This window comes from Macaca thibetana, chromosome 14, assembly GCF_024542745.1.
Source record: "Macaca thibetana thibetana isolate TM-01 chromosome 14, ASM2454274v1, whole genome shotgun sequence".
NCBI classification, from domain to species: domain Eukaryota; kingdom Metazoa; phylum Chordata; class Mammalia; order Primates; family Cercopithecidae; genus Macaca; species Macaca thibetana.
The window spans coordinates 115,555,017-115,627,105 of record NC_065591.1 but is presented as its reverse complement, the minus strand read 5'-3'; the positions used below and the strand labels follow the sequence as shown (position 1 = coordinate 115,627,105).

Below are 72,089 nucleotides of genomic sequence, written 5' to 3'. Positions count from 1 at the left end.
CCAGTGCCTTGCTTGGTGCCATAATTCAGATATTGAATAATCTGGTAACCCCAATGTTGAATCCACTAATCTATAGCCTTAGGAATAAGGATGTAAAATCAGCCCTGAGGAATGTATTTCCCAAGAAAAGCTTTGCTCTGGGAAATAAATGAGACAATTTAAAGCTTTGCCGGATTTAAGATTTTGATTACATTTTAAAGTTTGATTCTCCATTCCCTAAGGATATTTCCCATCTACTGCCGCCAAGGCATGTTGAAATGAAATGTACTCCGAATCAATCTACTACTCAACCTCGTTGTTTTAAAATATATGCCTGTTGGTATATTTCCCTATACTTTGGAATTATTATTATTATTATTTTTACTTTTGGAGGGCTTCAAGATAGGAATAAGAAATAATGTGTAACTGCCGCTCTCCAGGATGGAGTGCAGTTGTGTGATCTCAGCTCACTGCAACCTCCACCTCCCAGGCTCAAGCGGTTCTCCTGCCTCATATTCCTGAGTATCGGGGACCACACCCGGCTAATTTTTGTATTTTTAGTAGGGCCGGGGTTTCACTGTTCAAACTCCTGGCTTCAAGTGATCTGCCCACCTTGGCCTTCCAAAGTACTGGGATTACAGGCATGAGCCACTAAGCCCAGCCTAGAATTAAATATAATTAATAGAGTAATTTAGCCGACATTGCACATCTTTCTTTCTTTCTTTCTTTCTCTTTCTTTCTTTCTTTCTTTTTCTTTCTTTCTTTCTTCTTTCTCTTTCTTTCTTTTCCTTCCTTCCTTCCTTCCTTCCTTCCTTGGCTTGCTTGCTTGCTTGCTTGCTTTCTTTCTTTCTTTCTTTCTTTCTTTCTTTCTTTCTTTCTTTCTTTCTTTCTTTCTTTCTTTCTTTCTTTCTTTCTTTTTCTTTCTTTCTTTCTTTCTTTCTTTCTTTCTTTCTTTCTTTCTTTCTTTCTTTCTTCCTTCCTTCCTTCCTTCCTTCCTTCCTTCTTTCTCTCTCTCTCTTTCTTTCTTTCCTTTCTTTCCTTCCTTCCTTTTCTCTTTCTTTCTTTCTTTCATTCTTTCTTTCGTTCTTTCTTTCTTTTTCTTTTTTGTCAGGGTCTTGCTCTGTAACCCAGTCTGGATCGCAGTGGTGCAACAGTAGCTCACTGCAACCCGCATGGGCTCAATTCTTTTGTGGTAAGGATTCTGTTAACACCATGGACACACACCTTCACCTCAAACATTTCTTTGTTCTTTAAACCTTTTAAAGAGTTAAGAGAACACATTTGCTTTCTCCTATCATAGTCCCAGTTAAAAGTACATATATATATATATATATATATATAAAGGAAGGGGAGAATGAAAGAAAAGAAATCAGAAAATCCTACTTTACTGCAGATTATGATCTTTAATTTTCTGCCAATCAATATTAAAACTCAAAGTAACTTAAGTACTGTTTTCCTGTACTTAAATTTAAATTTTCATTGAAATCCAGGTAACAATAATAAATTTGTACACCTGAGAAAAAGCACATTTCTTTTTTTCTCGTAATACAGCCTATATAGTTTATTTTTCTTCTTCTAATCTCTGTGTTCCATAATGCTGGGAAAAAGTAGGTAAATTTTGCTTATGGAAATAATGTTACATTTTATAATGAATGTATTCTTGTTTCTCTTTTCCTGATTTTGTTTTCTGTTTCTTTTTATATTTTACTTCCAAGTTGTCTGCCTTTTCTTTTAAGCTATATTAAGTCCTTTTTGTAAACAAGCAGACAAAAAGAAAGATGGAGGGAGGGAGGGAGGAAGGAAGGAAGGGAGAGAGAGAGGGTGGGGGGAGAGAGAGAGACAGAGAGAGAGAAAGAGGAAGGAAAGAAAGAAAGAAGGAAAGAAAGAAAAGAAAGAAAGAATGAAGAAAGGAAGGAAGGAGGGAAGAAAGGAAGGAAGAAAGGAGGGAAGAAAAGAAGGAAGAAAGGAGAGAAGAAAGGAAGGAAGGAAGGAAGGAGGGGGACGCAGGGTGGAGGGAGGAAAGAAAGAAAAGAAAGAGAAAGAAAGAAAGGAAGGAAGGAAGGAGGGAGAGAAGAAAGGAAGGAGGGAAGGAGGAAAGGAAGGAAGGAAGGAAGGAAGGAAGGAAAAAGGGGGACACAGGGTAGAGGGAAGAAAGAAAGAAAGAAAGAAAGAAAGAAAGAAAGAAAGAAAGAAAGAAAGAAAGAAAGAAAGAAAGAAAATAAGGGAGATAGAAAGCAAGCTTATTTAGAGCTCAAATAGTACTTCATGACGGAATGATTATTACCTTCCTTCTCTTATCTTCAATTCCTGTCAACACAGGTGATTGAACATCAGCTCTCCAAGTGGAAACTATAAGCCATCACACTGAGCATGCAGTGAGCTATTAAAAGATATTAAATGAGCTCCACTGAAGGCACATTGGTGGCCGGTGACTTGTGATGTGCTATGTAACAGTCTCTAAGATGAGTTAACCATAAGTGTACCTCACAAGCAATCAGGTAGTCAGTGACTCTATCTAGAAATAAAATAGACACTAATTCAATTTCAAGAAGTCTTTGTAACACTGATGTTCCTTCCAGATAAGTAATAATTGGATTGTAATATTAAACATGTCACACATTAAAAGATAAAATGTAAATAATGGCTTTATTTCCCTTTATCTCGAATATAAACATCGAAACAGGCAATAACCGTCCATTACAGCAAGGTTGTTGTAATTTTAAATGTTCTGTTAACCAAGACACATAATAGTCACTCCTATCTTCAATGTCCATGTTTTCTTTCCTGGCCTTCTCTTTTTGGCAGGCAAGTGCTGAAACAGCCATATGCTTCACAACCTCCACTCTTCTGTCTTTTAACACGCACATGTGCACGCACGCACACTTCTGTTTTAAGCATGTCACCACTTGTCACTACAAAGAAACAGATGGCAATACTAAAAAATAATAATCACTTGTAAAGTTACAATGGTTTAGAAAATCTCTTTGAATTTTTCCCTGACAGTTTCCTCTAATGAACATCAAAATGTCATTCCAGCTCTTCTCTCCAGTTACTTCACTTTTCATCCAAGGATCTGGTTTGCAGGCTAAGCACCTGGATTCAGAAATTTCTTTAGTTAATCGAAGAACCACAAGTAGAATCCCGGTCTCCTGATTTTCAGTTCAGTTCTCATTTTACTTCACAAACTTATAATGCCAAGTGAGAAATTTATGGATAACCTTGATGCAACATAAGTTTAATTAATCTTTGCACAAGTTATAACAGCAATAAATATACTAAATAAAAATAAATATTTTATTGTAAGAAGGTAACTTTATTGAATCAGAATGTTTATTTCTTCTAATATAAAACATTGAAAGGTTTTAAAAAAAAATTTGACACAAATAATTTCTAGTTCTTCTGTTCTGAAAAAAGCATTCCTAGAAGTTTCATCAAATTGACTTTTAAAGAGTTAAACAATTTCAGACTTACGGAAAAGTTGAAAAAGTAATATAAAGTCCATATATATTTGTTACTCAGATTCCCAATGTTATCAGCATATTGTATTTGTTTTATTTCTTCTCTTTCTCATTCTCTCTCTGCCCCTCCAATATTTTGTGTGTGTGTGTGTGTGTGTGTGTGTGTGTACATTTTATTCTGAACGAGTTGCAATCATGTGGTCCTTTTCCCCGTGTCTTACTTAAAGTGTATTTCCTAAAACAAAGGGTGTCCCCTTATATAACTATAATATAGTTATCAAAACCAGGAAATGAATATGGATACAATACTATCATCCAATCTACAGGTATTCTTTAGCTTTTCCCAATTATTCTAATAATGTTCTTTATAGCACAAAATGTCCAGGATTATATATTGCATAATGTTATTTATCTTTTTTTAAAATCTGGAATAGTTCCTGAGTCCTTTGTATTCCAGGACATTACTGTTTTTGAATATTTTAGGATGCGTACTTTGTAGAACATATATCAGTTTAAGTTTGTCTAATGTTTTCTCCTGATTAGATTCGGGTAATGTGCTTTTTTTTTTTTTTTTTTGCCAGTTCTTCCTTTATTTTATTTTATTATTATTATTATTATTATACTTCCTGTTCTAGGGTACATGTACACAACATGCAGGTTTGTTACATATGTAATGTGTTTTCGATGGAGCCAACTCCGAAATGATACTGTGTTCTTTCTAGTATATTATATCAGGAGGTACTTGCTGTGAATTTGTTCCATTAGTAGTGAGGTTAATTTTGATCATTTGGTTAAGGTAGTGTCTGTCAGACTACTCAACCATAAAAATTATTATTTTACCTTCCCAATTAATAGTGATTTTTTGGAGGGATAGAAACTTTGCAATTATGTACATATCCTATTACTTCTCAATTTTACCTGCTAGTTTTAGCATCCATAGATGATTCTTGTCTGAACTGATTATTGTTATAATTGCCAAATAATAACTTTCCAAATTAATTATTCTTACCACATTAGGTAATTGGTTTTCTATTATAAAGAAATCTTTATCGCTCCCTCTATTTGTATGAAAATGCCACTGTAACTAACTGAATAAAGCATGCGATACCAATCTTTTTGTTCTGTCAGCTGGAATCATGGGAAAAGATGATTACACTAGGACATTATCTCTCATCGGAGGAAAAACATCCCCTTTTAAGAGAGGAGATGTAAAAAAATATTAAAGGGAGATCCTTCCACTAAACTAGATGACTTTTAAGTTACCTTCCAACTCTGAAATACTAATTCTGTGATTCCATATGGCTGTCTCATAACTGTAAAATCACTTACGTCGTTGGAAAAATGGAAATATAGACAGAGGAAGAAATGGCATATGGGAAGCCTGGGAGGGAGGGGTGTTAGGAAGCCTTTGTAAATCAGCCAACAAATAAAAAAATTCTTCTTTCAGTTGCTTGGCACCCACCAGTTGTAAACATTAAATATTAAATACTAGGCAATAACGGCAGTCAAACAAATAACAGGATTTATTTGTTTTAAGAAGAGACATGATCAGAATATATTATAGACAGATCAACAACATTTTTGAAGACAGGAGATGCAAGTTCCCTGGACCCAAATCTCGCCATTGAACACAGGGCTGTTCATGAGAATAAAGGAATGAATAAGTTTACATTAGAGCCTCTGGAAACACCATTCACTCCCTTCAGAGTGTACATTAGAATATAAGGCTTGACTATTCCTGTATGTATGTGTTGCCGACTACCTCAGCCAGGAGCAGTTATACCTCATTAACCTCAGCATTATACAAGTACACAATACGATTATAGAATAGTGTGCACAGTAAACTCAGATCGTGACAAAGTCCTAAACCACTGCTTTCAGTCTCTGAAATGCGGTCTACAGCATTTGCTATGAAAACATTTCTGAGTTAGGTGCTGCAGAATTAGAAAATGAACCTGTTTCCCAGAGTTCTTGGGAAATCACATCAAGAATTCCATCGTCCATCTCAATCAGGACTTTATTTCTATCTATACTTTTACATCATCCAAAGCTGTTTAAAATTTCACAGTTTCTACAAAATATAATTGTCTTGCACGCTATACTAATCAAAAGGCCTAAGTCAAGTGCACTGGGAATAGAACACTTTTTTTTAATTTTTGTTTTTTGATGGAGTCTCACTCTGTCGCCCAGGCTGGAGTGCAGTGGCGCAATCTCAGCTCACTGCAAGCTCTGCCTCCCGGGTTCACGCTATTCTCCTGCCTCAGCTTCCCAAGTAGCTGTGACTACAGGCGCCCACCACCAAGTCTGGCTAATATTTTGTATTTTTAATAGAGACAGGGTTTCACCATATTGGCCAGGATGGTCTGGATCTCCTGACCTTGTGGTCCGCCCACTTCGGTCTCCCAAAGTGCTGGGATTGCAGGCGTGAGCCACCGCGCCCGGCCCAGAACACTTTAAAAACGTGATTTCTTTGTCCATTAAAATCTTAATAAACCTTTATGGTTTTCTGTAAATTATCACCTTCAGCACATGATATGAAATAACTTTGTCTAAAACCCACTTACGTGGGCAATAAGTTAAATGGCAGACCCCTACACGGTTTTTGGACATTTGTAAGGGATGGGCACTGAGAAGCCTGTGATACAACCGAACGTAGAGCAAATCACCTCTGTAGAATGAAGGAGATTTTGTCTGGAGAGAATGCAAAACCATAAACATGGCTTGCAGAGTTATAAATGTAGGGTCCCCTGATTATAAGATGAGTTAGAATAACTGTACTTCATTTATAATTGGTGTGTCAGAAACACAAGGCTCAAAAGGAATGGAAATTAATAGGTTAAGCATATACTGAATTGCGTGTTATTATTCAGCACTTATTTGTTGACATACTCTGTGCAATAGTTAGGATCTTCAGGTACAGAGGTGAATAAAACTAACATGGGCCCTACCTTTAAGAAACTTACATTAAAGGAAGAAGAGAGCCTTAAGTAAAACTTGGAGACTATGATGTCACCACTGTAAATTTCTAAATATCTCATGAAAACAGGAATACCTGACATTTCTTTACCAAAGAGAGAAAGAAATATCTATTGGCAAATTATTTCCCAGGATATGGCAGGCTAATAGCCTATGAATCTCTCAATAAGATATTACTGGCAGTTGAATTCTAAATCCAGACTCACTGTTTATGGGTTCCAGGCAACCTGCACAGACTGTACCCTGACAGGATGACATCAGGATTTTTCTCCTTTCTCTCACATTGTCTCTGTTTACACTCCTAACTTCCAGACCACTAGTTCTCTCATATAATTTTTGCAGCAGCAGTTGGTTGAAATTATACCATATACTGGGTCCTGGGAATATTATTTTGCTTGAAGCTTGAAATGTTACTAGGATTTTTTTTTATTGGTTTTTACTATTTTAGGTACTGAGTTGGTACTGCGAAATTCATATATTTCCACTTGGAAAAGCAGAAACTAACAAACAGCCTCCTCGTTGGAGCATTCAAATTTGGAAGTACTAAAAGGAGCCTCACCCTATTTCATCAAGAGAAAGCCCAGAGGTTAGCCACAGAAGAAGGACCTTTGGCCTCAAATAAGGCACTCAGCCTTAGAGTAACATGAATATAAAATTGTGGAGGGAGAAATGTCGGACTTGTCATTCTTTGGACTTTAATATACAACAAAAGGATATTTCATATTTGTATTTTAATTTCTTTCTGAAAATTTAATAAGAAAAATTCATATTCAGAATTGATATTTGTGTGCAGTTTAATTTTGTTGGCATTATATTATTTGGCATATTTTAATGCTTGTGAATGTTCGTTTTACAGTTTTTTCTTTGGGGCTATATTGAATGCCATGACTAGACAATTTGTGATGAGAAATAGATCAGAGAATGCATTTTTGGCTGAGAGTGAAGCGTGTCCTTGATATTAAATCAATGTACACTGTGTTCTGAAGAGAGCCAAGCAGGGCATCCTGCTAGCTGATTCCTGCAGCTCTCCCTGGGTTGCCTGGCAACAAGCTGGCTGAAGTCAGAGTCGTGCTTCCCCTCCAGCAATGGAGAAGGCAATCTGAGATGCTGCTGGTTCCAAGGCTTTAGAAGAAGAGAGATAGGATTTTGCCTTGCATTCTTAATCGAGTTTTATCATTAATGATACTAACATTTGCTCCAATTGGATCTTCATTTCTATTTATCAATGTTTGGTACACAGAGACAAGGAAGTAGGCAGAAAGGTGACTGATTAGGCTCCCTCGGCATACGCTATCACATCATTCTATTCCCAGGTCGCTATGGCGCTTCCTACAATCCAAGTTGCTTATAGGCAAGCGAATGGATTTATGAACCAGAATTCAATAACCATGTTTAAATTTCTTCCTAACCTTAGCCTAATATGTATAATGAAGCATCACAAATACTTTCTAAAGTGCATACCAAGCTAAGCTTCATGCTGAACACACTACAAAGAAGGTGATCTATCAGTTGTCAGAGCCTCTTAATGAGGCTCAAGATGTGATAGTGCCTGTGATAAATTAGCATTTTCTTCTCTCTTCCATCTTTAGAGTAATGACTTTACATCATGCTGAGATGCCCGAGTCAGAAACTAAGAGCACACCTCTACCTTTTCACACTCCCACTCGGCTGATCATCCATTCAGTTCCATATCTCTATTTTCAAATCTTTTTTGTATTATCATCCACGGTCCCTATCAATTGGTTCCACTTTGTTTCATACCTTGACCACACCCTGACGTCCTCTTAAAATGAATCTTAGCCACTACACTGGCCCCTGTCCAGCTGCCTGTCCACACTGATTCATATTTTAACACATTTTCAAAACACCGTCTGATTACATTGCTCACTGGTGACTCTTCACAGCCCGGAGGATGAAGTACAAACATCATAGCACTTCGGGTAAGAATCTTTATCGCCAGATCCTGCAGGCCTTTCTGTTCACATGTCCATGTATGAAACTGAGTTGTGGCTTCTCAGACACACTCTGCTGTGGGACCAAGAGTGTTTGATAAACCTCTACTAAACTCTTCAATCTAGACTGCTCTCAAATGGTGTCTCTTCCATAATCCCAACTCTGGAGAAGTTCATTTCTCCTTCATTTCTCTCTAGTTTGTAGGTTACTGATGGACTTCCTTCAGCAGCATACTTTAGAGACTGTGGGGAATGCAAACCCGAGTTGAATTCCCAGAATCTCTGTGTGGCATTGGGCCTATTATGTGAACTCCCTGAGCCTTGGTTTCCTCCCTTTTGGTTCTGAATAATACAGCTCCTACCTCCTCTCATGTGGATATTGGCAGGATGATGTAATATCTATTAAGTACATCACAATGCTGGCTCATAGAGCTGAAGCAGTAATTTTTAATTATTTTATTTAATTCCCTCTCCTTCTTAGCTAGGTTATGAGATTCTTAATGAAATTGTAAATCTTAAACATCTAGTACAATGCCTTAAGCACCTAGTACAATGCCAAGTACAATAATAAGCAGTCAATAAAGTAATGAAATATTACTAATAGATACATTCATAAGCCAATGTCAATTAACAAACATTTATTGATTAACTATGATGCTAAAGAAAATTAATCGATATGCTGTCAGAGATACAAAGCAACTTGAAATTAGCCTTGGAAGAACAAGAAAGAATTATATAAAATGATCATAACTATTATACTATGACACAGGCCAACTAAATAGCTCTGACAACAGCAATCATGGTCTCCAGTTAAAACTGATTTTACAAAGACATCATAACTATGTTTCATTCCAAAATTAAGAGTCTTATTATCACCAATAATAAGACTTATATATATATGTAATATATATATATAAGAGATCAATAATCTTATAATAAGAACTACTTAATTAATCTTTCCATAATAGAAACTATGACTACAGAGGGAAAATAAATCTCCAAAAGAAGACCAAATTTATTTAAACTCTCAAATACTTGGAGAGATTTGTTTCCTTTAAAGCAAAAGTAAGTAGAAACTAGGGTATCTATAAAAATCTGATGAGATGTTTTGCGAGTGATTTTCTTTTTCTGTAGATCTTAATAAAGGCACTTGCTAGTCATTGTGTGTTCTCACTGAAACAGTGTTCTCATCTTCTCCATAGTCCTTTCAAATTTATTTATTTTATTTTTAATTATCAAATAGTAATCCTACGTACTTACGGGGTACAATGTGATAGTCACGATATCACTCCATTATGAAAATTTATTCCTCTTATCTAACTGAAACGTTGTATACTTTAACCAACGCCTTTCCTTTCTCCATCCACCCTCCCCATCCCCAGCCCCGTCACTCCAGCCCCAGTAACCACTATTCTAAGCTCTACTTCACGAGTTTGACTTTTTAAGATTCCATTTATAAGTGAGATCTAGGACTATTTGTCTTTTTGTGCTTGACTTATTTTACTTTGCATAATGTCCCCCAGGTTCATCCATGCTGTTGCAAAGGACAGGATTTCCCCCCTTTTTGAGGTTGAACAATATTCCATTGTGTACATACACCACATTTTCTTTATCTACTCATCCATCAATGGATACTTAGTTTGTTTCTATATCTCGGCTATTGTGAATGATGCTGCAAGGTACATGAGCATGCAGATATCTCTTCAACATACTGATTTCAGTTCTGTTGGACACATACCCAGAGGTAGAATTGCTGGATCATATGATAACTCTATTTTTCCCATAATGGCTGCATGAATTTACATTCCCAGCAGTAGTGCAGTACGCAAGGGTTCCCTTTTCTCCACATCCTTGCTAACACTGGTTACATTTCATTTTTTTGATGATAGCCATTCTAATCTGTTGATGCTCCCATATGATGAGGTGAGTTTAGAGGTAGGAAAAATGTACATCTTCTTCTTATGCATTTTTCTTCATCTCATGAAAGAGTCTGTAGTTTAATAAAATCAGATCAGCACAGAGGTCAGCATGGTTCGTAGAGGGAGACAGAAGCTAAGGGTGGAGAATAGGAAAGAGCATGATTTGCTGGTTTTATGAAGATTTATAAGGTGAAAACATATGGAAAAAATAATGACTCTATTCAAAGAGTTTCCTCTGGGGAGGGTGCTAATGAGGATTATCTGAAATTAGAAAGCTCAGTTTAGAGACAGATACTATTAAAAAAAGAATGCCTGCCAATCCAAGTTACAAATTAGCAACAGTTTTTTATGGTTTTTCTACTTGTTGTACGTAAAGGCTATTTGTTTAGAAAGATTTTTATCATAAGCAAAATATTCCTTTCATTGATATCCTGTGTCGATTCTTCTTTAAAATGAAAAATCACACAGTGATGTCTGAGTTTGTTACTGTGAATGGCTGAGGGCTGGAAATTGTATTTCATTATCCTGATTACATCATGTAAATTTTGTACCCTTTTGGGAAATGTTAATTCAGGACCCTTGTTTGTTCCTTGGGATTTCACACGTCATGCATGTATTTTTTTTCCTCAAAAAATATTGTTGTGATTGGCATGAGTTTTTCTTCAACAATCGCTTTACCTTCAACGCAGAAACGGGCCATCCATGTTCAGGGCTGTCCTATCCAAGTTTTCTCCTTTCCTTGCCTACACTGCCCCGAGATCTTCTTGCATTCACTGACACAGTGCCACTCTTTTATTGCCATTGGTTATCCACTGCAAGATATGTGCACCATTATGCACAAACTGTATATACTGTTCACCACAGAGGCCTGGAGAGGCTGCTAGCTACACGTCAATTGCCTGATGCTTTATTAGGCAGCTACCCTAATCCTGTGCCAAAGAAGTTATAGCTGTTATTCCCATCACATTCCTGAAGTCAAACTGTGACCTATGCAAGCATATACTAAGCCCAGAGGGCAGGCGTTCCTATGCGTCTCTCTCTCTTTGTCCTCTCTCTTTTTCTCTCCCTCTGTCTTCCATTATTTCCATATCTTATATCTGCAATGAAATTGACACACCAAAAATTATCTCTGCAGACAGTGTGCATGGCACTTTCTCAACCTGCAGCGCTCACCAGTCTGCAACTCTTTGTGACCACGGACAGAAGAAGCTCAGACCAAGAGCTCTTCGCGATTCTGTGATTCAGAGACCAAATTTGTGTGACCCTCTCCTTGAACTCCTTGATCGCTAGCCTGAGAAACGAAAGTGTGAAACAAGCTTCAAATAAAATATTTAAAGAACAAATTTTATTCATGAAAATAAATGAGAAGATGATGAACTTCTAAAGGAATTTTGAATATTCTTTTCTTAGCAGCTTTCAAAAAAACTTTGCATTAAATAGTACTGTGTCTTTAACGTCATTCCTAAACCCTATATGCTAGTGTGAAAATTTGCTAGTACCCATGCTTTTAAAGTAAATATAGCTTATGCGCATAGCAGCTATATAGCAGATATTCAATTGCTATTTATCATTGGATTTGCCTGCAAAGTAAACAATTTTTGGTTCTTTTCTGATTTCTATGGAAGAAGCCTTGGAAGGCAGCCTATACTGCAAAAACATCCACTAAAAATAATAATTTCCCCTATGTCAGAACACTGAATTCTAAACATGTTTTCGAAGAAAGCTTACTCAAAATTAAACATTTTTCAATTTCTGTACATGAACAAAAAATTAAGAAGATTTTCTGGATAATGCAGGATTTTTTTTGGAATAAAGTTAAGCTATATAGAGAAAAGAAAAATTCACCTCAATTATCATAATGATATTGCAACTCTTTGTGTTTATATGGTGAGAATTGTCTTAGGTTATCTTTGATTCAGCTTTTTTTTCTATTAATAAGGGGAAAATGCAAAGAATGTTGTTTACATAAAATGTTATTTTGTTTTTTTTTTAATGCATGTTGACTTCTGTTACTGAAATGCTGGCCTGAGGACTTAATCAAAATGTCAAAGCATCCAGTAGGAGGCAATTGAAAAATGTATGACTCACTCTTAAGCCTGTTGCTTATTTTTATGTACAATAAGGAGGCAGAATTGAAAGACAAAATGTAGAAAAGAAATTGATAGTGCTCTGCCCAATAGTGTGAGACGGTAATTCCATTGAGAGAGAGGCAATCTTGCAAATTATCACAGCTTAAACTATACGTTTCTTCTCATCAACATAGCTTTACTGGTTCTGAAAATTAATGTTTTCCCGTGGGAGATTTGTAAGGCTAAGCAGGTAGCTCCTAGGTAGCAAAGAGGAATATTGAAACAAACTGGTGGAAGTCAGTACTGCTGGATGCAGCGTGATGAAGGTCAGGGTGAAATTCGGTCTCATGGTTAGGGATTAGGCTTTCTAGAAATTTGATTACTAGATATAGAAAAGGGTTAGAAGAATAATTTTCAGAGCGATGTGAGCATGAAGGGAACGAAGCAAGATTAAAAACTGGGCCTATCTGATTCTGCAAAGGGTTTAACATCTTGGGTGAATTTTTCTTGTTCATGAAAAAACCAATATTGCAGTGTATATCTTATAGAATTCTCTGTATCGCACCTATTAAAACATCTGGTATATATTCACAACCCATGGGTGATATTGTGAAGAATAAAGAAAAATAAACATGAAGGGGAAGTGTGGTCCATTTCACTAAAAGGAGAGGCCTTATCAGCTGGAATGTCAAACTCATCTACAGACCCAGAGATGTCCAAATGGATCACACTACTTAGATGAAGAACCTGCTGAACTGATCATAAATGAGGCATATTTTAAATGTTGCCAAGTTCTGTGCAATGTTCTGAGGATACTGAGAGCAACAGAACCTGGTTGTTGAGATTCCTTACCATATGATGTAATTAATATGATGGGCTGCAGTGAAACAGGGCGGGTCACATGCCCAGGAAGGATCCACATGATTAATATCCAATGCCAGCTTCCTTGTACTGAAGAATCCACACGTATTTGACTCACCTTTTACAAACAAGCATGGTCCATGCAGTGGTGGGGTCCTTAAGCTGTGCCTGGGATATTTTATGAATTCTCACTAGAAGTACATATGCTGTGCAGTTGTTCTTCTCATCTGCATCAGTGTCTTAAACTATATCAGCTCTGTATTGGATTGAGAGTATCCTGTGAGTTCGTTTATCAGGCTGTTATGACCTCAGAGCTCCACTGGTGGCAGCTACCCACATTCTCTCCTCCATAGCCTCTCCAGGGGTGCCAGGTATTGAAATGATCAGAGAGCCAGACGGTGCTCAGCAGCAGCAGGAAGGGCACACAGTACTGAGGGGGCACCCTCCAGGAGGTAAATGAGAACATTAGATAAAGCCTTTCCCGTTATGTCCCTGGGGAAGATGACCCAACAACAGGGAGGGAAGGCTAAAGCTTAGGTGACCCTGTGGCCTTAGGAATGCGCAGTTACATGGTGAAAGAACTTCAGGATTCGATTTCCCATGCCATCAGTTCTCTGTCTCTTCCTAGGACCCAATCAGAAGACTCTCAGTAGGGTTTCTCAGTGGAAACTAGATTGCATCTACCTAGGGAAGGGTAAAATAGAAGATCCTGTTAATGAGAGTTATTGGGTCAATGGTAGCAAATCTCCAAAGAACTCTGAATTATTCTAGTAAAACCTATATAGGAATGAAATAACCAGAGAAATGGTCAGAAATGAAAATGTACTAATCTTAAGTGGCATTAAGGGCACTGAAAGTCCTCAGTGATAAGTGATAATAAGATGGAAAGTGAGATACCTTGTCAAATATCGAATGTTAAATTGAGATGCGGGCCAGTTTCCTCTTATCTCCTTAAGACACACATCACATTATCTCACAGCTGCACGACAGAGCGCGGTTGTTATGTTTTCCAACGGTCTGTTCCTGAAGACCCGTGCTGGCCTCCAGCTCATTCATACTCTTGTGTTTACTTGTTCCCGACATTGCTTGCCTTGCATCTGTTTTAATTATTCACAGGGTCTATAGAATCAGTCCGTTATCTACTTTTATCCCCAACTACCACTTTTTCACTTTTCCTCACCTAGGCTTTGTTCTCTTTGGGCAGAGAATGTGAAAAAGACACATAATTCCCCATGTAGTTACGTTCAGATGAGTCACACCTGCCACCTCCTTTTAATTCCAAAGGTTGCCACGTGTCATTGCAGAGTGTTAGAAAAATAAAAGTATCAAAATCTTAGGAAATCATAATGAAAAAAATGGGGCTTTTGATTTTAGTAGAAAGAGTAAATGTGCCCTAAAACTTTGATCTCTTTCTCTAACCATAGAGAAATTACAGTGAAAATGGAATAAATACTAACTACAATTGAAAACAAGAAAAAATAATTCTCTATTGTGATATCTTCTTTTTTTTTTTTTTTTTTTTTTTTTTTGAGACTCAGTCTGACTCTGTCACCCAGGCTGGAGTGCAGTGGCACGATCTCTGCTTGTTGCAACCTCTGCTTCCTGGGTTCAAGTAATTCTCCTGCCTAAGCCTCCCGAGTAGCTGGAATTACAGATGCCTGCCACCACACCTGGGTAATTTTTTTTTGTTTTTAGTAGAGTCTGGATTTCACCATGTTGGCCAGGCTGTTCTTGAACTCCTGACCTCAGATGATCCACCCGCCTTGACCTCCCCAAGTGCTGGGATTACAGGTGTAAGCCACTGCACCCAGCCTGTGATACCTTATATATAAAAAATATATAAGTTTTCATTCATGGTTCCTGGCTTATAACTCCCATAGCTCTAGTTACGGTCTTTTGTTGTAATGTTGGGGCACTTAGGCCTCAGAAAACAGAATCTCTCTGGCCTTTTCCTGCCCTCTTCTCACCAGCCCAAGTGGGACTCTAATCTTCTCCTGCCTTTCTGATCTGGGGTCATGTAACTCTCATTCCAAAGAGGGTCCTGCCCTGTACCAGGAGGATGGAATGCTGCACAGAAAGGCCAAAAAGAATCTTAACAGGCAGGCCTTGCTTGGTTTCCCCACTCAGTCTATTAGTGTTAGATCATACCCTTGTTTTCCAATCATATTTCTATATGGTTGCCCCTACTTTGATCTTGCCTATCCAATGAAGCCTCTATAAAAGGCCCCAGAAAACAGGGTTCGGAGAGCTTCTGGATAGCTGAGCACATGGAGTTTCCTGGAGGGTGTTGTACCTGGGAAGGGCAGGGAAGCTCCTCACCCTTTCCCTGATACCTCACCCTACACATCTCTTCATCTGTATCCTTTGTAGAATCCTTTAAAATAAACTGGTAAGTATAAAAAGTGTTTTCCTGAGTTCTGTGAGCCACTAGCAAAATAATTGAGCCCAAAAAGGGCGTTGAAGGAACCCCAACCCTACGCCAGAATTTCCAGAGGCCCTGACTTGTGACTGGAGCCTAAGTAGTGGGGGGGTTGGGAGGGCAGTCTTTCCTGGGGACTGAGCCCTCAACCTGTGATGCTACTCTAGGCTGATAGTGTCAGAACTGAACTGGAGGACACCCAACTAGTGTCTGCAGCAGAATTGATTGGTCACTTGGTGTGTGGGGAACCCTCTCCCCACGGCAGAAGTCCCCCATGTGGATTATTACTGTTGAGTGAGACAATAGGAAATAGGCACACTGAGTGTTGTTTATGCCACTCTCAAACAAACAAACCCAGACGATCCTGAATCAGGGCACCAACACCACCCATCTGAGACTGAAGACCAAAGCTGCTCCAGCAAGACTGGAGCCAGAAATCCACTAGCCAAGCAGGCTGTTAGGCCAGTGCCACACCTTACCAGGGCCAGGGGTTGTGCTGGAGAATAATCCAGGAGGGACTCGCAAATGAGAACTGTACAGGAGTTGTTATCAAAAGATGTATGGAAACCAACACTCTTAAAATACACACAACAAACTCAAAAATCAGAACAATTTACAGTTTAAGAGATAGAAATACTCTGGGAGGTCAAGGCAGGTGGATTGACTGAGCCAGAAGTTTGAGACCAGACTGTGCAACATGGCAAAACCCCACCTCTACAAAAAATACAAAAGTTAGTTGTGTGGTGGAGATGCCTGTAGTCCCAGCTACTGGGGATACTGAGGTTAGAGAATGACCTGATCCCAGGGAGGTTGACGCTGCAGTGAGCTGTGCCAACGTGCTGCCTGGGCAACAGAGTGAGATCCTGTCTCAAAAAAAGAAGGAAAGAAGGAAAAGAAGAAAGAAAGAAAAAGAAAGAAAGAAAGAAAGAAAGAAAGAAAGAAAGAAAGAAAGAAAGAAAGAAAGAAAGAAAGAAAGAAAGAAAGGAAGGAAGGAAGGAAGGAAGGGAAGGAAAAGAAAAGAAAAAGAGAAAAAGAGAGAGAAAAAGAAGGAAAGAAAGGAGAGAAAGAAAGAGAGAGAAAAAGAAAGAAGATGGACTACAGCATCTAAAAGAATTTAAAATATAAGTGTTAAAGAAGCCATAAAAGGAAACATATTATTTTGAAACAAAAATAGAAAATACTGAAACAAGGCAAGCTAAAGTTATGACAAGATGCCCATAGAAATCATATAAAATTAATATATTATAGTAAAAATTTTAACATGATAACAATATCAGACTAACAAAAATAAATTACTAAACCAGAAGATTTAGTTCTGAAAATTACCCAGAGGTAACACACAAAGATTTTTTTTAAATAAAGGAAATTAAAAATTGATAATTTTCAGCATTTTCTCTTGGTATTATATCCCAGTTTTGTGAAATTCTAGAGGTAGGTGTGCTATTGTTTTTCCATCCTCCAATTCCTATTTTATATCACCCCTTGGACAACTTTCTTTTTGTTCTCTAATTTTTATTTTTGAAATGATTTTGAGAGCTCATAGAGTTCCCCTCTCTTTCATCCACCTCCATCTAGTAGGCTCAGTAGATTCCAATCACACTAGGTGAGAATTATCAGAAGATTCATTCAAGAGGATTATTTTTTTCTTTTCAAAACTGTCAGAGGTGTTGGAACCAGAGAGACTCCCTCTTGAATAGGGGCTGGGTAAAATGAGGAAGCTACTGGGATGCGTTCCCAAGAGGCTAGGCACTGCAAGTCACAGGATGTTTATAGTGAAGGGAACCGGTTAACAGTGTTTACCAAACAGACCCAGGAAATAACAGACCCAGAAAACAACAAACCCAGGAAACGTCCTGATATCCCAATGGATTAGGAACAAAAGCATTTTTAGTTTAAGAATAAGTTTCACTTTAAAGATAATCATAGAGATTCTTGTGGCAGACAGTAGTTACACAACGGTGAATCCCTTGTAGTGATGGCAGCCGGCGCGTGGTCCGGAGCAGCAGCTGTCATCACGCTGGCTGCGGCACGGAGGCGTGGGTGGTGGCGGCAGGAGCCGCTGCGGGAGCGGCAGTGGCGGTGGTGGGTCCCGTCTGTCCTGTGTCCTCAAGGCGACCGACTGTGCCACCCCTATCCTGCCGTAGCCGGCAGAACCCGCTCCCAGGCACGGAGCCTCCGTTGCTCTGGACCCTGGTCCCATCGCCGCTCTCACCTGCAGCAGCTGCTGGGAGGGTGCAGGGAGGAGGTGGAGCTGGGCCTGAGGCAGTGCCATCCTCCACGGAGCCGGTGGGAGCCAGGGACAAAGAAGGAGCACTATACTCTAATTTTCCTATTCCCTAAAGTTTTTTCCCACATCAGTAAGTAACAGATAGCTGTCTCAATTTGAATGACTATAAAAATTCATTTTATGAAAAAGTCAAATTATTCTTAACCCATTAATAGAAATATTTTTCCTTAAGAGTTTACAATAATGAACAATCACTTTAAACTATCATCTCAACTAAGACACTTATTTCATATGCATAGTTCATTCATATGTGTATAATCTTGGTTAATTCCCTGCTTTATAAAGGCAAAGGAACATAGTTATATTCTTGTCTTTTCCCATATTATTTTTACAACACTGTGAAGGGAAAGCTGTTTTACATTACTTGTTAAAAATTTTTCTGATGGTCATAAGTTTGGGATTAAGCTTTCAATTTTGGGGCTCTCTTGCCCTGCATCAGGTTGATTAGATCAGACGTATTCCACTGCCATAATTTACTCTTTTTCTTTTTCTTTTTTTTTTTTTTTTTTTCTTTTTGAGACAGAGTCTCACTCTGTCACCAGGCTGGAGTCTAGTGGTGCGATCTTGGCTCACTGCAATCTCTGGCTCCCGGTTCAAGCAATTCTCCTGTTCAATCTCCTGAGTAGCTGGGGCTAGTGTTATAATCTTTGCAAAAATGCAGTTCCAAGAAGAGGAAAATAATTCTGCCTAAAAGAATTCCTTGGAGTATTTATACTTTCAGAAAAATAGAAATTTATGTGTAAAAACTGAAACTAAGGTAACCTATTACTAACTAAAACAACCAGATAGCAAAACATATTTTAGAGATGAAGCATTACATTTTAGAAGACATGGAACAATTTTTCCAGCCAAGGCGAGTGACCTAAAAGTTTGTATTATTAAGGAAAGTTTAAGGGGATGATTTTATAAAAATTATGAAGAAGTGCAACACCATACATTTTCTCAAGGCCCATAGTTTTGTGAATGTTTTCCTATACCATTTTATCAAAAAGGGTCTGACAATTCTAAATGCTATTTCTTGCTATGGTTTTATGGGAAGGGGAAATCTTTTCTCATTCATTTTCTGAGATTTCTAATTGGTAGCAATTGTTAATAAAAAAGGCAAAAATTTTTAAGACTAAGATCTGGAGATTAGCAAGTTTTCACAGAAAGAAACTTAAAACTTTGAAAATAGACAGTGAAAAGGGCAGGAAGAATTTTAACAAATGCAAAATGAGGAATATAATAGGATGCTTTACTTGCAACCAGGAACTAAAATGGAGGAGAAAGTAAGTTGTTTCTTACCTCTATCAGTTTCAAGTTTACTTAGAGTTTTTGATTAGGAAGAGAAAGGAAAAGATATATGTCAGAGATCTTTTAGGAAAAGCAAAATGAAACAAAAATATGTATGAGTTATGGGAAAATAGAAGAAAGAAAAAGGAGGCCAGGAGCAGTGGCTCACACCTGTAATCCCAGCATTTTGGGAGGCCGAGGAGGGTGAATCATGAGGTCTGGAGATCAAGATGAGCCTGGCCAATATGGTGAAACCCTATCTCTCCTAAAAATACAAAAAATAATTAGCTGGGCATGGTGGCGTACACCTGTAATCCTGGCTGCTCGGGAGGCTGAGGTAGGAGACTTGCTTGAACCCCGGAGGCAGAGGTTGCAGTTAGCAGAGATCGCACCACTGCACTCCAACCTGGGTGACAAAAGCGAGACTCCATCTCAAAAAAAAAAGAAAAAAAAGAAAAAAAAAAGAAAAACAGAAAGAAAAGGAAAGAACAAGAAAGAAAAAAAAAAAAGGAAACGGTGTGGAAAAGGTAGAAATAAGTCAGTTTATTCCTGTGGGACTACATAAGACAAAAGGACAAGCACTTCTCTCTTTCCTTCTCCATCACAAACCTTTCCTTGAGATTTAGCGTAAGTTTTATCAAACTGTATGTCACAGAATAGTCAGAATATCCTGTAGTTGGGAAATTCCCTTTATTCTGTTTTCTTTTGTTGAAAGTAAAACACGTGTGATGTTATTAATGCACAATTTCCTGGGCTAAAATTAATTTTGGGGACTTCCTGCCAAAGGAATTCAAGCCCCTTTCTATGGATGGGAAAAAAAAAAAAACCCTCAAATTCCCTTCTCTGCTAGCTCAAAAGAGGAATGATGGGGGTATGGGCTGAAGCCGATCTGTTGGCCACATGCTTTAGCACCAAGTGGTTCTTGTGCAGTCCGTAAACATAGGCAGGGTCCTGTGACCTTTGCCAGCTGTATTTCCATCGAGACTTTCTCTATTCTTACCTGAAATACCTTGTCAACCCAATGGCTGCTTACACACAAAGAGCCGTGCATCTACTGACACCAATTTGTAAAAATTGTAGCAATTGACTGGTTATTTAACTGGCTATCTAGAAAGATTATAGCACAGGGTGGTGCCATCAGAAATCATAAGCATCACAGACCTCCCTAACACAGTTCTAATAATCATTTCAACCATTCTTTGTCATATTGATTCAACTCCAGGGTCTTTATTGCAAGCCACTGGTTAGTGAAGAGGAGTCTGGTTGTCAGTGCCCCAATAGTGCCATCTGCCGGCCAATATTAGGTATTTCACTTTAATTTGGAGTCCTGTTTCAAGGGTGGAATTTCAAAATCAAGAGTACTACTGGAAATGGAAATCATTGCCCTACCAAAATCAGAAATTAGAAGACCTCTGGACGCTTTTCCCCCCCAAAGTCATAAGGGTCTCCCTCTAAATGAAAATTCCTATAATGGTACACAATTTGTAGATGTGAAAGAATCATCTAAAATGATCTAATTAAACCTCTTCATTTTATAAATGTTAGAACTAAAGCCATAGGGACAAAATAATTTATTCAGGACCACACAGGCTATTATTAGTGGAACCACTGTTAGAACTCTGGTATTTTGCTGATTCACACATAAGTGCTTTTTAACATACTGTAAGCAGGAATGATATTTCTAGCTTTTCCCACTTCCTCATCTCAGGCCACTATGAAAGAACACTATTACTATTACTTTCCTACGCTTCCACCATAGGAACAGTCACACACACACACACGCGTGTGCTCATAGTCACAAAAGGATGTTCTACTTATAATCAGAAATCCTCTTGAAACAAGAATATTCTAAAATGTGAAAACCTACAAAAACAAAATTATTAAAAATAATTATAGTCTTTTGTTAAACTTTATTCTGACAAGAGCATTCCAAAACCTTCAGCAAACAGATATGTCAATAAGTAAACGGTTTTAAAAATGGAACTAGGCCAGGTGTGGTGGCTCACACCTGTAATCCAAGCACGTTGGGAGGCCAAGGCAGGAGGATCACTTGAGCCCAGGAGTTTGAGACCAGCCTGGGCAACATGGTAAAACCTTGTCTCTACAGAAAATATAAAACTTAGCTGGACATGGTGTCACATGTCTGTAGTTTCAGCTGCTCGAAGGCTGAGGTGGGAGGATCGATTGAGCCCAGAAGGTTGAGGCTGCAGTGAGCTAGGATTGTATCTCTGCAGTCTAGCCCGAGAGACAGAGGAGTAAGACCCTCAAAAAAGTAACTGAACTTTATTTTTGTATAATTAAATACATTTGGTTAGGGCTCCATTTTATTCCATAACATGAAGTAGCATGTGTGAATATGGTAACTGTGCACAAACTAGGCTGGCCATCTAAGACTTCTGCTCTACAGAAGGTAGCTAAATAGGCCTCAGGGACCAAACAGAGTGGGTTCTCCACTGGGAGAAAATGTGAACTGGATAACATTTAATGACCTTTTCACTATAAGTTTCATAATTCAATTTTTCTGCATAGTACTGATATGGGAGGGAGGCAAGGAAGGGCTGGGAGGAGAACGGCGGGCCCCTGGCGAGGGCTCCACCTCTGGACCTGTGCACATGGAACTAGGTGAGAACAGGCACTCCTGCCTTCAGGTCCAAATATTGCATTTCCCAAGACCACCCTGGCCCACCATGTCCCCATCCTGTGCCTATAAAAACCCTGAGACCCTAGTGGGCACAGACACAGCAGCTGGACATCGTGAGACACACATCAGCAGAAGACAGAAGCAGCTAGACAGCAAGAGGAACACTTCGGTTGAAGAGCACAACGACCGCCCGGCACCTGCAGGCCATCGACCCGTGGAATGAAGCAGAGTTTAGCTGGAGCAGTCAGAGGAGAGTCACGCCGCGGAGAGTCACGCCGCTGAGCTGACTCCACGGGAAAACCACCTTCCCGCTCCCCTTCTGGCTTCCCACCCATCTACCGAGAGCTGCTTCCAACATTCAGTAAAACTTGGCGCTCATTCTCCAAGCCCACATGTGATCTGATTCTTCCGGTACACCAAGGCAAGAACCCCGGGATGCAGAAAGTCCTCTGCCCTTGCGATAAGGCAAGGTGTAATTGAGCTGACCAACACCAGCTGCCAACGGACGGCTAAACTGAAAGAGCACCCTGTAACACACGCCCACTGGGGCTTCAGCTGGAAACATCCACCCTTAGACGCTGCCTGAGGTCGGAGCCCCACAACCTGCCGGTCTGCACGCTTCCCCAAGAGGTTTGAGCGGCGGGGCGGAGCACCGAAGAAGCGAGACACACCCCCATCGCACGCCCTGCGAGGGGGCTAAGGGAACTTTTCCCATTTCAACACATAATCTACTTTGGATATAATTTAAATCAGTTCATTAAATGGGGAAGCAGGATCTGAACAAAGAGTGCCATATAGGAAGTCACAATAGATAGAATGAAATTGTTCTGGGAGGGGGGAGGGATTGCATTGGGAGTTATACCTGATGTAAATGACGAGTTGATGGGTGCTGACGAGTTGATGGGTGCAGCACAGCAACATGGCACAAGTATACATATGTAAGAAACCTGCACGTTATGCACCTGTACCCTAGAACTTAAAGTATAATAATAATAATAAAATAAATAAAAAAAGGAAAAAAAAGAGTTGATTAATAAAATTATAAATATCACCAAAAAAAAAAGAAATTGTTCCATGATGTTTTTAATGCCCTGAAATATTTGATATCATTTCTGTAAGATTTTTATCAGTACGTGCATCCATTTCTCCTTTCCTCTTACTCAAAGCCACCGTGTTATACCATCCTGTCTCACTGTGGAAATATTCCTTTTCTATGACTTAATAAAAATTGATTTAGCACTCAACTTTCCATTCTTTTTGCCCACATTTCATTTCATAATTTTTCCTTATATTTAGGTAAGATTGGAAAGAATGAGTCAGAAAGTTAGACGCCGAGAATGGATTGCTTACAACTCCTCCCTTTAAGTCCTTTATCTTTGCCTTTATTGTATTCTAACCACTCATCTCTTTGTCCTATATGCTAGAGATCCATAGCTCATTTCCTATGCCATGATTCCTGGTCTCCATGTTATTTCTCTTCTTGCAAACCATCAGATGATTCCCTTCTTCTCTGCTCCCAAATCAAATTAGATAGTCTGACATGTAGCTAGTTCTTTTAGCAGGTAGCCCCACCACCACTCAGGGTATCTGAGCTAGGGTCAAGGAATAGGGAAGAGCTACTCAACATAGCCTCAGATGATAGTGATGACACAGACCTAAATGTGTATGTGGGAACCAATGAGTTCTAGACCTGGAAATACAACCCTAGAATTGGGTGAATGTGGCTAGACAGGGTTTTCTTTGCTCCCACAGTTGCACATAAAATCTAAGACCTTACTTAGTCTGTTAAAGGAATGAATTGTTTGAATGTATGTGTTGTGTAATTTGGCTCATTAAGCAATTCAATTTATTAAGTATAACACTGATGCTGAGATTATTGGACCTAAAAGATGTAAAATGAATTGAATGGTTATGTACAGAATTGAATGGTTATGTACAGAATTGAATGGTTATGTACAGACACAATGCATTTCACTTAATTAAAAAATGTACTTGGCAACCTAGATGCCTGAAATACAGAACTAATAATGCAGATTTCTGTCCACAGGAGTTCACAGTATGGTGTTTACGTGAATGTGGGCTGGGTAGGGTTACACGAACAAATTCCAAATCACTATTTTAAGCTAAATAATAATTATGTTCTAGACACAGTGATAGGAAACAAGAAGAAACCAGTGCAGTTAGGCTGGATTAGGGAGAATGTCCCAGAATAGGGGATAACAGAACTACGCTGGTAAGAATGGAATGATACAAAGTTGTCTTTTTCTGAGAGCCTATCACAGACCTGACAGTAAGACACTTTGTGCAAATTATCTCATTTAATTCTTATAACAACCAGAAGTCTATGAATTATTATAAATAATACAACTGAGACTCTGATAATGATGAGATCAGAACAGTCACAGACTCTTGTCTCCAAAAATCATATGATTGTCCCACCATCATCTCTCAATGAGAGATTAGAAGAGAAAGTGAAGGATGCTTATGCAAAGATATAGAAACATGAATCATAAAATAGCTCTTTCAGCATTTCAGTGTTATGAAATGGCTGAAGTTTGACTGTGTATGAAAGGAGTGATGATGCATGAGAACAGATAAAAAGACAGGAGGCTGGTCTTTTAAGGACTTTGAACATGTTGTCTTAGGTCAGAGTTTCCTTTGTGCTAAGTGTGTGAATAGCCAGCATGGAGCATGCTCTAGAAAAACATTAGGCTGAGGACATGGAAGTGATGGGACTGGGCACCCATAAACCTATGCTTAATACATAGAAAGTAGAACCAAGGGTGTTACATATTCAAAGCTGAATAGAGAAGAAGGCAAAGCCAGTAGAAAACGGTGAAGAAATGGATGCAATTCTAATGAAGTGGAAGAGAAAGTCTAGTGAGAGAATGAAATGACAGACCTAAAAGTAAACATTATATTCAGAGTGAGATATTCATGTTTGAATGTTCAGAACTGGGCAGGTAAGGGTGAAGGCAGGATCCAAGAGATGGTCCTGGGTGGTGAATCTGAAATTAAATGAAGGTGAACCATATGCATGAGAGCTTTGAGACTTGGGTGATACATGGCTCATTGCCAAAGACTTTAAGCTCACCGAACGTTGTAGTAGGCTTGGGTTGCAGGAAAAATGTACCCTTTCTACCAAATATTTCAGTGAATATTCATGCATGATTGTAAGAATAGATGATTTAAAGTGACTAGGATAAGAGCTGCTTGGACTTCATCAGGAGAGAAGTTTTGGAAGACTAAAAGTAATGAACTAAAGAAGCTCGAACTTGGTTCTCTACAGGTGGGTTTTGGAAGATAGATTTACTTTTCCTATTAATTTCAATATTTTTAAAATGGTAAACTTACAAAAACATCTGCATTTCTGGGTTATTTGAAAAGTCAGAGGCATTATCAACAATTAACTTGACAACCAGTATGTAATAACATACCTAGTTTTTTGAACATACAGAATTTTAAGATGAAAAAAATACAAATTCTGTTTAAAGAAAAAACCTTTTTTTTTTTTCAGTAAAGACAGAAAGTGGAAGTAACATTCTAAAAAGGTAAGGTTGTATGAATCTTTATTTACAACAAAATACAGGGAGAGTTATATTAGTCAGTATAGAATAGACTATGCCGTGATAACAAGTAAACCCAAAGCTGCAGTGGATAAACACAACAAAGATTTATTTCTCAGTCGTGAAAAGTTTTAGATGGAATGGGAGACTCCCTCAGTAGCTTTTGGAGTCCCCACGTCAGGGGGAGAGAGGACAGGAAGGTCACTCGGGTTGATTTTGTGAGTCATCCTCCAGAGTGATTTGCATCACTTCACTATGTAATTTGCATCACTCCATATCCCTTTGGCCAGAACCCAGTAGTGTGATCCCAAAGCAACTATTAAGGAATCAAAAATACTCTATTTGTTTTCAGGGAAATAAAATAAAACATAATTTGGTTTACATATAGCATTGCCTTTGTCCAAGGGTTTTTACAAAAGACAATAGGAAGAGCTGGGAAATGGATCATCAGAGCATGGGAGAATCATTGTGGAAACAGCACAGAGCAGTTTGAGTGTGCAATTATGGAAGGTACAGAACTTAGGGATGGAGTTAGGGAAGGATTTCCGTCATTCACTCATGATGATGATTGAGAATAACCAGGACAAGAGCCATGGTAAAATTAAATAAAATTAAGGCTTTATGCAGATGCAAAAAGGTGATATTGGAGTCTTGGTAAGACTAGGAGAAAACAGCATGATCTGGGAAGTACTGAGATTAATAGAAGCTAAAAACATCTGCAGTATCTGATCTAGGTGATTCTAAAGGTAGAAACTTTCTATTTCATGCATAAATACTATGAGGTTTTGAATACTATTGGTTTCAGAACACTTACATGTTTTTATATTCAGCAACTGTTTTTGCTTATGATTATAAAAAAGGAAGAAAATAAGAAGAAACTTGCTATAATATGGCTGAAGGGTGACAAGCGGTGGAGGATGACACAGACAAACCTGTGTTTTAAATTTGTAGTATCTCACTCTTCACAGACACAAGGTAATTTAATATAACTAAAGTATGAAAGCCACTGATCTATATAAAATGGACTTTTTAATTAGAAACGTATTAATCACAAGAACAACCCAAGAAAAAAATTAAAATCTAAATAGATTAAGGCTCATGAAACAATTAAAAACCATTTTCCAAGAATTAAGTATAAAAATTATATTAGAATCAAATGACCTTGTAGTCTATTTCAAGAAACAGCTGTTCCTCCTGTGTTTTTCTTTCTAGAGCATAGAATGTTTATCCAATTCATTTTATAAGAGTAACAAATCTGAAACTAAAATTAATTCCAAAAACATGCCACTAAATCCTTAATTAAAATAGATGTGATCTCTGAAAAAATTTCAAGCAAATGAAATATAAGAAATACTAAATGCCCCATCCCAATGACTATTCAGTTTATTCTAGCAACCTACAGGTAATTTAATATTGGTAATGCATTAAATATTGAATAATGAAGTTGAGCATAGTGGCTCATGCCTTTAATCCCAGCACTTTGGGAAGGTGAGGTGGGAGGATCACTTCAGGCCAGGAGTTCAAGGTTACAGTGAGCTATGATCATGCTACTGCACTCCAGGCTGAACAACAGAGCAAGACCTTGTCTTTAAAATATAAAAAATTGAAAAAACGATAAAACAACAGTTTAGTTTTATGAGATAAGCAGAAATTACATTTCCACCTGTAATCCAGTAAATATCAGGTATATTAAAGAGTTTATTAAAACAAAAAAAAACCTAAAACTCATTTTTTAAAATTATACTTTAATTTCTAGGGTACATATGCACAACGTGCAGGTTTGTCACATATACATACATGTGCCATGTTGGTATGCTGCACCCATTAACTCATCATTTACATTAGGTATATCTCCTAATGCTATCCCTTCCCCCTACCCCCTCCCCACAATAGGACCCGGTGTGTGATGCTCCCCTTCCTGTGTCCAAGTGATCTCATTGTTCAATTCCCACCTATGAGTCAGAACAGGTGGTGTTTGGTTTTCTGTTCCTGCGATAGTTTTCTGAGAATGATGGTTTCCAGCTGCATCCAAGTTTTATCAGGTTTGTCAAAGATCAGATGGCTGTAGATGTGTGGTATTATTTCTCAGGGCTCTGTTCTGTTCCATTGGTCTATATCTCTGTTTTGGTACCAGTACCATGCTGTTTTGGTTACTGTAGCCTTGTAGTATAGTTTGAAGTCAGGTAGCGTGATGCCCCCAGCTTTGTTCTTTTGACTTAGGATTGTCTTGGCAATGCGGTGTCTTTTTTCATTCCATATGAACTTTAAAGCAGTTTTTTCCAATTCTGTGAAGAAAGTCATTGGTAGCTTAATGGGGATGGCATTGAATCTATAAATTACTTTGAGCAGTATGGCCATTTTCACAATATTGATTCTTCCTATCCATGAGCATGGTATGTTCTTCCATTTGTTTGCATCCTCTTTTATTTCACTGAGCAGTGGTTTGTAGTTCTCCTTGAAGAGGTCCATTACATCCCTTGTAAGTTGGATTCCTAGGTATTTTATTCTCTTTGAAGCTATTGTGAATGGGAGTTCATTCATGATTTGGCTCTCTGTCCGTTACCGGTGTATAAGAATGCTTGTGATTTTTGCACATTGATTTTGTATCCTGAGACTTTGCTGAAGTTGCTTATCAGCTTAAGGAGATTTTGGGCTGAGATAATGGGGTTTTCTAAATATACAATCATGTCATCAGCAAACAGGGACAATTTGACTTCTTCTTTTCCTAACTGAATACCCTTTATTTCTTTCTCTTGCCTGATTGCCCTAGCCAGAACTTCCAACACTGTGTTGAATAGGAGTGGTGAGAGAGGGCATCCCTGTCTTGTGCCAGTTTTCAAAGGAAATGCTTCCAGTTTTTGCCCATTCAGTATGATATTGGCTATGGGTTTGTCATAAATAGCTCTTATTATTTTGAGATACGTTCCATCAATACCGAATTTATTGAGAGTTTTTAGCATGAAGGGCTGTTGAATTTTGTCAAAGGCCTTTTCTGCATCTATTGAGATAATCATGTGGTTTTTGTCTTTGGTTCTGTTTATATGCTGGATTACGTTTATTGATTTGCATATGTTGAACCAGCCTTGCATCCCAGGGATGAAGCCCACTTGATCATGGTGGATAAGCTTTTTGATGTGCTGCTGGATTCGGTTTGCCAGTATTTTATTGAGGATTTTTGCATCGATGTTCATCAGGGATATTGGTCTAAAATTCTCTTTTTTGGTTGTATCTCTGTCAGGTTTTGGTATCAGGATGATGTTGGCCTCGTAAAATGAGTTAGGGAGGATTCCCTCTTTTTCCATTGATTGGAATAGTTTCAGAAGGAATGGTACCAACTCCTCCTTGTACCTCTGGTAGAATTCGCCTGTGAATCTGTCAGGTCCTGGACTTTTTTTGGTTGGTAGGCTATTAATTATTGCCTCAATTTCAGAGCCTGCTATTGGTCTATTCAGGGATTCAACTTCTTCCTGGTTTAGTCTTTGGAGAGTGTAAGTGTCCAGGAAATTGTCCATTTCTTCTAGATTTTCTAGTTTATTTGCGTAGAGGTGTTTATAATATTCTCTGATGGTAGTTTGTGTTTCTGTGGGGTTGGTGGTGATATCCCCTTTATCATTTTTTATTGCATCTATTTGATTCTTCTCTCTTTTCTTCTTTATTAGTCTTGCTAGTGGTCTGTCAATTTTGTTGATCTTTTCAAAAAAACAACTCCTGGATTCATTGATTTTTTGGAGGGTTTTTTTGTGTCTCTATCTCCTTCAGTTCTGCTCTGATCTTAGTTATTTCTTGCCTTCGGCTAGCTTTTGAATGTGTTTGCTCTTGCTTCTCTAGTTCTTTTAATTGTGATGTTAGGGTGTCAATTTTAGATCTTTCCAGCTTTCTCTTGTGGGCATTTAGTGCTATAAATTTCCCTGTACACACTGCTTTAAATGTGTCCCAGAGATTCTGATATGTTGTAATTTTATTCTCATTGGTTTCAAAGAACATCTTTATTTCTGCCTTCATTTCATTATGTTCCCAGTAGTCATTCAGGAGCAGGTTGTTCAGTTTCCACGTAGTTGAGTGGTTTTGATTGAGTTTCTTAGTTCTGAGTTCTAGTTTAATTGCACTGTGGTCTGAGAGACAGTTTGTTGTAATTTCTGTTCTTTTACATTTGCTGAGGAGTGCTTTACTTCCATCTATGTGGTCAATTTTGGAATAAGTACCATGTGGTGCTGAGAAGAATGTCTATTCTGTTGATTTGGGTTGGAGAGTTTGTAGATGTCTATTAGGTTCGCTTGGTGCAGAGTTGAGTTCAATTCCTGGATAGCCTTGTTAACTTTCTGTCTCATTGATCTGTCTAATGTTGACAGTGGAGTGTTAAAGCCTCCTATTATTATTATATGGGAGTCTAAGTCTCTTTGTAAGTCTCTAAGGACTTGCTTTATGAATCTGGGTGCTCCTGTATTGGGTGCATATATATTTAGAATAGTTAGCTCTTCCTGATGAATTAATCCCTTTACCATTATGTAATGGCCTTCTTTGTCTCTTTTGATTTTGATGGTTTAAAGGCTGTTTTATCAAAGACTAGGATTGCAGCCCCTGCTTTTTTTTGTTTTCCATTGCATGGTAGATCTCCCTCCATCCCTTTATTTTAAGCCTATGTGTATCTCTGCATGTGAGATGGGTCTCCTGAATACAGCAGACTGATGGGTCTTGACTCTTTATCCAATTTGCCAATCTGTGTCTTTTAATTGAACCATTTAGTCCCTTTACATTTAAGGTTAATATCGTTATGTGTGAACTTGATCCTGTCATTATGATATTAGCTGGTTATTTTGCTTGCTAGTTGATGCAGTTTCTTCCTAGCATCGATGGACTTTACATTTTGACATGTCTTTGCAATGGCTGGTACCTGTTGTTCCTTTCCATGTTTAGTGCTTCCTTCAGGATCTCTTGTAGGGCAGGCCTGGTGGTGACAAAATCTCTAAGCATTTGCTTGTCTGTAAAGGATTATATTTCTCCTTCACTTATGAAACTTAGTTTGGCTGGATATGAAATTCTGGGTTGAAAATTCTTTTCTTTAAGAATGTTGAATATTGGTCCCGACTCTCTTCTGGCTTGGAGAGTTTCTGCTGAGAGACCTGCTGTTAGTCTGATGTGCTTCCCTTTGTGTGTAACCCGACCTTTCTCTCTGGCTGCCCTTAACATTTTTTCCTTCATTTCAACTGTGGTGAATCTGACAATTATATGTCTTGGAGTTGAAGAGCTATCAATTTATATTCCTTATAAACAAATATATTAAAATTCTTAACAAAATTATACCAAATTGAATTTAACACATATGAAAAAGATGATTTGCATCATGATCAACCAGGTTGATTCCAGGAATGTAAGTATAGTTTAACATTCAGTACTCAAGCAATATAATTTGCCGTATTAACAAACTAAAAAAGAAAAACTATGTGATTGTCTCAATAGATGCAGAAAAGGCAATCTACAAATTGCAAAAGCCATTTCTGGTAAAAAAAAAAAAAAAAAAAAAAAAAAAAAAATTTCTCAGCTAACTAGGGGATAGAAGGAACCAATCTCATTTATTAAACAGAAAAACAAAACGAACACCATAAAACAACCCACTGCTGATGTCATGCTTAGCAGTAAAAAACTAGATATTTTTCCCTAAGATCAAGAACCTAGCATGTCTCCTGCCACCACTTCTATTCAACATTGAACTACAGTTTCTAGACAGAAAAATTAGCTAAGAGAAAGAAGTAAAAGGAATCTAGATTGTAAATGAGAAGTAAACTATCATGTTTGCACACAACATGGTCATCTATGTAGAAAATCTGATGGAATATCTAAAAAGGCTATAAGAACTAATAAGTGACTTTAGCTGAGTTGTATGATATGAGATTGATATGCAATAATTAATCAACTCTATATATTAACAACAAATAGTTGGAAGTTGAAATTTTAAAAGTACTATTTAAAATAGCATCAGAATAAAATATTCCTAGTGATAAATCTGACAAAATGTACTGGATATGAACACGGAAACTATACAACATTGTTCAGAGAAACAAAAGAGATCAACAGTATTTGTGATCAAACAATATGGAATTATTAAGATATCAATTCTCCCAAATTTATTGATAGATGGAATGCAATTCCAATCAAAATCACAGCAGGCTTTTGTGTGTGTAAATAAACATTTTTTGTGTGTAAAATTTATATGGGCATGCAAAAGACTTTGAATAGCAAAAGTAATTGTGAAAAAAACAGAGAAATGGCTCAGTGGCAGAGGAGGCCCAATGATGAATATTGTTGGTAAACAGGAGTGCCTGGACTTCTACCCTTCTCTAGTCTTTGTTACAGTATCAACAAGTGACCAGACTATGTGGGTGGATTCAGCTATGCCTTTTTCCATATGCAAAGAACTATCAATGAAGAATTCTTGATGGTGTTTAGAGGTTCTGGCTTGTTTATCATGTAGAATCCCCCTGGGTTTTAGTGAAACAACCAAAAATGATGGATAATTCCCTTCTTTTTCTTGAAGAAGTTAAAACTCAGTAAATGTTACTATTGACCTCCTCTTCCTGGAAAAAGGCACAGACAAGTCATCTAGCACTCACAACAGACCTAAGTAATTCCTAAACCATAGCTAGGTGGGCAACAATAGTGTTTTCTACCAATGCAGCAAGATAGAAAAGAAAGATAACAAATGTTTACTTTTGGAAAGAAAGACAAAAGTATCATTTTATAAAGATCATATAACTGTATACTGTATACCAAGAACATTGATAAGTTAAACTGAAAACACAAGTTAATAGTATTCACAAAGGTAAGTACAGAAAATTGGATAGAAGTTTCAATTAACAAAAATTGATAGCATATATTTGATAAAGAGATTTTGAAATATAACTGGAGCTAAATTGTAAGTAATTACTAAAATAGTATTGTGATTTTACATTGATTAAATATGCCTTATACTATAAGTCAGAAAAATTGGTAATTTGGTAATTTAATTGGAAAAAATATTAATTCAGGGGACTTCAGTTCTTCAAATTCCATTCCATATAGGACTATATTTTCCATATGCAGATGAGAGCATTTCTATTAGCACAAAAAGCTCATGAAACTGCAATTGTCCTCCAAAACTAACAGTGTTTTGGGCATCTACGTTAAACCAGTTTTTCTTGTTGTTTTCATAAAAGCTTTTTCCTAATAACTAAGAAATATATTAATTATGGAAGAAAAGCATACCTTCATTCTCTTTAATTGTATTAATTAAAGCTAAAAAATAAAAGAAAGTTTCACAGAAAATTTAAATACATTTTAAAGTTTAGACGATATGAAAGTATAAAGGCACAGTCTCTGAGAAGAACAGAAAGTCTCTGAACTAGCATCCATTCTCAGCCAGGAACTTGCACAGTAAGAGTCTGCCAAGCCCCAGAGGGAGGAAGTTTAATTAGGAAGATGTTTATCTACAGGGAGTAATATTCTGATCATCCCTGGAGCACAGAAAATCTGGAGCTTCTTTTTGTGACTCACCAGAAAGTTAAAGATTTATCAGAGAGACTATGCACCTCTTCAGATAATTATCTTCTTTATAACTAAAACCCATATTTTCTATTTTTAAATTTAAAGAAGAAATAGGAAAAAAATCATTTCCTGCACAAGAAGTTTTCAAATCCAGAGTGTCATAGTTATTAATTTTGGAAGTTGATTTTTGGCTAAATAAAAAGGCTTATTGAATGATGGCCATCAAATGCAGAATCAACTTTAACAGATGCATTTGGAAAAAATTCTAAGTGTTTAATCATTATATCAAAACATTATCTTCATTCATAAGGATTCTAGAGCCAAGAGTGTGTCTCCTAAGATATCAAACTCGTATTAAGTTCTATTTTAAAAGAGTTTCTTCTGTGGTTTCATCTTTGCAAGAAAAGAAAAATTATACTACTCATCAAGAACTGACATTTTCTTTAAATCTTGAATTTTGCTTCATGATCCAAAACCTAGTTGTAAAATTGGTAAGTAGCAAAAACTGGCAACACTTCAGCATTTTTCATTATTAGATACTTTTTGAGGGGAAGTAATTGCGATGTATTTATGGTCTTAGTTTTGTTTCTCTTCATTTTTCATCAACTTTGGCTAATGAAGCTAGATTATCTTAGTCATGACTTACAGAGCCAATTTTTTGTGGTTCTGTAGAAGACTAAAAATGTTGTGAAACCATAAATCAATGAAGTGCTTTTTCTATAAACCTTAGCATTGCAACTCTGAGTTTCCAACTCAGTTTCAGCTGAATTCCATGATGGAAAAGTCTGCTTCCATCAGATCCCCCAAAATAAAAATGTATTGCTAATGTATGACAGAAGCATTTTAGAAATTAATGAAGAAATGCTTCTTTTCTCTTCTATCTAGAGGTCCAGGTCTCCAACCACGTTTCCCTACATTTCTTCATAAATTTTAATTTATTTTCTCTTGAAAATATAATGTCTGGGACATTGTGTCCATACGTTAAAGAAAAAAAGTAAAACTTTGAGTCTGAGCTTTGAAATAATAGAAATCCTAGAAATAATGGAAACAAAATAAACTTTTTTATTTTTAGAAGGTCAATTGTATTTTTATAATAACTGGATTATTATTTTAATTCAGTTCTGAAACTCAAACATCAGAGAAAGTTTGGTCTTTCTTACTACTCAAGCAGCTTCAATTCTTCTTGGCTATCTCAAAATGTATTGTGAGATTATTTGATCATACTTTAGAAAGAGAAGGCTTAATTGCCTGAAATTCTAGGGAAGTAAATAATAATAAAAACGTATAAATAGAAAGAGACATAGAATAAGGGAAGTTAAAGAAAACGACGGTACTGTTCATTATTGTGTTAGTTTGGGGGTCAAACTTTGTATATGACCAGGAAGGTATGATCTAGGGCAGCGGTACCCAACCTTTGTGGCACGAGGAACCAGTTTCTGGTTCAGAGGAAGACAATTTTTGCATGGCCTGGGGTGGGGTCTGGGGTGGTGAGGGGGAGGATGTTAGATTCTCATAAGGACCACACAACCTAGATTCCTCACATGTGCGGTTCACAATAGGGTTCCCACTCCTATGAGAATCTAATGCCCCTGCTGATGTGACAGGAAGCTGGGCTCAGGTGGTGATGCTCGCTTGCTGGCAGCTCTCCTCATGCTGTGCGACTGGTTCCTAAAAGGCCACCGACCGGTACCAGTCCCTGACCTGGGGTTTGAGGACCCCTGATCTAGGGTAAGACAAAGGAACAGAAGAGCGGCTCCACATAACGCTAAACCACTGCTGGAATCCTGCCTTAGTTATGCAGCTGGCCAGAGAGCTCTGAGAAGGCGGTTTTCTCCCCTTCTCTCAGCCAGAATGAAGATTGCTTTAGAAATTTGTATTTGTAATAGAGATTCTCTAATGATCAAGAGACTGAATCTGTATGTGTGAAAGTGTTTGTGTGTGTGTGTGTGTATGTGTTGACAGAGAGAATGTGTGTGCGCATGTATATCTATATATGTGTGTGTTTGAGAGAAAAAGAGAGAAGATGCTTGAATAAAGGCTTATCCCGGGAAAGAGCTTCCCAGCACCTAAGTGTTGCTAATTTGAGTATATCTTTTTCAATTCTACACAAAACAGGAAACAAAATTTGTTCTTCTTTTCAACATTTGGCTGATTTTATGTAAATCTCCTCCTCTTCTGTATACGGCTTATTCTGGTACTGGAATAGGAAAGTACTATTCCTCTTCAAAGACCCATACTGAAGCAAAAGGAATTTATAAAATATAAAAAATAATTTAACCCCAGTGTTCTCAATCAGAAAAATATAGTTGCCATATTTCATATAAAACATGCTCACAGTAAATGCTGCCTCCCTTCCTTTCTGTAAGAACAGAGCCTCATATATGAGAAGAAATGTCCAACAGCAGCCTCGTGACAGCGTTCATCCTCACGGGCCTTCCCCATGCCCCAACGCTGGACACCCCACTCTTTGGAATCTTCCTGGTCATTTATGTGCTCACTGTGCTGGGGAACCTCCTCATCCTGCTGGTGATCAGGGTAGATTCTCACCTCCACACCCCCATGTACTCCTTCCTCACCAACCTGTCCTTCATTGACATGTGGCTCTCCACTGTCACGGTGCCCAAAATGCTGATGACCTTGGCATCCCCAAGTGGCAGGGCTATCTCCTTCCACAGTTGCGTGGCTCAACTCTACTTTTTCCACTTTCTGGGGAGCACCGAGTGTTTCCTCTACACCGTCATGTCCTATGATCGCTACCTGGCCATCAGTTACCCGCTCAGGTACACCAGCATGATGAGTGGGCGCGCGTGTGCTCTCCTGGCCATCGGCACTTGGCTCAGTGGCTCCCTGCACTCCGCTGTCCAGACCATATTGACTTTCCATTTGCCCTACTGTGGACCCAACCGGATCCAGCACTACTTCTGTGACGCACCGCCCATCCTGAAACTGGCTTGTGCAGACACCTCAGCCAACGAGATGGTCATCTTTGTGAACATTGGAGTAGTGGCCTCGGGCTGCTTTCTCCTGATAGTGCTGTCCTATGTGTCCATCGTCTGTTCCATCCTGCGGATCCGCACCTCAGAGGGGAGACGCAGAGCCTTTCAGACCTGTGCCTCCCACTGTATCGTGGTCCTTTGCTTCTTTGGCCCTGGTCTTTTCATTTACCTGAGGCCAGGCTCCAGGGACGCCGTGGATGGGGTTGTGGCCATTTTCTACACCACGCTGACTCCTCTTTTCAACCCTGTTGTGTATACCCTGAGAAACAAGGAGGTAAAGAAAGCTCTGTTGAAACTGAAAAATGGGTCAGTATTCTCTCAGGGTAAATAGTCAAGAAAAGTCAGATATAGCTAACTTTTCTTTTTTTATTTGTAAATAAATTAAACCTTCAATATGAGCATTACATTTGAATGGAGCATTGCAATTATCCAGTCTTAATTTTTAATCAGACAGTTAATTAATATTTCATTTTTTTCTGCAGAGTGTTTGTTAGAATCCTAGTTAAAGCAGCCATTTCATGGTGATAATCTAAGAGAAAGGATAATAGTCTATTCTTTTCACGTTCCATTAAGTAATCAGAAAAGTAGTTTATTTTTCTTATATAAATATTTTCCACAATTGCTATTCAGTATAATGTTCTTACAGTTTATTTTGTGTAATTTAAGTCAAAGCCTTATGAAAATCTTTCTTTTCATGTTTTAAATTTTCTATATTGAAAAATTCATTGTAACATTCATAAATAACTACATAATTTAATACCCATATTACAAACTTTTTACTTTAGAAAATACTAGACAAAAATGCTTGGTTCTCAAGAAGAATGGCTTTATTCACATTCGTGAACCAATAAAAAGCACATAACTCTTTAATATTTTTTTCTTACTTAGACCTGAAAGATCTCTGAGAGTAAATATTTGTCCATTTATGAACTTTATACACTGCACACATTGTATTGGTCGCTGATAACAACTGTCTAGACTTTCCTTCCATATTTGTGGAGCTGCCAATCTCTTATCCTCAATGCCAAGTTTCCATTTTTAGCAATTTTAAAATTATTTTTATAAGTTACCAGAGGATAAATAATAAATATACAAAAATGATCAAATAATCTTAGAGACAAAAATACGCAGTCAAAAAATTTGAGAGTATCCCTCAATTTAGAACAAAGTACTAGATAATATTTCCCATGTAATTAGACTATGTCTGTAAGTCACATCCATTTGACTTAAAGTATATGAAATGGACTCTGGACACTCTCTGGGTAGGTAAGTCTTGGACCATGAACCTTATAATCTGTCATCCAAATAAATACATATATTTAAAGTGTAAATAATTTTTCTCAAAATAAATGCTTAATTTAAATACCACAGGTATCCTGGTCATGCCAACTCTGCCTAGCATACCATGAAGAGAAAAACAAAACTAGAAGGCAGCTGCTAGAGCTGAAAAGCATTTCTCAAACTCCTCAGGTTTGCAGCAGCTGCATTTCAAAGATGCTTTAGCGAGAATGTTCCTTCAGTGCTAACTTTCCGTATCTTACTCTAAGTAAACTGTGCAGTGATATTGAGAAGAAAAACGTACTGACTTGGTAAGCATAACCTATGTAAATCATGACACGATGATCAATATAAGAGGTATATTCTTGGTTTTCACACCAAGAAATCAGATTGGTATGGACCAATTATATAATTCAGCTCATTTCTCAAAGGAAAAAACTGAGGTAGAAATAAAGCAAAATTACTTAGTCATTGGATTCACTTGGATTCTTACACTTCTCTGTAACATCACACTGTTATATCTAACTTACGTTTACCTAAAATGTTATGGGATATTTATTGGGTGTTAAGTTACATGCTAAACAGTAGATACACAAAAACAACAGACAAGGTCTCTGCATTCACCAAAGTCATTGTCTGGCAAGGGGGAAAATATGTTGCATTATCCAGGTTACAATGTTGTAAGTGCAATGGGTGCCCAAGGAGAGATCCATTATTAGTTTTGACTTAGAAAGATGCTAAAGGATTCAAAATACTGTAGCAATATGTATCACACACAACCATTTTGAAAGTAATTTATTGACAAAGATATATAAGATGAATGCCAATATCTTTATTTAATTGAAAACATTATTGAAATAATTTTAGAATCACATGAAGTTGTAAGAAATAACACAGTGAGAGTCCTTGTTATACCTTGCTCAGTTTCCCCTAATGATAACAGTTAGCAAAATTATAGTGTAATATCACAACTAGGATGTTGACACTATTATAATCCACAAATCTTATTCAGATTTTTCTAGTTTTACTCACTTGTATGTGTGTGTATTTGTTAAATACTATACAGTTTGAACACCAGTGTATGTTAATTAATTTTAACCTGGCTCAATCTACCTATTTATCCATTCAATAAATAAATATACACTGAGTGGCTATCGTGTCCTATGTACAATGAGTACAAAACAAAATAAGCAGGCAAAGACCTCCTTTTAAGAAGTTTGTAGTCCCAATATACAAGATGTATAGTCTTCATAAGTTTATGAGTTATAAAAATCAAACAAATCTTGACAAAATTTGTATACAATACTAGGAAGAAGGATTTTTATCTTGCAAGTTCTGGAGAGTTATTGAAATACTGTAATATAATAGTATTTTTATTTCGGGACATAACCGATGGTAACATGGAAGACAGACGGAAGGAAGGTGAATTTTAGGGCAGCAACTAAAGAGCTTTTTTGACTGTATGTCAAGAAAGAAAAACACCAAAGTCCAAGTTCAGACAACAGCAGAGAGAATTGGGAGCAGGGAAAGGGAAGGCAAATAGGAGCCCACTGTGTAAGGAAGCAAAGCTGGTGGAGAAGTTCATGTGATTTGGCCATTGTGATATAACTTATCAAAATAGAGAAAGTAACAAGGATATGTTCTTAGGGTAGAATGAAAGTGTCTGACTTTGGAAATGTTTGGTTTGAGCGCCTGTGGAAGTTTCAGGTAAAATTATTTGGTTGAAGGTGTAGCTTGGGAGAGGCAGAAGCCTACACAGTTAAGTAAGCAAGAGGACTGGTCACTGTATTCCTTGTTTTGTGCTGGCGGTTAAACATCTGTTTCCTAACATGGAGAAGGAAACGTCTCTTATTCAATAGTAGCATGAGGAGAGTTCAGATCAGGGAAAAGTAACCACCACCCCTCCTACATTTCTCGAGTAAGTCCAAGAAAGGAAACCTTCAGGAGTTTTATACAAATCTGTTATTGGACCTTTCCTTACAGTATTATTTCTCACAATAACACTCAAAGACCTTTCTAGAGGTTGTAAATTCAAAGAATTCCAGAGACAGTACTTATAAAAGCAGCTGCTCCTTGATGGCATGGTCATGAAAGATAGCAAAGGATGAAAGGGCCACCACTGTTGCTCTTTCAGTTCCCTGATGCTATTGAACTCCTTTGATAGGTTAGATCTTAATAGCATTGAGGGGATACTAGAAGGAAGTTAAAAGAAAATCAAGTGTCAAAAGGATTAATTTAAATAATAAAAGGGCCGCTTGAGGATTTGGGAAATAAAGGTGCACACTGAAGGCACACAGTGCACACAGTAGGCACAGAAGCATAAAACCTGTGTGTTTAAAGATGGAGATAATATGTGGACAAGTGGAACAGAATATGGAGTCCAGAAAGAGACCTACACATAGCAGTCTGTTGACTTTTAGCCAAAGTGCCAAGGCATTTTGAAGAAAAAAGTGTGATACTTTCAACAAATTATGCCTAAAAGTCTGTCTATCCCTGAGTAAGAACCAAACTTTGAATCAATTACTTCACTTTATATACAAAAATTAACTTAAATGAGATTATTGACCTAGATGTGAAAGCGAAAACTATTATATTTCTAGGACAAAAAAGTAGGAGAGAAGCTTTTGTAAACTTGGGGTCGATATAGATTTCTCAAGGAGGACAGAAAACATGAACCATAGAAATAGGTCAAAATTTGGACTTTAGCAAAATTGGAAATTTGTGCTCTTCCAGTGATATTAATAAGTAAATGAGTAAGCAAAAAACACACTAGATATAAATATTCGTAATGTATATATCCAATAAAGAACTGAATTAAAAAATTGTAAAGATATACCACAATTTAATAATTAAAAACAACCCAATGAGAAATGGGCAGAAGATCTGAACACATGCTTCTCCAAGAAGGATATTTGAATCACCACCAGGAAGATGAAAAATTGTTCAACATTATTAACCATTACTGAAATATAAATTCACACATAATAAGACCACACACATATAATCAAATGACCAAAATTTAAAAACCTAAAATCAATACTATTGAGAATGTGGATCGATAAGAACTTTTATGCATTTCTGGTAGATATATAACATGGTACAGCCAGTTTGGAGAAAACTCGATTTTTTAAAATATTAAATATACATTTGTCATTCAACTTATCATTCAACTTTACAAATTTATTTTTTAATGTTTACCCAAGAGAGTTTAAATCATGCCTAACAAATATTTGCAAATGAATCTATGTAGCAGTTTTATTAATAATATCCCCAAACTGGAAGCAATAGGTAATAGATTATGGCATATTTCCATTACTGATACACACAAATGCATAAATAAAAAAAAATTAGGATAAACAAAACAAGTCAGACACAAGACAGTGTATACTGTAGGATCCCATTCATAGGAAACTCTAAAAAGGACAAATCTAATCCATAGTGAGAGAAAGCAGATCAGTAGCTATCTGGGGCTTCAGGTAACAGAGGACTGATGAGAAGGGACACGGTGGATTATATGTGGTACTGGAAAGGTTTTTACCTTGATTGTGGTGGTAGATACATAGGTACTTCCATTTGTTAAAACATACCAGACTGTGCACCTAAAATGGTTACAAATTGTACCTCAAAAACGTTTTGCATTTTAAAAACAAATTCTTTCCCAATAAAGTTTTTAAAAGCAGGCAAAAAGTCAAACTACAAATTAAAAACAAAAAAGAGAAACTTATTTCTGAAGAGCCATGACAAAATAGCTGGTATAGACCTAACCTCCCTTTAAAACTGTATAAAATGTAGTCACACAGTATACAAATTACTAAAAGATATTCTAAAATTGAATAAAATAATCCTAGATAAAAGGATAGAAGTGCAAAATAAATCAGTCCATAAATACCACAGGAAAAGGTGAATACATACATAAACATACGAGAAGATCTTTGACTGTTGAAAGCCCCAACAGTAACATCTTGTCTGGTTTATAACATTGTTAGAAATTAAATAAAGGACAAAAGTATTTCTAAAAATATGTATAAAACCTTTACGTGGAACTAAAAGTAAAATTCTTGGATTATTCAGGATATGGTAAGGTACTAATGCAAATAGATTATAATGCATTGAAATGATATTGACTTTACCATAAAAATATAATAAAAAATAAAAATAGTTAAAAGTAATGAAAAATGAAATAAAGTAATCAAAATACTTGATTAATACATTAAATATTTTGAAAAATACAAAAGGATTGAGAAACATGAATAAAGAAAAAGGAATGTAATTTAAGAATAGAAAACCACAAAATATTAGACTATTACAGGTATAATAACGCACTACAAATAAAAGACAAATAAATAAAACAGACAGCTTATAAAAGAAGCAACATCTAATTATATCTGGTTTAAAAGAAATGACACTAAATACAAATACACACACATACACACACACACAGAAAGTTAAAGGGCAGAAAATTTATTCCAAGAAAATACTAGGAAAAAAACTAATATGACTTCATTATCAGCAAATAAAGTGTACTTTCAAGTAAGAAGTATTATCAGAAATATAAAGGACATTTTTAAAATGTCTACTCATAAAAAAGCTAAAAGGGTCAATTTATTTGAGGTGGGGTCCTACACGTTTATGGACTTTACCTTCATGAACCCCACTAATTCCTCCAGTTTCCTATCGTGAAAAGCTAAAAATAAATAAATAAAATAATTCCCTCTTGGCTCTGGTAGAGTTAGGGGATAGGTAATCATTGTGAAACATACCCAGAGCTTCCTCTACAACAGATGTCTGTTCTCTGCGCAAAGGCTTTGTCAGATTCTTATCCCAAATGGGGGAAGGGCATTTCTCCTACTTGAGTTTGACTCTTATAGCCCTCCTGTCTTACTTAAAGGGGAAAACATGTTAAGCGGGTCAGTTTTAGAGGAATTAGATTGGGAATATTGAAAGTAGCTGGAGAGGAGAATGGGAGAAACAGGGAATTGGGATGGGAGGTACTTATGAAAACACTTGCGAAGGTCACAGTTCTAAAGACAGGCCCACTAAAAACACAAGCATTGAATCAGAAGTTTACAGGACAATGCTCCTCCCTCAGATCTTACAATCACACCATCAGGGCTCCAGTAAATAACAGTAAATAAAAGAGTTGAAGAACGGGAAGAGTTACTAGTCACAGACTCTCTTTGAGGACTAATACTTAAGGATACATAAAGTAAATGGGCAAGGCAAAACAAGATACTAGAGGAATTTGAAGCCTTTGGTCCCTACAAACATGAAACACAGTCCAACTTCTAGCCAGATTAGATTACCATAAATCTTCCTTCTAATTGTCTATTTATCTCAGTTCCTATTACCTGACACAACATGTCTAGATTTCAACAAAAAATTATAAGACATGCTAAAAGGTAAGAAAGAAAAGCACAGTCTACTGAAACTATAAAAATGTTAGAAAACCTCGGGAAAACTCTTCTGGACATTGGTCTAGGCAAAAAATTCATGACTAAGACCTCAAAAGCATGGGCAACAAAAACTAAAATTGACAAATAAGACTTATACTAAAAAGTTTCTGCACAGCAAAAGAAATAATCAACAGAAAGAACAGAATGCAAGAAAATATTTGCAAACTATGCATCCAATAGGGACGGATATCCAGAATTTACAAAGAACTAAAATTACTCAACAACTACAAAAAGCAAATTATCTCATTAAAAAGTTGGTAATGAACAGACATTTTTCAAAAGAAACCATATAAGTGGTTAACAGGCACATAAAAAATGGCCAACATCAATAATCATCACAGAAATGCAAATTAAAGCCACAAAATCAGTCAGAATCATCATTATTAAAAAGATAAAAAATAACAGATGTTGGCAAGGCTATAGAGAAAAGGGAACACTTACACACTGTTGGTGGGAATGTAAATTAGTGCAACCTCTATGGAAAACTGTGTGGAGATTTCTCAAAGAACTAAAAATAGAACTACCATTTGATCTAGCAGTTCCACTACTGGGTATCTACCCAAAGGAAAAGAATTCATTATATCCAAAACATACCTGCCCCTGTATGTTTTTCACAGCACTATTCACAAGAGGTAAGATATGTAATCAACCTGTTTCCATCAATGAATGATTGGATAAAGAAAATGTGTATATATACACCATGAAATGCTATTTAGCCACAAAAAGGATAAAATAATTCCTTTTGCAGCAATATGGATAGAGCTCAAGACCATTATCTTTTTTTTTTTTTTTTTTTTTTTTGAGACAGAGTCTCGCTGCTCTGTCACCCAGGCTGGAGTACAGAGGCACAATCTCGGCTCACTACAAGCTCTGCCTCCTGGGTTCTTGCCATTTTCCTGCCTCAGCCTCCCGAGTAGCTGGGACTACAGGCACCCACCACCAGGCCCGGCTAATTTTTTGTATTTTTAGTAGAGACAGGGTTTCACCGTGTTAACCAGGTTGGTCTTGATCTCCTGACCTCGTGATCCGCCTGCCTCGGCCTCCCAAAGTCCTGGGATTACAGGAGTGAGCCGCTGTGCCCAGCCAAGGCCATTACCTTAAGTAAAACAAATCAGTCACAGAAAGACAAATACTACATGTTCTTAATTATAAGTGGGAGCTAAACATTGTGTACACGAGAATGTAGAGGGTGGAATAATAGATAACTGAGACTCAAAAGGGTGGAGAGATGAGGGGGGTGAGTGACAATAAGTTATTTAATGGCTACAATATACATTTTTCTGGTGGTAGACACCCTAGAAGCCCTGATTTCACCACTATGCAATCTATCCACGTGACAAAATTACGCTTGTAGTCCATAAATTTATATAAATAAAATTCTTAAAAAAAGAAAAACAGCCTAATCTAAAGAGATAAAACAATCATCAGAAACAGTTCCACATATGACATAGATGTTAGAATTATCAGAGAGGGAGTGTAAAATACGTTAAAAAGTCTAATAGAAAAAATAAAAGTCATAAAAGAACAGATGGGTAATGTGAGCAGAGAGTTGAAAACTCTAAGAATCAAAAGGAAATGCTAAAGATAGAAAACACTGTAACAGAAGGGAAAAACTCCGTCATGGTCTCGAGATTTCTCCCATTTGTCAACAAGTCTTAGTTAAGTTTAAAATCATGCCAGCTGGATAGAAATTGACTTGTAATGGCAACAAATTCTTGGAGTCTACCATGAACGTTTCTGAACACAAGAAAAGTGTATCAGCAATCCCTGTGTATTGCATTCTAAGTGCTAAACAGAACTTAGGATGGCCTTTGTCAAATGATTACAGCATTGTTCTTGCATGTTGATTTTTAGAGCTTCATGTACCTGTAAATGGCTCAACACACTTCATTAATCCTTTGAAATACTCTAAGACCACAAAATCAAACATGTGAACATATAACTAGCCAGGGGGCTGCCTTTAGAGGAGTAATAGAAAGTCTCATATGTCTTATCTATTAATATTTCACTTCAGCAGAGTCTCTCTTTTCTATTTGTATCTAATGATTCTAAGTGCTGTCATCAATATATCTGACCACTCCTGACTTGTGGCTGCACAAATCTCAATCAAGTGTTCAAAATTCCATTATGGCTTTCCACTGCTTCCACTGACTGTGGATGCATTAGATGGATAAGGTGATATTGAACCTTTAGGGTTTCACGAATGTCCTTTTTGATTTAGTAGGAATGGTCCCTGGTTATTTTGATAGTATGGATGCCCTAAATCTGAAAATAAAGTCCATTAAAATATTTTGCCAATGATAACTTTGAATTAGGGTATGATAACAATTGTCTTGAAAATGTCCCCCTATTTTACCCTTTAAGGAAGAGATATCTTTTTTACTTTTAGATTTTAAACAATGTTTCCCACTGTGTGAGAAAAATTTAGTTACACTGTAAACATCTTAATGCAGTCAGTGTAAAACTCCCTCCTCTCTACCTGCAGAGACATGGAGGTCCTGGCCAAAATGTATGCATTGGATGAACATTGAGATTATGAAGAAATAAAAGAACATGTGCAAAGCTTTGGTTTTAGCATCTTCTGCTCAATTTTCCTCTTGTTAGAATTCGGATTCAAATACAGGAAGATTTGGCATGGAAAATGAAAGCTCCGTGAACCTGGGGTACACCTCAAAGCAAATGAACTTTAATCAAGTTTATATTATTTATAGTGTACATATTAATTATAATAAATTATTTAATCAGGGAGGGCCTTTGTTATTTGTATGTGTAATTCTCTGAACCTTCAGATAGTGGTTCACTCCGTTACTTAATCTGTGTTAGATGACACGTCGTTTACTATAGTGCCTCACATACACTTTATGACACTTTGAAGTTCATCTGTTCACTTATGTGCTTTGCACTGGACTCTAGAGTTCTGGAACATAAATCATGTCTTGAAGTTCTGTATCTTCTATGCCAGAAACATAGTAGTCAATCTAATTGAAATGGTTGAAGGAATGATTGCATTGATTAATTAATTGAGAAAAAAGGACTGAACTGATAAACAAGTATCAGCTTTGGGATGGTGATAAAAATTACCCTATTCATTTAGAATTTGAACCAGATTCTTCTTAGGTATTAGCTATTTACCTTTTATAATTTAAACTCTTTTCAACTACTAATTAAAGCAGAAAAATGTAGCTCCAGGGAATCAATCAGATACATCATTTCCACATCCATACAATATTTTAGAAATACAAGTTAACAGAGAAATGACACCACTAATAATGAACCTCTGTGGATAACCTCTCAGTTCAGAGCTGCTATTTTGAGGAAAAACCCAAGAGAATACATCAAAACATAGTATAATGTGGTGAAATATTTGCTGAGTTTTTTCATACCCTATATGAAATGCAAACATCAATTTTGATTCGTTTCTTTTTCTCTTTAGAAAATAGTACTAATGGATCTGAGAGCATAATAATAATGCAATAAAGTATTTATAAAATGACGTTGCCCTAATTATTATTTAATAATGTAAAAGATTCATTATTGAAGTATTAACATTAGCTCTTCTTTTCTAGAGCTTTTACTAATGTTTCATGGCATCCCACCACCCTTGTCCTCTTCTTTATCCTTTCTCTTACCCCTTTTCCCATTGCCTGAAGAAGAAATGTCTGAGGGAGGATTATAGGCAGGGCCTCCAAGTTTCAGGGTATCTTTTATTAGGTTTATCATGGCATATAAAAGACAAATAATGGAGCTGCAGAGGAGAAAATAAAAGGTTTTGTTTTAGACATGTGGAGTGTGAAGCAATAGCATTATACCCAAATGGAAATATCTAGCAAACTAAAACTATTATGAATTCAAATCATGAAAGTCGGAACTTGGTGGAAAAAAAGGAAGTCATCTGTTTTGGAGCGATATCTAATGTAATGAGTGAGCATCAGAAGGTGGGTCCCTGAGAAAGTAAGTAAACATTTATGGAGATGAAAGGGGTCAGAAGTCAGAGAAATGTTCTAGAAAAAACAGACAGAGATTCATATAAATTAATTACTATAGCACTAATACAGAATTTTTCTTTGAGGAGTCTGAAGCTTAATGTGGAGCACATATGAAAGCAGACGGGATGATGCAGTCTGATGAGGTATTTAGAATTGAAGTCAGGTGGAGCTAGAAGAGTGGATAAGATGCCTTTTATATTATATGGGGAAAAGGTAATTTAAAAATCCACCTTGATATATAAAATATATGTAGCTATAGAAAAATAAGTGCTTTGTTATGTCTATGATTCTTGATATTTATTAATCTTGCCCTCTCCCTCCCCCCTAAAACAGAAAGTTCTTGAATTTGTGATAACAATGTAGCATAGAGGTTAACACCTTGGATCTTGGTGCCAGATAGTCTGGAATTAAACTTTGACTATATTCCTCACTAATCGTGTGAATTTGGATAACAGTGTTATCTTCTAGGTTCTTGTAGTGATTAAACTGATATAATCCTTATAAAATGTCTAGCATTCACAAGCTTAACACTGTTTACTATTTTACTGCTTATTTAAGCTAGAATAATTACATTTAGCATGATTAAGTGGGACTGTATCAAACTAAAAAGTTTCTTCACAGCAAAGGAAATAATCAAGAAAATGAAAAGGCAGCCTACAAAGTGGGAAAAAGTATTGAGAAACTATGTGTTTGATAAAAGATTAATATTCAAAATATGTAAAGAACTCACAAACTCAGTAGAAAAAGGAAAACAAATAAATAAAACAAAAACAAATAACCTAAACACAAAATGGGCAAAGGAGTTAGATAGACTTTTTTTCCAAAGAAAACATACAAATGGCCAAAAGGTATATGAAAAGATGCTCAACATCATTAATCATAACAGAAGTACAAACCAAAATTATAATGAAATGTCACCTCACACCTATCAGGATGGCTCTTATTAAAAAGTCGAAAGATAATACATGTTGGCAAAGATGTAGGAAAAAAAGAGAATCTTTGTATATTGCTTGTAGCAATGAAAAATTGGCACAGCCATTACAGAAAGCAGTATGGATGTTCCTCAAAAAATTAAAAATGGAATTGCCATATTTTACAGGAATTCCACTTCTGGGTATATATCCAAAAGAAAACAAATCATTATGTTGAAGCGATGTCTGTACTTTCATGTTCATTTTGGAATTATTAACAATAGCCAAGATATGGAAATAAACTAAGTGGCCATAAACAGATTAATAGATAAAGAAAATGTGGTACTCATATACATACATTATTATGCCTTAAAAAAAGGAAATTCTGTCATTTGAGGCAACATGGATGAACCTGGAGGACATTGAGCTTAGTGAAATAAGCCAGATATAGAAAGACAAATACTGTATGATCTCACTTATACATGGAATATGTATAAGGGGATTCTCCTGCCTCAGCCTCCTGAGTAGTTGGGATTACAGGCGCGCGCCACTACATCTAGCTAAGTTTTATATTTTTAGCACAGACAGAATTTCACCATATTTGTCAGGCTGGTCTCGAACTCCTGACCTCATGATCCGCCTGCCTCGACCTCCCAAAGTTCTGGGATTACAGGCATGAGCCACCATGCCGTACCTATTTTTCTACTTTCTAAACAGCAAACACAATTTGTCCTACTCTGTAGTGTGGGACATCCCTGCCCTGGAGCAGGTGCAACTGGAGTTTGGTGCGACTGAATTTCCAAGACACTAAGAGCATTGTGAAAGGAGCTATCTGGACAGCATGACCAGCCACGACTGTCTGCAGGAAGAGGACTCAGCGTCCCTGCTTTGTGCTAACTATAGGTATCTGGTTAGGTAGAACAGGGAATTCAAAGTCAGAATATATGAGTGCAACTCGAGGTATGTGCTGTTAACTTCCTCCTGAAAAAATTTGAAGGGCTCTTGCAAGATGGCAATGGCCCTAGTTATTGAAAGGCACACGTTAGTGCCAGAGCTGGTCCTAGCAGTCCTGCTTAAATGATAAAAGGCTGATGGGAAGATTAAGACTTTTTTAACGCAAGAGCGATAACCAGGGACAAGATATGCTGGGAAGGAGAATTAACACTTTGAAACCCACTTTCACAAGCAAGCACACGTGCGAGCACACACACACAAAGGCACAAGTGCAAAAAATATTAAGAAGGCATTTGCACAGCCGCAGCCGTGAGTAAATGACCTCTGATATTTGTTGCTCTCATTGAACAATATCCCTATGATTTCAGATTCCTTGGTTTGTGTGCATAAGAAATAAACCAAAATATTTCAACATATTACCAACTAGGACATATGAATAACTCAACCTGGTATCCGAGATTAAATTGGAATATTTATTTTTGTAAAAGGGGAAAATTAGCCTATTGCAGGAAACAAGTCCATATTCAGAATATATGCACATTCATCATAACTAAAAGAAATCTAATTGTGACTTTACAATTCCTTAGAAATCTCTGTGAAGCAAATATTCCTGAGCCAGTAGTTTTGAATAATGTTTAACACTCAGAATGGGGTATTCATGCAATAAAATTCATGTTAATAATGAATTTTAGTGTTAATTTTGAAAAAATGAGGGTATTTATTCCCTAGTGTTTATTTGCTCTGAGAATGTGCTACTTTGTATTTCAGCTTCAACAGAGCTTTCTTCACCTCCTTGTTCCTCAGGGTGTACACAACAGGGTTGAGAAGGGGCGTCAGCACAGTGTAGAAAACGGCCACAACCCCATCCACAGCTTTCCTGGAGCCTGGTCTCAGGTAAATGAAAAGACCAGGACCAAAGAAGCAAAGGACCACGATGCAGTGGGAGGCACAGGTCTGAAAGGCTCTGCATCTCCCTTCTGAGGTGTGGATCCGAAGGATGGAATAGATAATGGACACGTAGGACCCCACTATCAGAAGAAAGCAGCCCGAGGCCACTATTCCAACAGTCACAAAAATGACAATCTCAATGGCTGTGGTGTCTGCACAGGCCAGTTTCAGGATGGGCGGTGCATCACACAAATAGTGCTGGATCTGGTTGGGTCCACAGTAGGGCAAATGGAAAGTCAATATGGTCTGGACAGCAGAGTGCAGAGAGCCACTGAGGCAAGTGCTGGTGGCCAGGAGAGCACACGAGCACCCGCTCATCATGCTGGTGTACCTGAGCGGGTAACTGATGGCCAGGTAGCGATCATAGGACATGACCGTGTAGAGGAAACACTCGGTGCTCCCCAGGAAGTGAAAGAAATAGAGCTGAGCCACACGGCTGTGGAAGGAGATAGCCCTGCTGCTTGGGGACACCAAGCTCATCAGCATTTTGGGCACCGTGACAGTGGAGAACCACATGTCAATGAAGGACAGGTTGGTGAGGAAGGAGTACATGGGGGTGTGGAGGTGAGAATCCACCCTGATCGCCAGCAGGATGAGGAGGTTCCCCAGCACAGTGAGCACATAAACCACCAGGAAGATTCCAAAGAGTGGGGCGTCCAGTGCTGGGGCATGGGGAAGGCCCGTGAGAATGAATGCTGTCACGAGGCCGGCGTTGGACATTTCTTCTCACCCTTGGTTTCTCTCCTTCTGGGGATATAAAGAGCACGCAGCATTTAGCACTTAATTGAGAAATGAGAATCCATTCTCTACGTGGAAACTGCATCAACCAGGTAGATAATTCTGGAGTTATCGTGGACTTTGCTTGTTACAAAGCTTCCTTTATAAACCAATAAAGTGATTTCCTAGTCTCTCTCTCTGTCTCACATATGCACACACAGAGACACATGTGGAAGAAATTAGGAGAAACACATTGTCTTATATTTCGATAGGTGTATAAATTACCACAAACTTAACTGGCATAAAACATGCAAATGTATTGTATCACCCAGGTCAGCTGGGCCCTCTGTTTAGCTCTCATCAGGTTTTAATCAACATATCACCAAGGGCTGCAATCTCATCTGGGGCTGGGGATCATTCTCCAAGCTTCTTGTGGTTGTTGGCACAATTCAGTTTCTTGCAGTTTAGAACTCAGATCACAGTTTTCTTGCTGTTTGTTGGCAGGACATATAACTCTCAACTTACTGACGTCACCCAAGGTCCAAGAAAGTCCTAGCTACTTGGCCTTCTTAAAACACCACAGGTGTCTTCTTCAAAACCAATGAGATAAACTCTCTCCAGTTTGCTATGACAAACTATTACATAATGTTATGTAATGCAGTCACAGGGGTGATATTCCATCATATTAACAGGTCCCAGGCATACTCAAAGGATGGTTATTAAACAGAAAGTATATACTAGAGGGCAGGAATCTTGAAGGCTACTGCAAATTCTACCTACCACATTCAGTTTTGCTTCCTTGCTCATGAGAAAACTTAAAAAAAACAAACAAACAAACAAAAAAAACAAAAAAAAAAACACCAAGAATTTAATTGCTAGTGGCTGGGAATATTTGAAAACTGAACAGTACAGCTAAATCATTTTCTAGTTTCCTCGTATGTTATTTGACATTACTAACATCACCTACCTCACTGAGAAGTTATAAGCATTAAATAAGATGATACATATAAAGTACTAAGTACTGTGACTGGCAGGAAATAACTGCTCAGTAAATGACAGTGAGTCTTACCATATTGTGCCTTGCAGCAGTATTACAGAATTTCCAGTTTTGATCTTAGGGAGAAAGAGAGTACATATATTCTTTTAGTGTTTTCAGAGAGTCCTTCTGAATCTAAGAGCAAGGTCTTTGTGGACGATTTTATGCCTGATACTGTTACTAATGTCCTCACTACTGCCTGCCCTTAAAGGGCTCCTCTCAGAGCAGGTAAGAATCTCAGCGCAACTCCATAATGGGATTCCCACGACCTCCCAAATGATCCAGAGAGCACCAAGCCTCATGCATGACTGCCGCCTGCCCCCATTTCTGTTACCCTAGAACACTTCCTATGCGGTTCTGAGAACATGGCATTCATACATGCTCTGCCGAACACAATCTACTGGGTAGGGGCCAGCTGTCTTTCATACTTCTTCTACCCTAGGTTTCTAAATATACTCTAATATTGGCTTTGTTAGATATTATGTGTTGCCTCCACCATCTTCCTTTACTCCTCATTCTCATAAACCCAGGTGATGAATGATCTCACAAGGAAGACAGTTCCATCAAGTCTGTGCATCTTAATTAAGACCTAGAACCTGAGACAGGAAAAATGGGACCAATGCAAGAAGAGGGGCCTATGTCACCTTGATGTCAAGAGAAGCTGGGATTCTGTGTAATGGAAATTGGGGCCAAAATAAGGTTCTTTGCTTAATACTAATATTAATACAAAATGTTGTCTTAGTTCAGGATTCTTACTAATTGTTCAGTGGGCAGACACTATGAAACTTGTTCACCAGTGTGAGAAGAGCCGTGATCTCTGCTCTTCAGAAATCCCAGAGAAGATACCTCCAGGGAATGTGGCTTAAGCTACTTCAAACAAAAGTTTTTGAAATATGTAAATAAATAGCAGAAAGGAGATTACTGCAGTCACCAATATGGATATCAGAACTTTTAAAATAGAACCAAGATACTCTGAAATTTCTACTGCACCAGGAGGAACAATTCCCAGAATAGCTTCATGATCAGATTTGATGAAATGTGAAAATCCTCATCCAATGAAGTCCAAGGTAGCCTGAGACCTAAAGCAAGAGTCTCAATCTGCAGGGTCAAGGTTTGAGCTGCATATTAGCATATAGAAGTATACATAGCAACTTTGTCTCTATATGTTCTGCAGGGTCAATGTTTGAGCTGCATATTAGCATATAGAAGTATACATAGCAACTTTGTCTCTATATGTATCCCATCAATTACTATCTTTCTATGTACCTAACTGATTTTATAACAAAGTCTTAACAATTCTCGAGTATCTTAGGTCTGAATGGAAGTTTGAGATAAAGTAAAGAAGAAAAGCAGGAGAAAATAAGTTAAATCTACATTTCTAAGAACTCATCTTACAGTATGTGATTCGTTTCAATAGTAAAACTCATCTGAGTTTTTGCCTCAATTTGTCACTTTCCACGTGCTGTGCACAGGTGCTAAGTTTGCAAGATACCACTCAAAGAACAGATACAGTGTTAAGGAGGAGTGGTCTTTTTCTATTTAGGGACCAAACTAGTTGAAGTGCAGGGAATGGAAATGAATATGGGTAGAAACTTAGGTTGATTTATGCCTCAGAGGATAGGATTCCTCTTCAGCTTTTAGGTTCCCTTGATGTGTACAAAACCAACAGGAAGAGATCAATGAAAGGTTCTTCATAAGCATGCATGCATTTCCTTAGAGTTTTTTATTTAGCCTCCTGAGACGAGCCCATGTCTTCCTGGAACCAATATTTGTACCTTAGAGGAAATAACTGACTTACCCTTTTCTCTCACCAGTGACTGAGAGACACTCACAACTGCTTGCTCTCAATTCAGAATTTTCCATAATCTATAATGGTCCTCACTTGTTGGCGCTCTCCAACTCAGCATCACTCACTCACTCACTGTCTATGGTGGTTTTAATCATCCAAATTCCCCAGCTTTTTCTGTTGTTTACAGTTTCAGGGTGGCTTTTCCCCAGAGATCTACCTATCTAACATAACTATATCCCAATTGTATAAATAATCATTAGATATTATTGCTGTCATAATTTTCATTGCTTTCACAAGCATGAGTAAACAATTTTTATATTTCATGCTTACGTCTCCTTTTGTAAATTAACTTTTTAGAATCTTTATTCATTGTTTTTTTTTGTGGTAATAGTCTTTATCTTATTGACTTATCTGAAGTTTTACAAATTGAAAACACTATTTGTTTTTTATTGTAAGGTAAAATGTACTTTGAAGTTTATCATCACTTAAATACTTTTTAAGTTTGCATAGATATTTTTACTATTCTAGGAAATTTTATAAATTGATTCTAGTATGTTTTCTGATATTGGTATTTTGCTTTAAAGGAATGTTCTTGGTCAAGTGCGGTGGCTCATGCCTGTAATCCCAGTACATTTGGAGCCAAGGCAGGTGGATCGCTTAAGCCCAGGAGTTGGAGACCAGCATGGGCAACATGGTGAAACCCTGTCTCTACAAAAACTACACAAATTAACCAAGTATGGTGGTGGGTGCCTGTAGTCCCAGCTACTCAGGAGTCTGAGGTGGGAGGATCACTTGAGCCTGGGAGGCCAAGGTTGCAGTGAGTTGAGGTGACACCACAGCACTCCAGCCTGCACAACAGAGTCAGACCCTGTCAAAATAAAAAATAAAAATAAAAAAATGGAGACGATTTTCTTATACACAAGTTTATCAGTATTCACTTATGTAATATTTAATGTTTTAAGTTTTTTCCTTCATTTAAATCTTTACTTCATCTAAAATTAATTTTACTTTATATGTGACATAAGGATGTTTTTATTTTCTATATAATTTGGGATTATAGCTGTAATTACGTCATTAACTGAAATTTTTTTTTAAGGAATTTGGTTTAAGTTCCCAATTATTTTTGTATTCTCTTTTACACTCTATATATTAACCTCTAGTTTTATTATATTATCATCAAAGAAAATGAGTGGCAAAATTTCTATTTCAAAATGTAATAACTTTAGTCTCATGTATTATTTTTGTGATTAGCTTCCTCTGTTTCTTTTCTTTAAGAATATGTTTTTAATTACTTTTTTTCCAAGAGGGTTTTGCACTCCTATAAAATCTCTTACATAAATAAGTGTCAGACAGTCCACCACATTCATATCTCCTATCTACTATAATTGAGTCTTTTATGTGTCTAGTATGACACAGGGTCAAGACTAATTTTTTTATTCTGAATACTCAGATACCTGAACATAATTTATTGAAGAAAGCAATCTTGCTTTATTGCTCGGCAGTGTTATCTTCGTCCTACAAATATGTATCAGTCTATTTCTGTCTGCTGTATTACAATTTTCTATTTGTCTAACCCCGTACAAATACGACACTCCTGAGATACCGTAGCTTTGTCACAAGTTTTGATAACTAGTGTTGTCAATATTTCAGTTAAGTTTTATGTCTTCAAGATAATATTGACCATTTTGGGACTTATTCAATCCACACTTTAGGATCCACACGTCCACTGCTGTAAAATCAAATGCTGGGATTTTACTTGGAATAGTATTGAATGTATAGATCTATCTGAATAGAATTGGAATTTTAAAAATATGAGTCTCTGTGTGCCCGTTGTAATCTTAAATTCGTTCAGGAAATGTTGTATTTATCTGAAAATATTTTATTTCTATTGTCGTGGTCTTACACATGTTACTTAAAATTAAATTCAGCTCTGGGTTTCTCATCCTTAGCACTATCAACATTTTGGCCATGATAAGCTTTGTTGTGAGGGTCTCTCCTGTGCACTGTGGAATGTTTAATACCCCTGACCTCTAGTCACTAGACGCCAGCGCCTGTGACAAGCAAGAATATTTCCAGACATTACCAAATGTACTGGGGGACAAAACAGCCCCAAGTGATCTAGATATTTAAGAGATTTAATGTTTTATATTGAATCTTAACAAACATAAAAAAATGGGTGTTTGTGATAAGTACATAAACTATTATATATGTTGCTGTGGATCATACATTATCATTGCTGGATGATAATCTATTCTGTGAACACACAATTTCTATTTGATTCACTGATAATATTTAAATATTAATAGCTTGCTATTTTTGCCCATTAAAAATAGTGTTTCTAGAAATGTTTTCAGATACGTATATGTAAATAGACAGATACATATGCATACATAAATATGTGAAAACCTGTATGTTCAATAGGCTAAATGTTGCATACTTTCTTTTGTATACATGTTTGGATTTGTATATACAAATACATTAAAACGAAAAAGAAATTTGAACAGCTACAACCACAATTAGAAAAATGACCTCAAATATTTGTTGCTATTTTTGAACAATGTCTCCATAATGGTAAATTGTTAAGTTTGTGTGCACAAGAAATCAAACAAAACACAAAAGCTTTTTATCAAGTTGTAAACATGAATGACTCGACCATCTATCTTGGAGATTTGATTACAATATTTTTTTAAATTAATATGAACCTATTGATGAGAAATGAATCAATAAATCAGAATATAAGCATATTCCTCATAAATACAAGTCTAGCTGTGATGTTAAAACTCTCTTAGAAAATGTGTGGAAGAATTATAACTGTGCAGGTGTTTTGGAATAATGTTTAACACTGAGAACTATACATATAATCAATTTCACATGAATAACTAAATTATATTACTATTTTAAAACAAACTAGTGTATCTACTTCCTAGTATCTATTCTTCCTGAGAATATGCTACTTTGTCTCTCAGTTTCAACACAGCTTTCTTCACTTCCTTGTTCCTCAGGGTGTACACTACAGGGTTGAGAAGTGGTGTTAGCACAGTGTAGAAAACGGCCACAACTCCATCCACGACGTCCCTGGAACCTGGTCTCAGGTAAATGACAACACAGGGAACAAAAAAGCAAAGGACCACGATACAGTGGGAGGCACAGGTCTGAAAGGCTCTGCGTCTCCCCTCTGAGGTGCGGATCCGCAGGATGGAACAGACAAGGGACACATAGGACAGCACTATCAGGAGAAAGCAGCCCAAGGCCACTACCCCAATGTTCACAAAGATGACCATCTCATTGGCTGAGGTGTCTGCACAGGCCAGTTTCAGGATGGGCGGTGCGTCACAGAAGTAGTGCTGGATCCAGTTGGGTCCACAGTAGGGCAAATGGAAAGTCAATATGGTCTGGACAGCAGAGTGCAGGGAGCCACTGAGCCAAGTGCTGGTGGCCAAGAGGGCACACCTGCTCCCACTCATCATGCGGGTGTACCTGAGCGGGTAACTGATGGCCAGGTAGCGATCATAGGACATGACCGTGTAGAGGAAACACTCGGTGCTCCCCAGGAAGTGGAAAAAGTAGAGTTGAGCCACACAGCTGTGGAAGGAGATAGTCCTCCCGCTTGGAGACACCAAGCTCATCAGCATTTTGGGCACCGTGACAGTGGAGAACCACATGTCAATGAAGGACAGGTTGGTGAGGAAGGAGTACATGGGGGTGTGGAGGTGAGAATCCACCCTGATCACCAGCAGGATGAGGAGGTTCCCCAGCACAGTGAGCACATAAACCACCAGGAAAATTCCAAAGAGTGGGGCGTCCAGCGCTGGGGCATGGGGAAGGCCCATGAGGATGAACTCAGTCACGAGGCTGGTGTTAGACATTTCTCCTCACCCTTGGTCTCTCACCCTTTGGGGATATAAAGAGCACCCAGCATTTACCAATTAATTGATAACTGAGAATCCATTCTCTATGTGAACACCAGGTAGATAATTTGGAGTTTTCCTGGACTTTGCTTTTTACAAAGCTTCCTTCATAAAGCTAATGAAGTGATTTCCTAGTTTCTCTCTCTCTCTCTCTTTCTCTCTCTCTCTCTCTCTGTGTGTGTGTGTATGTGTGTGTCACATGTCACACACATGTCACACACACATACACACAGAGAGAGAGAGACACGTGCAGAATAAATTAGAAGAAACACATTGTCTAGATTTCAATGGGTGTATAAATTACCACAAACTTACTGGCATAAAACATGCAAATTTATTGTCTCACCTTCTCTGTGGGTCAGGGTCAGGTCAGCTGGGTTCTCGTTCAGGGTCTCACCAGGTTTTAATCAACGTATCACCAGGGGCTGCAATCTCATCTGAGTCTGGGGATCATCTTCCAACCTTAAGGGGGTTGTGTGAATGATTCAATTCCTTGTAGTTTTAGGCCTGAGGTCCCAGTTTTCTTGCTGTTTGTTGGCAGGACATATCACTGTCAGCTTATAGTGGTCACCCTAGGTCCTAGAAAGTCCTAGCTACTTGGTCTTCTTAGAACACGACAGGCTACTTCTTTGAAACCAACAAGATAAACTCTCTCCAGTTTGCTATAACAAAATGTTACATAATGTTATGTAATGCAGTCAAAGGGGTGATATCTCATCTTATTAACAGGTCCCAGGCATACTCAAAAAAGGTTATTAAATAGAAAGTGTATACCAATGGGCAAGAGTCTTGAAGGCTGCTTGGAATTCTACCCACCACATTCTATTTTTGCTGCTTGCTCATGGGAAAACTTAAAAAAAAAAAACACGAAGAATTTAATCATTAGTAGCAAGGAATATTTGAAAACTGAACAGTACAAGTAAATCATTTTCTAGTTTCCTCTTATGTTATTTGGCATTACTAACATCACCTGCCTCACTGAGAAATTATAAGCATTAAATAAGATGATACATTTAAAGCACGAAGTACTGTGACTGGCAGGTAATAACTGCTCAATAAATGACAGTGAGTCTTACCACATTGTGCCTTGCGGCAGTATTACAGAATTGCTGTTTTTGATCTTAGAGAGAAAGAGAGTACATATATTCTTTTAGTGTTTTCAGAGCATCCTTCTGAATCTAAGAGCTAGGTCTTTTTGTACTATCGTATGCCCGATACTGTTATTGATGTCCTCACTGCTGCCTGCTTTTAAAGGGCTTCTCCTAGGTCTCTCAGAGCAGGTAAGAATCTCAGCATAACTCTGTAGTGGGATTCCCACATCCTCCCACCTCCCAAATGATCCAGAGAGCACCAAGCTTCATGCATGACTTTCCCCACCCCCATTTCTGTTACCCTAGAACACTTCCTATGTGATTCTGAGAACACAGCATTCATATGTGCTCTCCCAAACACAACCTACTGGGTAGGTGCCAGCTGTCTTGCGTACTCCTCCTACCCTAGGTTTCTAAATATATTCCAACATTAACTTTGTCATATCACATGTTGGCCCCCCACCATCTTCCTCTACTCCTCATTCTCACAAATCCAGGTAATGAATGATCTCACAAAAGAAGACCATTCCATCAAGTCTGTGCCTCTTAATTAAGACCTAGAACATGAGACAGGAAAAAATGGGACCAATGCAAGAAGAGGGGCCTATGTCACCTTGATGTCAAGAGAAGCTGGGATTCTGTATAATGGAAATTGAGGCAGAAGTAAAATTTTTTACTTCACACAAAATGTTGTATTAGTTCAGGATTCTTACTGATTGTTCAGTAGGAGAACACTATGAAACTTGTTCATCAATATAAGAGAAACTATAGTCTCTGCTCTTCTCAAAGCCCAGAGGAAATACCTCCAGGGAATATGGCTTAAGCTACATTAAAATAAGGTTTGTCAAATATGTAAATAAATAGCAGAAAGGAGGCTCCTGTAATCACCAGCATGCATATCAGAACTTTTAAAATGGAACCAGCATTACTTTGAAATTTCTACTGTACCAAGAGGACCAATCCGCAGCAGAGCTTCATGATCGGTTTTGATGGAATGTGAAAATGCTCATCCCATGAAGTCTAACGTAGCCTGAGATCTAAAGCAAGAGTTTCAATCCACAGGGTCAATGTTTGACTTGAATATTGGTGTATAGTAGTATATGTAGTGACTTTGTCTCTATCCATCTGTCTATCTAACTATCTAACTGATTTTATAACAAAGTCTTAACAATTCTCTAATTGTCTGAATGGAAGTTTGAGATGAAAGAGGGAAAGCGAGAAAATAAGTTAAATCTACATTTCTAAGAACTCACCTTATAGTATGTGATTCATTTCAATAGTAAAACTCATCTGATTTTTTGCCCCAGTTTGTCACTTTCCATATGCTGTGTACAGGTGCCAAGTTTGCAAGATACCACTCAAAGAACAGATACATGGTGTGAAGAAAGAGTGGTCCCTTTCTATTCAAGGACCAAACTCGTGGAAGTGCAGGGAATGCAAATGAACATGGGTAGGAACTTAACTTGATTTATGTCTCAGAAGATGGAATTGCTCTTGGGATTTTGAGTTCCCTTGATGAGCACAAAACAGCAGGAAGAGACCGATGGAAAGTTCCTCAGAAGCATGCATGCATTTCCTTAGTGCTTCTTATTTGAACCCTCCTGAGAAGAGCCCAGCGTCTTTCTGGAACCCATATTTATACATATGAAGAAAGAAGGAGGACTGACTTATTCTTTTCCCTCACCAGTAATTGAGAGACACTCCCAACTGCTCACTCTCAACTCAAAATTTTCCATGATCCATAATGATCCTGGAAAATTTGTTGGTGCTCTCCAGTTCAGCCTCACTGTCTCATTCACCATCTTTGCATGGTGGTTCAAAAGATCCAAATTCCCGAACTTTTTCTGTTGTTTACAGTTCCAGGGTGGCTTTTCCCCAGAGATCTACCTACCTAACATAATTATATCCCAATTGTGTAGTAATCATGAGATATTATAGCTGTCATAATTTTCATTGCTTTTACAAGCCTGAATAAACACTTTTGATATTTCATGTGCACATCTCCTTTTGAAGATTAACTTTTTAGAATCTTTATTCGTGGCTGGGTGCGGTGGCTCAAGCCTGTAATCCCAGCACTTTGGGAGGCCGAGACGGGCGGATCACGAGGTCAGGAGTTCGAGACCATCCTGGCTAACACGGTGAAACCCCGTCTCTACTAAAAAATATGAAAAAAACTAGCCGGGCGAGGTGGCGGGCGCCTGTAGTCCCGGCTACTCGGGAGGCTGAGGCAGGAGAATGGCGTAAAAACCCGGGAGGCGGAGCTTGCAGTGAGCACTGCACTCCAGCCTGGGCGACACAGCGAGACTCCGTCTCAAAAAAAAAAAAAAAAGAATCTTTATTCGTTGCTTTTTTTGTGGTAATAGTTTTTATCTTATTGATTTATCTGAAGTTTTACAAATTGAAAACATTAATTTGTGTTTCACTGTAAGGTAAAATGTACTTTCAAATTTATCACCATTTAAATATTTTTAAATTTGTATAGATATGTTTACTGTTCTAGGAAATTTTATAAATTAATTTACTATGTTTTCTGATGTCAGCATTTTAGTAGGATTTTATTGGCCAATCTTGGTGGCTCACACCTATAATCCCAGCACTTTGGGAGGCCAAGGCAGGCAGATCACTTGAGCCCAGGAGTTGGAGACCAACCTGGGCTCCAACATGGTGAAACCCTGTCTCTACAAAAAATACAAAAATTAGCTAGCCATGGTGGTGAGTGACTGTAGACCCAGCTACTCAGGAGGCTGAGGTGGGAGGATCACTTGAGCCTAAGAGACCAAGGTTACAGTGAGCCCAGATGGTGCTACAGCACTCCAGCCTGAGCAACAGAGCCAGACCCTATCTCAAAAACAAACAAGCAAACAAACAAAAAACAAAACCGTCGTCTTGCACACAGGTTTATCAGTTTTCACTTACGTAATATTTAGTGCTTTAAGGTTTTTTTCCTTCATTTAAATCTTTACTTCATCTGAAATTAATTTTACTTTATGGGTGACATAAGGATGTTTTTATTTTCTATATAATTTGAGATTGTAGTTGTAATTACCTCATTAACTGAAGTGGGTTTCTTCTTAAAAAATTAGGTTTACGTTCCCAATTATGTTTGTATTCTCTGTTATACTTTGCTTATTAACCTCTAGTTTTATTATATTATCAACACAGAAAATGAGTGGCAAAATTTCTATTTTAAAATGTAATGACTTTAGTCTCATGTATTATTTTTATGGTTGGCTTCCTCTGTTTGTTTATTTTATTTAATTTTTTTTTGCAAAAAATGCACATCATCACTGGTCATTAGAGAAATGCAAATCAAAACCACAATGAGATACATTCTCATGCCAGCTAGAATGGCAATCATTAAAAAGTCAGGAAACAACAGATGCTGGAGAGGATGTGGAGAAATAGGAATGCTTTTACAGTTGGTGGGAGTGTAAATTAGTTCAACCATTGTGGAAGACAGTGTGGTGATTCCTCAAGGATCTAGAACTAGAAACACCATTTGACCCAGCAATCCCATTACTGGGTATATACCCAAAGGGTTATAAATCCTGCTACTATAAAGACACATGCACACATATGTTTATTGCAGCATTGTTCACAATAGTAAAGACTTGGAACCAACCCAAATTTCCATCAATGATAGACTGGATAAAGAAAATGTGGCACATATACCTCATGGAATACTATGCAGCCATAAAAAAGGATGAGTTGACGTTCTTTGTAGGGACATGGATGAAACTGGAAACTATCATCCTCAGCAAAGTAACACAAGAAGAGAAAACCAAACACCGCATGTTCTCACTCATAAGTGGGAGTTGAACAATGAGAACATATGGACACAGGGAGGGGAACATCACACACCAGGACCTTTGCGGGGTGGAGGGCTAGGGGAGGGATGGCATTAGGAGAAATACCTAATGTAACCAGCAAGTTGATGGGTGCAGCAAACCAACATGGCACATGTATACCTATGTAACAAACCTGCACGTTGTGCACATGTACACCAGAACTTAAAATACAACAATAAAAAATAAATTTAAAATATATTTTTAAATTAATTTTTTTCCAAGAAGATTTTACATTACTAAAAAGTCTCTTACCTAAACAAATGTCATACAGTTCACCACATTTATATCTCCTATCTACTATAATTGAGTTTTTTATGTGTATAGTATGAAATAGGATCTTAACAAACATAAAAAAATGCATGCAAATATATAAAGTGCATAAACCATTACATATGTAGTGGTAGATCATTCATTATCATTGCTGGATAGTAATCTATTCTGTGAATAACAATTTCTGGCCAGAACTTCCAAAAATTATTCCAAAAAATAATTTTTTTATTCTGAATACCCAGATACCCCAAAATAATTTATTGAAGAAAAAGCAATCATGCTTTACTGCTTTGCAGTGTCATCTTTGTCATACGTATATGCATCAGTCTATTTCTTTACCCTGTATTCATTTCCATTTTTCTATTTGTCTAGCCTCATACAAAAACAACACTCTCTGAGTTACTACAGCTTTGCCACAAGTTCTGATAACTAGTGTTGTCAATCTTTCAGTTATCCTTTATTTCTTCAAGAGAGTCTTGACGATTTTGGGCCTCATTCCATTTCAATCCACACTTTAAAATCCATGTGTCCATAGCTGCAAAATCAAACGCTGGGATTTTACTTGGAATAGTATCAAATCTATAGATCAATTTGAAAAAACTGGCATTTTTAAAATATGAACCTCCATGTGCACTTTATAATCCTAGATTCATTCAGCAAACTTTATGTTTATCTGAAAATATTTTATTTCTATTGTCGTGGTCTTAGACATGTTACATAACATTAAATTCAGCTTCGGTTTCTCATCCTCAGCACTATCGATATTTTGGCCATGATAAGATTTGTTGTGAGGGTCTCTCCAGTGCATTGTGGAATGTTTAACTCCCCTGACCTGTAGCCACTAGATGCCAGTGCCTGTGACAAGCAAGAATGTTTCTAGACATTGCCAAGTGAACTGGGAGACAAAACAGCCCCAAGTAATCTAGATATTTAAGATATTTAATTTTTTATATTGGATCTTAACAAACATAAAAAATGGGTGCAAATATATAAAGTGCATAAACCATTACATATGTAGTGGTAGATCATTCATTATCATTGCTGGATAGTAATCTATTCTGTGAATAACAATTTCTGGCCAGAACTTCCAACACTATGTTGAATAGGAGTGGTGAGAGAGGGCATCCCTGTCTTGTGCCAGTTTTCAAGGGGAATGCTTCCAGTTTTTGTCCATTCAGTATGATATTGGCTGTGGGTTTGCCCTAAATAGCTCTTATTATTTTGAGATACGTTCCATCAATACCGAATTTATTGAGAGTTTTTAGCATGAAGGGCTGTTGAATTTTGTCAAAGGCCTTTTCTGCATCTATTGAGATAATCATGTGGTTTTTATCTCTGGTTCTGTTTATATGCTGGATTACATTTATTGATTTGCATATCTTGAACCAGCATTGCATCCCAGGGATGAGGCCCACTTGATCATGGTGGATAAGATTTTCGATGTGCTGCTGGATTCGGTTTGCCAGTATTTTATTGAGGATTTTTGCATTGATATTCATCAAGTATATTGGTCTAAAATTCTCTTTTTTTGTTGTGTCTCTGCCAGGCTTTGGTATCAGGATGATGTTGGCTTCATAAAATGAGTTACGGAGGATTCCCTCTTTTTCTGTTGATTGGAATAATTTCAGAAGGAATGGTACCAGCTCCTCCTTGTACCTCTGGTAGAATTCGGCTGTGAATTTGTCAGGTCCTGGACTTTTTTTGGTTGGTAGGCTATTAATTATTGCCTCAATTTCAGAGCCTTTTATTGGTCTATTCAGGGATTCAACTTCTTCCTGGTTTAGTCTTGGGAGAGTGTATATGTCCAGAAATTTATCCATTTCTTCTAGGTTTTCTGGTTTATTTGTGTAGAGGTGTTTATAGTATTATCTGATGGTAGTTTGTATTTCTATGGGGTTGGTGGTGATATCCCCTTTATCATTTTTTATTGCAACATACCCCCTGTTCTAAAGCTCGCCTGTACAGGCAGCACCATTAATGAGCTAGGCATGCTTGCCAACATTGGCATCGTGGCTGCAGGCTGCCTGATCCTCATCATTATTTCCTACGTCTTCATCGCGGCAGCTGTGTTGCCCATCCGCACAGCCCAGGGTGGGCAGCGGGCCTTCTCCACCTGCACTGCCCACCTCACTGTGGTGCTCCTGTACTACGTGCCACCTGTCTGTATCTACCTGCAGCCTCACTCCAGTGAGGCAGGAGCTGGGGCCCCCGCGATCTTCTACACAATCATAACTCCAATGCTCAACCCATTCATTTACACTTTGCGGAACAGGGAGGTGAAGCATGCTCTGCATAGGCTTTTGTGCAGCAACTTCTGAGAGTCTACAGCAGGTAGCCCACCCCCATAGTCTGTGCTATCAAAACTCACAATTTGCCTGCCAGGAAAGCAGCTATTCACATCTCAAAATGAGTAGGGAAAATCATTCAGGTGGAAATCAGAATAACGGAGTTGCAACTCAGCCACACACTTGCCCCCGGCTTTGGCCAAATGGTCTACCTCACTCTCCCCATCACAAACACTTCATCTAGAAAATGGGAAGACTGGTTTAGATGATGTCTAGAGTCTCTCCAAAATCTAAGTTCTATGACTCAGAGGTATGTGAAATGCTGTTCATATCCTCATTTGTATTAATAAATGATTGTTTTATTTTTTATGAAATAACTTTATTAAATGCATAAAACATATTAAAGAATACTGTAAACAAAAGTATAAAATACAATGAAAGGAACCTTTGTATATGTATTTCCCAGCAAGAAGAAACCACATTTTTTAAAATGATAAAATACGAGGAGAAAAGTGACTTATCCAAGGTAACTTATAAAGTGACATGATCTTTATTCTCCCACTCAAGGTAGTATATAATTAAGGCCACACTGAGAGATAGAAATAACATGGGCTTTGGTGTCAATTGAACCTACCAGTATTCTAATCCGGATCCAACCAGTCCTAGCTGTAGAATTTTGCACAAATGTCATAATTGGAGTTTTAGTCTCCACTTTTAAGAGTAAGATTTAAAATAATTGCTTTGTAAGAATGAGGTCTAAATAAAATAATTATATTAAGTGTCAGGTAAAATAGGTGCTCCAGTTTCTTACTAAGCCGGCTGAAGAAATCAAAGAGAGCTTATCATACAAGCTAAGATTCAAATTGTTTCTGAAGGATTAGCAAGGTTTTAATACCATAATTGAATTTATAGGGCAACTATGAAAGAAAGGGCATTTCTAGACTCCAAAATTATAAAAGATAACTCAAGGTTTTAGTTATAGCAACTTACCATACAAGAGGAAGGAGTTGGTTATAGTCACCAAAACTATTCTATAAAATGAAAATGTCCTTGAATGCCAATCTAAAGAACTCAGATTATGCCCTAGGCGTCCTACCTGTTTATTTTTCCTCCTCCTTGTCATCTATAGAAATACCTTTATCCTGAGAAGCCACTTCTTTAAATGCTAAACCATGAGATAAATTAGAAAATAATATAACAATATCCCAAATAATTTTCTTTCATGTGTGCCTTGTTCTTGATCCTAGGGGAAAGCATTTAATTTTGCAGGATATTTGCTAGGTTAGGTGTAGGATTTTCATAGATGTCCTTCATCAGGTTGAGGAAGTCCTCTTTTACTTCTAAATTATTGAGAGTTTTTATTAATGGATGCTGGCTATTGTCCACTGCTTTTTCTCCATCTGCTGACATGGTCATATAATTTTTCTTTAAGTCTGTTAATATGGTGACTTGCAATGTTTGATTTTCAACATTAAACCAATCTGCATTCCTAGAATGAACCCCAGTTGTCTTCATGTATTATCCTTTTACATATTGTTGAATTTGATATGCCAGAAGTTTGTTAAGTATTTTTATATGTATGCTCTTGAGAGATGCTGGCTTATATTTTTGTCTACTTTGGGTATCAGAATAATAGCGTCTTCATTAACTGAGATGGTAAGTATTCTAAACTCTTCAATTTTTGGTAACTGGTATCATATCTTTCCTTAAATGTTTGATACAAAATTATTAATAGATTGTTCTCATACACTGTACTTCTTCTTATACAACTTTTTAAAACTCCGCAATATATTGTTATTGTGGGTTTTTTGTTCTGAATAAGTCATTATTTTTAAAAGATATTAAGTAATAAAAATTTTGTTTTATCATGAAATTCACCTAAAGGCCCATCAATGATAGACTGGATAAAAGAAAATCTAGTACATATACAACATGGAATACTACACAGCCATAAAAAAGAATAAGATCATGTCCTTTGCATCATGTCCTTTGGAGCAACATAGATGGAGATAGAGGACGTTATCCTAAGCAAACTAATACAGGAGTGAAAAACCATATATATATATATACACACACCACATGTTCTCACTTATAAGTTGAAGCTAAACATTTAGTACACATAAACACAAAGAAGGAAATAACAGATACTGGGGCCTACTTGAAGGTGGAGGGTAGGGGGAAGGTGAAAAATGAAAAACTACCTATCAAGTACTATGCACACTACCTGGGTGACAAAATAATCTGTACATTAAACTCCCGTGACATGCAATTTACCTATATAACAAAGCTATACATGGAACCCTGAACCTAAAATACAAGTTTTTCTAAAAAAGAAATATTTCACTTTTTTTAAAAAAGAAACTAAAAAAAGAGAAAATGGCTTTATATTTACCCACCTAGTTATCATTTCTGGTAACCTTTATTTATTTTTGTATACACAAGTTATGATATAGTATTATTTTCTAATGTCATGAACACTTTTTAATATCTATACCACCTCTTACCCTGGAAGTCTGCTGGTGATGAATTCTTTTAATTTTGTTATTTCTGTAAAAGTCTTAATTTTACATTCATTTATTATTACACTTTTATTTTTGATAAATGTAGATTTACAGGTAGTTGTAAGAAATTACACAAAGAGAACATCAGGAAGATGGCAGGAGTTTCCAGCACTTGTCCTAATATGAAAAACATCAATTTTAGCAAGTATTCACATATGAAAATACCTTCACAAGAACTAAAGAATCCATGTGACAGCACCTGAGTGAAGCACAGAAATAAGAAGGTAGGAAGGACAGCTTTACATCATCCATGTCACCCTTCCCCCAACTCCAGACAGCACAGGAATGAGAGATTCTCATTGTGGGGAAGGAGAGTGATGAAAGCCCCAGACCTGTCCATGGACCTGTGCACCAGGACCAGCCCAGTAAACCCCAGCATCAGGCCAGCCCATATAGTCTCAAGCTTCAGGTTCATCCCCACAGATGCAGACTTCAGACCCACACCAGTTAGCAGAATGAAGAATAATAAGTTCAGAGCAGAAATGGATGAAATAGGGACTAAAATATATTAAAAAGATCAGTGAAGCTAGAGTCATTTTTTTGAAAAGATACACAAAAAAACCTTTAGCAAGGTTTTCTTTAAAAAAGACTCAAGTAAAATTATAAATGAAAGAGAAGATACAACTGATACTGCAGAAGTACAAAGGATCATAAGAGATTATCATGAACAAGCATTCATCATCAAATTAGATATTATAACCTAGAAAAAAATTGATTTCCAGAAACATACAACCTATCAAGATTGAATCATAGGCCAGGCACAGTGGCTCATGACTGCAATCCTAGCACTTTGGGAAGCCAAGATGGTCAGATTGCTTAAGCCCAGGAGTTCAAGGCCAGCATGGACAACATGGCAAAGCCACATTTCTACTAAAAATACAAAAATTAGCCAGGCATGGTGGTGCATGTCTGTTGTCCCAGCTATCTGGGAGGCCGAGGGTGGAGGATCTCCTGAGCCTGGGAAGTCAAGGCTGCAGTGAGCCAAGATCACACCACTGCACTCCAGTTTGTGTGACAGGAGTGAGACACTGACGGAAAAAGAAAAAAAAAAATTATTAATCATGAAAAAATTTCCCATTAAAGAAAACCTAGGACCTGTGAGCTTCTCTGGTGAATTCTACCAGATATTTAAAGAGAAATCAATCCCAATCCTTCTCAAATTTTTTAAAAAAAAACCTAGCAAGAAGGGAAAAGTTCCAGGCTTATTTTATAAAGCCAGCATTACCCTAATACCAAAGCCAGAAAGAACACTACAAGAAAATTACAGTCCAATATTCCTAAGGAACATAGATGCAAAAAATCCTCAACAAATACTAACCAACTGAATTTAACAGCACATTAAAAGGATCATACACCATGATCAAGTGGAATTTATCCCTGGGATGCAAGAATAGTTAAACATACCCGAGTCAATAAATATAATACCGGCACTGAAAGAATAAAGAAGGGAAATTAATAAGATCATCTCAATACATGCAGAAAAAGCATTTGACAAAACATCTTTTCATGATAAAAATTCTCAACAAATTAAGTACAGAAGAAATGAACCCCAACACAATAAAGGCCATATACAATAAGCCCACAGCTAACAGCATATTCAACTGTGGAAAGCTAAAAGCTTTGCCTCTAAGATTAAGAACAAGACAATGATGCCCACTTTCTCTACTTCTTTTCAATGTAGTACTGAAAGTCCAAGTCAGAGGACTGGGAAAGAAAAAGAAATAAAATGCACCCAAATAAGAAAAGAAAAACTAAGATTTTCTCTGTGAATGGCATGATTGTATATATAGAAAATGCTAAATACTCCACCCACACAAACACACATGTAAAAGAAACTGTTAGAACCAATGAGCTAATTTGATGAAGTTGTAGGATACAAAATCAATGTACAAAAAGCAGCTGTATTGTTGCGGGAAGTCAGGGACCCCAGATGGAGGGACTGGCTGAAGCCATGGCAGAAGAACATAAATTGTGAAGATTTCATGGACATTTATTAGTTCCCCAAATTAATACTTTTATAATTTCTTACGTCTGTCTTTACTGCAATCTCTGAACATAAATTGTGAAGATTTCATGGACATTTATCACTTCCCCAATCAACACTCTTGTGATTTCCTATGCCTCTCTTTACTTTAATCTCTTAATCCCATCATCTTCATAAGATGAAGCTATATGTTGCCTCAGGACCCTGTGATGATTGTGTTAACTGCACAAATTGTTTAAACAATATGAAATCAGGGCACCTTGAAAAAAGAACAGGATAATAGCAATGTTTAGGGAACAAGGGAGATAACCTTAAAATCTGGCTGCCTGTGGGCCAGCCAGGACAGAGCCATATTTCTCTTATTACCAAAAATGGGTAAGATAAATATCGCTGAATTATTTCCCCAGTAAGGAATATTAATATTTAACAGCCCTGGGAAAAGAATGCATTCCCGGGGTGGGGGGGGGGGGCTCTAAAATGGTTGCCCTGGGAGCGTGTGCCTTATGCAGATGTAGATAGGGATAAAACACGACCTAGTCTCCTGTAGCACCCCCAGGTTTGTTAGGATTAGGAAATTCCAGCCTGGCAAATTCTAGTCAGACCGATTCTCTGCTCTTGAACCGTGTTAAGATGTTTATCAATGACAACGCATGCACAGGGGGACATGGAAGTTCATTAGTGATTCTAGTTTCACCCTGATCTTGTGATCTCGCCCTGAAGAAAAATCTACCAAGCAATCAGAAAAGCAAAAAGGGCAGAAGTTGCTATTCTAATTTCAGACAAAACAGACTTTAAACCAACAACAATTAAAAAAAAAAGGACATTACATAATGGTAAAGGATTCAATTCAACAAGAAGATTTAACTATCCTAAATATATATGAACCTAACATTGCCGCATCCAGAACCATAAAACAAGTTCTTAGAGACCTACAAAAAGACTCAGATAACCACACAATAATAGTGGAAGACTTCAACGTGCACTGATAGTGCTAGACAGATCACTGATCCAGAATCCCACTTGATCCAGAACTGAGTTCAAGGTCTGAATGTCTTTGTTAATTTTCTGCTGTCTAACATTGACAGTATTTTGTTAAAATCTCCCACTACTATTGTGTGAGAGTCTAAGTCTCTTTGTGGGTCTCATGCTTTTTGAATATGGGTGCTCCTGTATTGGGTGCATATATATTTAGGATAATTAGCTCTTCTTATTGAATTGACCCCTATATCAATATGTAATGCCCTTATTTGTCACCTCTAACTTTTTTTTAAGTTGCTAGTAGTTCGGGGACTGTTGTGGCAAAATCAATAATACACTATTTTTTAATGTTTATGTTACTTATGTAACAAATAAAGCATATTTTGATGGCCAAAATGAAAAGATAAGAAACATTCCACAAGAGCATTTAAACAGCCAATAAGTTATCTTGTTTAGGAGAAAAGATTCACGAAAAGGATCTAGAATGTTACATACTTTATGTAATTCAACACATATTTTCGATTTGGGTAACATCTTAGAATAATGTAATGCTGCAGTTTAGCTTTTGAGGTAACTCAGTCAATCAATAGACATTTCAGTTTTTCCTAACCCATTCATATGGATTAACCATATTAAGTAGGCATGTAAAAAATGTTTAAAGAAGATCCACTTTTTAAAAAATAACAGTGACACCAAACCACTCTCAGATTGATATCCTTTTTTTTTTTTTTTTTTCCTAAAATGAAGTATTGTCACATAGGGGCATTATTTCTCAAGATGAATGTAAATATCATTAGATGTGTTAATGAGAAATCTATTTTGAACTCATTTCTTGGCTGTTCCTATAAGGGAAGGTTTCAGGACAAGTAAGACACCAAAATATCCTCTAGATAACATGATTATTGTCACAGTTCACAGAAGTCCCTCTTCATTGGCATTTATGTTATTTAAGGTTCAGTGAAGGAAACAGAAATGATTTTAGGTATTTTAAGCAAGAAAGAACATAGGTAATTAAGTGCTTATAAAATCACTAGGTGTGCTTAGGAAGTGAGTTTTAGACTAGAACTCCAGGATTGACTCCCAGTTCTCTATCAAGGTGATCCAGCAGGAAAGGTAGAATTAAGGTGGAAACAGTGTGCCCATAGTGCCCAGACTTGTATTTGACACTCTTAAGGCATACTTTATCTAATTCCTGAAAAGGACAGCAATGCTGGCTCTTCACTGACCCCCTTTTCCCACAGAATGTGGATAGTTTTTATTGAACTTACCATTCTATCATATTTAAGAAGACAAGATTTGGAAATCCTAGAATGACTGAAAACTTTCTTTATACAGATAATTCTTATCAGTGTAACATTGTCCGTTACCTATTTTAAGCCATAATATCTTTAGCATATGATATCCTAAGAGTAGCATAAAACAGCTTCTAGAGAAGGAGAAAAAAAAAACATAATTTAATGCAAATAAAAATCCCTAGTACACATTTTGACATAACTTCACATTTTTAAATTCCAATCAAGGTTGGACAATCATTAATAAAGTTTTTAAATATCTTTAGATTTTTATTGAATCTCTTTTAATCCAACATTTTTCATTAATTTTACACTTCAGAGTATGCGAAATATTTCAATATAACCTATCTAGAAAGGTAAACTCATAACAGTTTACAGTATGGTTTTGATGAACTACAAGTTCAGCATTTTGGTGGGGAAGGGGTGAAGTAGACAGATAATTTGAAAAGTAGGTACTTTGAACTCATTTCTTGTTTCTCGTATCATATACTAAGTAGATACTTTGAGCTTATTGAAGGTACATAAATGAGAAGATAATTTTTATTTGTCCTTCTTGATAATGAGCAAGATTCAAATATTTTTTCTAATCTCCACTGATAGCCTGGGTGCAAATTATACATAATTCTTTCTCTTAAAGTTCCTATGAAACCCATTTTACAGATGAAGAAACTGAAGCTGGGAATTTAAGTAACTTACCCAAGTTCATGCCAAGTATTATATATCATAATTAGTATGTGACTCAATGTTCAATCCTCACTGAAAAAAAAGATCGGATTTTTAAGTTAACAATGATCATATATATACACACACACACACACATATGCACATATGTTATAATTTCATTACATCATCAAGATACCCAAGGCCTCACTGAGTCACTACCTAGC

At 37.3% G+C, this 72,089-nt stretch overlaps 4 protein-coding genes across 4 annotated transcripts in view; 2 read left to right on the top strand and 2 right to left on the bottom strand.

Moving 5' to 3' along the window:
* LOC126934817 (putative olfactory receptor 10D4) overlaps positions 1-784 on the top strand; it is a gene marked incomplete at its 3' end in the record, with an annotated part of 1,568 nt that extends 784 nt beyond the window's left edge. Inside the window, exons 1-2 of the mRNA XM_050755638.1 lie at positions 1-105; positions 747-784. The exon at positions 1-105 is cut by the window's left edge and continues 784 nt beyond it. Coding sequence (XP_050611595.1) covers positions 1-105; positions 747-784 — 143 coding nt within the window. The remainder of the gene's footprint in view (positions 106-746) is intronic.
* A 34,524-nt stretch (positions 785-35,308) lies between these two features.
* Positions 35,309-36,244, top strand: LOC126934806 (olfactory receptor 10G7). Its single transcript, XM_050755626.1, has one exon. It carries the CDS (start codon positions 35,309-35,311, stop codon positions 36,242-36,244), a length of 936 nt encoding a protein of 311 aa, XP_050611583.1.
* A 12,983-nt stretch (positions 36,245-49,227) lies between these two features.
* On the bottom strand, positions 49,228-50,216 carry LOC126934807 (olfactory receptor 10G9-like). The gene has a single exon (XM_050755627.1). It carries the CDS (start codon positions 50,161-50,163, stop codon positions 49,228-49,230), a length of 936 nt encoding a protein of 311 aa, XP_050611584.1. The 5' UTR covers positions 50,164-50,216.
* Positions 50,217-55,915: 5,699 nt separating this feature from the next.
* LOC126934809 (olfactory receptor 10G9) lies at positions 55,916-56,869 on the bottom strand. Its single transcript, XM_050755629.1, has one exon. The coding sequence runs from the start codon at positions 56,849-56,851 to the stop codon at positions 55,916-55,918; it is 936 nt and encodes a 311-aa protein (XP_050611586.1). The 5' UTR covers positions 56,852-56,869.
* Positions 56,870-72,089: the final 15,220 nt, after the last annotated feature.

What these genes read in the sequence shown, in the direction of transcription:
- LOC126934806 (XM_050755626.1), top strand. Translation starts at nt 35,309, where the DNA reads ATGTCCAACAGCAGCCTCGTGACAGCGTTCATCCTCACGGGCCTTCCC.
- LOC126934807 (XM_050755627.1), bottom strand. Translation starts at nt 50,163, where the DNA reads ATGTCCAACGCCGGCCTCGTGACAGCATTCATTCTCACGGGCCTTCCC.
- LOC126934809 (XM_050755629.1), bottom strand. Translation starts at nt 56,851, where the DNA reads ATGTCTAACACCAGCCTCGTGACTGAGTTCATCCTCATGGGCCTTCCC.